The sequence below is a fragment of the Medicago truncatula genome, chromosome 7 (assembly GCF_003473485.1).
Source record: "Medicago truncatula cultivar Jemalong A17 chromosome 7, MtrunA17r5.0-ANR, whole genome shotgun sequence".
Lineage (NCBI taxonomy): Eukaryota > Viridiplantae > Streptophyta > Magnoliopsida > Fabales > Fabaceae > Medicago > Medicago truncatula.
The window spans coordinates 43,501,287-43,572,986 of NC_053048.1; the positions used below are offsets into that span (position 1 = coordinate 43,501,287).

The following is a 71,700-nucleotide window of genomic DNA, read 5'->3' on the forward strand; positions in this document are numbered from 1 at the left end:
ACACTAAGACCTCTCATGGTATTTATCTTGGATTTGTATGAAGTAGACACTGATCTATGATCCTACCATAAAACTGGCTTATAGCATCCTATTAGTTTTGGGTGTGTATTTATGTACGTCCTATTCCTTTTGCTTTAATCCGGAATCTTTTTTGTTTCGGCTCGTCTGTGTATGATAAATCTCTAGGCTTTTGTTAGTATTTTCCTATGTTTGTCAAATCAACTGTCGGATGCACTACTGGATATGAACATTGAAGTGATACTTCCTAAATGGATTTTTGAACTTGCCAGTGATTTTCGACTTCATAATGGTAATACCATTCTTAAAAAGAACCTAGGACATGACAAAGTTGACTTTGGAGGGTCTATATGCCTTTTCATTCAAACGAAATCACATGTAAGGGTGCAAATAAACAAAATATAAACTATGGTATGGACATTTTTGTGCTTCAACAATCGTAAGTTTACAATCTGGAGCTCTCGAATACTTGCTTCGAAGCAGATTGAAATTTCTTCCTTTTAAGTTGGCGAATACAAATACATCATCCCATAACATTCCATGGATGATGACTGCCCCTTCAAGTCTAAAACCTTTTCGTTTATAGATTCACATCTAAATCAAACAGACACAAGTACGTTGGTAAATTTTTTAAGTGTTTGAATGCAAATCAGGCAATTCTAAGATAAATGATATTGAGCGAAATTTTAACACGTTGAAATTTCAAAATCACTCAACTTTTGTCTAGTAAAATTAAGCATGTGAGGTGCAAGCAATATGTTACCTGCCACTGTAAAGGTTGAACAATCGGTCAGTAGAATTAGAATCAGATAATAAGTTGTTCTGTGATAAAGAAGCAAAATGATTCATTCAACCATTTAAAAGTTGTGTATAAAAATATGAGTCTTGTTAACCGGTGTCCGTCTTGTAATGTGATAAAGAAGTTAAGGAATTATAAATAGAATTTTCTATCTTGGAGATATAAACGGTCACCTTTTATTAAGTAATAATTACATTATTTTTTAATAAAAACTTACTTTATTTGGTGCTTAACCAATGCTCCAGAGGCTGGGGCACTGGTTAACATTTTTCTAAAAATATAAATTTGATTTAGGTACAACACTTTAATCGAAAGGACCGTGCTTCTCTCAGTTATGTAGATCAATAATGTATCTGGTGGAAAAAATGATAGATGAGTCCCATCTACCGAAGTCATTTATTATTTGGAGGCTTATGATCATTTAAGTAAGGTACTATGGCGTATGATTAATTTTTTGGGATAAGGTACCATGGTTATACGTATATTTATTTCGACTTTACTTGAACCGACAATATAGTACATACACCAAAGTGCACGATCCCAAAAACGCTTGGTTAGCTTGGTTAAAGATGCGAATAAATGTGCAAAAAATACATGTTTTCACTACTAAAAAAACAAAAATTAGTGAGGCAAATTTAGTGAGGGAAAACATGAAATCCCTCTCTAATTCCGTCACTAAATTTTGCGACCAAGGAATTTGTGAGGAATTTTATGTTTTCCGTCACAAATTTCCCTCCCTAATTTAGAGCAGTCCTTAAAATTACTTGTTCACCGAATTTATTTTGATAATCGCAAAAAGAGCTAGACTCCCACAATAAGATGAACTAAGTTTGGAATTCCAACTTGCATTCGTGTACACATTTAATGTCCGACAATACTTTGAATATTATTATCTCCAATGGAGGAAATTTGCAAAGAAGTGAAGAGTGTTTTGATTAAAATATGTACCAAGGCCATGAATTCCTAAACCCATCATCCTTAATAAGCATATATCGATGATGATGAACTATCAAGTTAAACCTCCAATGTCGTATTCCGATGCTTATGCCTTGTAAAAGAAGTTTGTACACACTCTTTTGATTACAAAAAATTGATATTACAAAAAGAACTTTTATCAAACAAACATGAAGAAGGTAAACATTAAACAGAACGAATTCTTTAATGCTACTCTTAAGGACTTATATTTATATACACCCAAAAAAGGAAGGGAAATTGAGCCTTAATTTTCCCTAGTAATGAAGAATTCCAAAATATCTTGTCTGTTTATTCCATATTTTTTAATCTTCTGAATTCAGCATTCCTAAATTCCTGACATTCATTTTTACTGTAGTAAAGAGTATACATGTGCATTTCGTTTCACAAGATTCACATCACATGGACCAAACTTCACGAAGTAGTTGATATCTGGCATTTGTGGTGGTTTGACTCCCTTGCTCTTCGTGATTACCATTTCCATTAGTAGCAACCGTTGGAGATGAAGGAACCTTATCAATGATAGATGAAAGCGGCGAATCAAGTTCCTCAAGTTCTTCATCGCTTGTATATCCTCTCCGCTGAACGGCCGATACATTCCTCGTCAGGTGACACTTTCCTCCTGCCTCTGCAACTTTCTCTGCCACATTGACTGACGAGGGAGGCATATACACAACTGGAGCCGCGCTATAAGGGAAGCTTCTAATGGACTCCGCTGACATTCTTCGCTCCACAATAGTCTAAAGATGAAATAAACTATAGTTAATAAACTAGTTTTACCTTTGAAAATGGAGGATATTTGTTCATTACTATACAATTTCAGTTGAGCAGAAAGTTACAACTTATCAAAATATGTGCCTAGTGAAATTGAAATTGCAGTAAAGGCATAATCCATTTCAGCTTCAGAATACTTCTGTTTTTATTTCCTTTGCTAATGCAAAATCGGACTATACAATCTTACCATTAGTTCTACGCAACATTATCATTAGTTGTGAAAACTAGCAACAAATTTATACAGCCTTCGCAACAGACAAAAACTAACAAGCATACCTCCCCGTTCAAGGCCTCCAAGACAGCTCCTGGAACCGCGTCAGGACAGAACTCATCCGGAGTGAAGTTACAGAGAACCCGTATAATCAATGAAAGACTAATGGATGGACATACCTGCATAATAACAAAAAATAAACCGAAATAAGTACAATGACAACGTAAGAAAAAGAATATGCCACATAAGTATCTAATTTATGAAATTAACCTCCTGGCTGACTTGTCTATCCATAAGCATGTCTTTTGGGAGCATTAGAAGGTCACTCAAGTCGTTAAGGAGCGCAAATGATTTCTGTTCACCAGGTCCACCCCGCCTTTCGTCGTTCTCACTGTTCTCTGGATATTCTTCCGAACAATCTTCAGCATCAATGCCAAACATATCAGTGAGCAATCTAGACCAATTGCCAACCTGCAGTTCAAGTAACTCTTCCATAAGCATAAAGGCGTGTAGGCATAACTTTCAAATACAATGAAACCTTGATACTACAAGAGCCACATGCCTCAACTAAATTATATGATTAAACCACGTATTTTGCCAATCCATTTGTAGTTATTTGAAGTTTTCGAATAAATTTTTCATAGATACCGTAAATAATGGACTGTTGTCCCTCTAAGATGTGATATCGAAGAGAAAAGTTTCCAACTGCCAAATTATAAATTCAAATCTTCAAGCTCAACTTTAAGATAATGTGTGAATACAATCAGTATAAAAACAAAAGAAAAATATGTACCGAATTTTTTAGCTGTGCACCAGATCCAAAGCTTAAGTTTCCTGCTGGAATCGGCAAAACCTTTGAATCCACAATCGGATCTGATATTGGATCAGTTGGGATCTCCAAGGCTGATTCCCGAAGAATTGCATTGAACATCGCAACATCTAATCTATCTATGCACTGTTCCATGACCTGGTGAATGAATTTTAATCTACTCAATCCTTTGAGGCTTAGAACAAAAGAATGGGAAACTAGAAACATAATCAAGCAAGGAAAGAGATTAATAAAAGCATACCATTCTTGCCATCACAGGCAAACAACCACACTCGTGCCCTCCTGCTCGAAGAGGACAGAGTCTTTGAAAAGCATCTTGGAAAGCGTTTCTCCAAAGATTGATGGAAAAATTTCCTTGATTGTGATCACCTAGAGCAGGTCCTAGCAGCCTCCCAGCAGATTTATTTGAACAGGAGTCCCCAACCGAAGATTGCATATAAGGAGTCAAAGCCTAAAAGCATAGAAAACTTATCAATTTATTGCATATGCAACCTCTAGGGGTAGGTTGTAAAATAGTAATTGGTAATTAGTTTTACTTCAATTAATAATAACTTTCCCCTTCCCCAATTTTTTTTTTAAATATCTTAATTAAAAAAGAGAGATTTCTACCTGCCACCACACAGACTCTACTAGCCGAGAAAAGATCCATGATTCGACTCTTTCTAAGGCAAGCGTAAAGGTTCCGGTCTCTTGCCAATCTTCACCGGTCTGCATAAAACCATTTCCTGATTTACCATTTGGGATACCTTTCCATTTCAGTGATGCAGACTTCCCATCATTCCTCTTGACAGACCCATTTGACCCAGCCAACCTCATAATGGGACTGACTTGACCTGAATTCCCAAATGCTTGTGAAATTATCTCTCTCAGCACAATAGTGTTTGACAACCAGAAAGTTAACCTGAATCACAAGTCAAGATGCGGATATTAATTGTTTGCATTAAATTAACAATAAATATCTGTAGTAGACAAAACTTTGCTAGAATCATTTACATACCTTGAAACATCATTACCGCATGATTTAGCAACCAAAATAAGGCCGGAAACAGCATTCTTGGCAATTGTTGCTTTCCTTTTTGGGGTCCAATGCTTACAAGCATGTATATAGAGCCTAGAAAGGCGCCGAGCAGGTGTGTGAACCTTATGTGCTGAGCTACCATGCTCTGGTACAATAGAATAAAGTGATACCTCAAGAGCAGCAACTTCTCTCAGTTCCTCTTCAAGATTTTCAATTCGTGATTCCATTTCTTTAATTTTTGATTTCATAGCCGCACCATCCTCGCCTTCACCATTTTCTTCAGCATTAACAATTTCATGAATTTCATCTTCACTTCCTACACTTTGAGCGCCATTAGAAGATCCATCCAAAATTTCAATTTCCTTAACCTCTATAACAGGTTTTTCATCAACTCCTTCAGAAGATTCCGAAGAAACTTTTGCAGGAACTTTCACTGGCTTAGTATTGGTTGAAGTATTTTTGTTTGTTACTCTTGAAGGACCTTTATTTGAGTTTATAGATTTCTTTTGATTGCTACCTGATACCTTTGATTGCAGTTTATTTGTTTTTCTATCAGATCTCTCCCTTGATCCACGATTGCTTTCTAAAGAATTCGCTCTAACCTTATTTTTAGGATCTTTTGAAGCTTTCTCTACTTTAACATCTTCATTTGTGAAAGAATCACCTTGAGATGATAATGAATCCTTGGTTGTGTCGGTGTCGTATACATCTTCATTCCCTTCTTTTTGCTCTTTCTCCAAATCAGTGGAGTGATTATCAATCACTTCATTAACTTTCATCTTGACAAGTGCCTCCTCGGACCTGTTGACATCATCATCCACATAATGTAACTAGATTTTCATAAGTTTCTGAATTTTCTAAGGCCGTCTTAGATTCAGTTTCTTTTTCAATGAATGTTTTAGATGAATTATCTTGATGCAATTTGTTTTCTCTCCTTTCCGTTCTTTTTGAAATCTTAGTTTGAACATTCTTTGAACCTTTTCTTTTCTCAATTTCTTTCATGCTTTCAAACTCACTCAAACACTAATCAAATGAGTAAGCTTGTGACTGGAGAAAATGATAGGATTTACTAACCTTGACAAGCTCCTAAAGTCCGTAACTTCTCAGAATTGTGCTTCAGCTTTCACCACCATAAAAGTGCATAAACAATCTTGGGCAGCTGTTTTTCCAGAGACTCAACAGCAATGTTCCACTAGCTGCAAAAATATAGTGCTTAAATAAGTTACGAAATTCTAAAAATAGAAAAAATCAAGAAAAGCATGGAAACCAATAAAGAAGACATTTGAACCAAACCATTCATCACAATAAGAATCAAAACAAGCCAAAAATGGAAAAACCATAAAGAAGACAAGTGCAGAAAGTTCACAAAACACACAAATTAGTTGCAACAGAAAGAAAGGCCACCAGATTGAATTTCAGGCCAGTAAAAATATTTTGGAAAAAAATTGGACAAATTTTGAAGACCTTAATTAGAAAGTGGGGGTAAGCAGCATCAGAAATCAAAATGTGTACACACACACACACAGTTATAAAATAAAAAGAACATAAACAAAACGCAGAAATATACTAGTATATGAAGTCATTTGACACAGTTCTGGGTCAATTAGGATCATTCTAAAGTAAGTAAATTCCTATAATGAACCAAACATACAATCTATGAAGTACTAACACAATCACTAGACACAAGTGATAATTTAAGAAAATGAAATAATCGAATGTAACCACGTGTGTCTGTCTCGAAAACTTAACACACCGTCATAGCGATACCACTCATTATATTTGTGAACAAAATAAAAAAATCTGATGGTGGAGTAGGGGATAAACTAAGCAGAGACCTAGAAGTAGAGTGTGAAGAAAATACACATCACCGTCAACATCATCATCAAATCAATGAAATATGCTTGCTAGCTGGCTTTATTCCAATAATTTTCAGTATTGTCATTATTTTTTGTTTTTTAGCTTTAATTAACTTTTGACTAAATCAATCAACAAGGAATGGTTAAATTAGGAATCTTACGTAATGAATCAACCGCTACATTACTTAAAACAGAACAAGCAGAATTAAAGTACGAAATGAAATAGAGATGGAAAATGAAGGAAACAAGTACAAACCCGAAAGCAACATTTGAAACAGTGAAAACAAGGAAACAAAATTGAGCGCGCGCGTGTGTGTGTGAGGATAAGAAGAACTCACGTAAAGTAAAAGGACGAAACACAGAAGAGGTTGTTGTACTAATAAGAAAACAAGTTGTAATGTAACCGTATAATGATAAATGAGTGTGGGGGAACAGTTAAACACGTTACGTTGGAACTAACCACAAGAAACACGGGTTGATGATGAAGTAGTAAATCGTACGTTAAAATGATAGATTGGAAAGTGTTGCAGAGAAAAAGAGACAGATCCTCGGGATTAGTAATGTGTTGTGTTTTTTGTAGTGAGAGAGTGTTTAGTTTAGGGGGAAGAGAAGGAAGAGAATGCGGGAACGATGTGGCATTTTAAAACCGCAAAATGAAGAACAGGTAACCGGAGAAGTGTGTCGGTGCAACACATGTCACCGGGTAAAGCCGGTTATGCCGCTGATGTAATCAGTCAAACTTTTCGCTACTCTCTCTTTGTCATTGGGTGTCTCAGTGTCTGTTTCCATCCTTGTCTTGCGTTTGTGGGCCCTACTTCCTATCCCCACCCCTTCCTTCTCTTTTACATACCCATGCATTGAGTACTTTACATCAAAAAATCATGTCATTATTGTTAAGATAAAAGTAAAAGTTTATATTTTCAAAACAAATATTTAATAGTAGATTCTTTAATCAATGTCTTTAATACATTAGTTAGCAAAACCTTGTAAAAATTAATATCGATCGAAGTACACTACGATTGAATGATAACTCAACATAATTTTCTCTCATTAGAAAAAAATGAGTAAATCATTAAATTGGTCTCTATCTTTGTACCAAATTTTCAAATTGGTCCCTGACTCTATTAATAACTCAACATCATCTCTGTCTTTGTCAAAAGTGTTTTAGATTGGTCCGTGAATGTATTAGTTGTTTTGCATTTAAAGCCATTGACATACCAAATAAAATCTAAAATACATTATATCATTAACCACTAAATAATATTCAAAAGACATCGAATCATTATTAAGCCTGTCAATAAGCGGATCCTTACACACAAAAACTACTAGTTCAACTTCCAAAAATTATAGTTAGAAAACATTAAACTTACCACAAATAATTCCCGTATATTTCGACTTTTATTTTTGTCATTCGTTTCCCTACCATCACACACCGACAATAATGTCTCTTTCTCAACTCAACTATAATATGTATGGGTTTAGGCTACAGTAGGAGATCTTAAGGTGACTACATTTTTGTTTTTTTTTGTTTCTAAAATGCTTTTTAGTCATTGGATTTGAAAAGAAGTTTTCAATGGCATAGATCTTTAGACATATTGATCAATTAGCAATGTATATTACTTCCTTCGTCCCATATTAAATGATCTAATTGACTTCGACACACGTACCAATGCATATGTTTTATCTTTGATATCTTCAATTCTCTATTAAAAAAAATTATGAAAACTTAATATTTTAAAAATATTTATCGAGACGATTCCAACAACATCTTATATGATATTATTTATCTTTGTGAATTAGTGGAAAAATATGGTCAAAGTATATTAAATCAATAATGTATATTGTCAACTAGGGCTTTTTACCCCGGCCCTAAAAAGCCCGGTACCCGTTAGGGCTAGCCCGTTAACCCGCATAACAAAAAAATCTTATAAATTATATATATTTTTCAAATAATTCTTTACTTAGTTGATTATCAAACTAAAAAGTAAAAGTGAAAATTCAATGAATTAACACATATGAATGTAATATAAAATTATATTTACTCGTTTAGTTATTTATAATTTTAAAGATCAAATATATAAATATCTATAACTTTTTTAAGGGAAGTAAATATCTATAACCATAACGTATCTAATTTATTTAAAATTGTTATCCTCGCCGTTTTAGTTTACGACTAGTGTACGAAAATGTTTGCAATTTATTTTTGTGCTAGACATTATTTAAACATATTAAAAATTTATTTATAAAAAATCTATAGGAGTATTTTTTAGTACTTTTTTATATAAAAAAAATGTAATTTTTAATAAGGGCCGGGCTCGGGTAGTATATTTCAAGCCCGTTTTTTCAACCGGGCTTTTTGGCCCGGCCCGATAAAGTCCGAAGCCCGTTAGGGCCGGGCCGCCCGTTTTGACAGCTCTGTTGTCAACTAGGTCATTTATTGAGGGACGGAGGGAGTATAATGTTTAATTTTTGTCTTTAATAAAGTAATGAGTAAATAGTCAATTTCCCCCTGAAATTGTAAGTTTCATCAATTACCTCACTAAAATTAACAAAACTTCAATTATCCCCCTGAAATTTCACAATGTTAGTCAATTTACACTTTCCGTCAAATTTTTCTGTTAGTGAACATGACGTTTTGCAAATATCCCCCTGAAGTTTTGCACTTATGTGCAAAATGCCCCCCAAACTTAAAAATTTATATTATTTTTTTCTTAAAAACAAACAATTAATAATTAAATATTAAAGTTAACTATTAATTTTGTAGTTTGGAAAAACCACATACATATATACATCAAATTATTTTTAAAGTTACATGTGATTAATATATTACTGATGACTTGCACAACAGGTAACTAATACTGACTTGACCTACAAATGCAAGTTATAAGACCAACGTAAAAAAAATAAAAAATAAAAACTTATAAATACATTTCCTACCATACATGACCCATAAGGGTCGCCTACCTCAAACGGCGCCAATATGTACGTATGTAACTCACGGCAATAGTCCGGTTGTAACTGAAACTTAGTACATATGATAGTTAAAATATATTTTCCCTCGATTTTTTTTTTTTTTTGTAAGTTACTGCTGGATCATTATTTTACTAAATATTGTATTAGTAATATCTTCCCTAATTAAAAAATAATATTACTGTACCAAAAAAATATACAAAACAATTCACCAAAAAAAAGTCTATAAAAATGCAACTGCAATATTTCAGAAATGATCATGTGTGGAATAGAACTGTAGGACCCCGGTGAGTTCATACATCAGGTGACAATTCATGAGATCGATTAGGGACCCTCTAACGAAATTAAACACTTTCATTTATGTTAGTATTGAATAATTGAAAATAATATGTCACATCTAATAACTCAACCGATAAAAATATCTAAATTACTAGGCCGAGTGCTATGATTTGAGTTTAAACTTCGGCCCCTCCATTTATGTGTATGAGTACATTGTATATGTTTGGAACCGAGGGTCAAAGCTTCGAATTCTGCTCTTCTCTCATAAAAAATTGCTCGCTCCCAACGAAACTTCCGAAAATACCCCTGCGTGATTTATGTCATGTTGTGTGAGTTAACTCACGCCGATTATAAATCTTGCGTGAGTTAACTCTGGTAGGTCATAAAACCCTGCATGACTTAAGTCACGTATGTGTATTTTCGAAAGTTTGGTTATAAAACTTTGCGTGACTTAACTCACGCATGTTATAAAACATTTTACTCATGAGTAACACATAAAATACTCAAAAACTATTTATTTTTTTTAACAATACTATTTCTTGTGTTTACTACTAAATTGAAGTGATTATTCCTTAGAGAAATGGATCAGGTAGATTTCAATGTTAGGCAAATATATCACCTGCTCCTTATTTATTTATTTATTTATTTATTTATTTCATTACAAGTAATTAGATTAGATATGCTGATTAGTGGTGGTTTTGGAACTCTAGCTAGCATCACATTTTGGTCATCGTTGCCTTTTAGTTTTTTGGCTTTAAGAAATTGGTCATTGTTTTAGTGAATTGATAAGATTAGTTTGTTAATTTATTATACACACACCAAATGTACATATGTACTCATTTCAACGATATAGGGGATTATTTTATAATCCACTTGTGTTACATTCATGGTTCATGGCTTCTTTGTTAAAAAATATTCATGGCATCTTTTTCATTTTTTTGTTTGTTAAATAATGTGATAATCCAAACCACGGCTAAGAAGATTTTCTTATTTTATTTTTTGTTGAAAAAATATACACCTTTTTCTACTCCTTTAAATTTCTCGCGTGCCTATGCAGTTCAAATTATAGAATCCGAATGACATAAACACTTTATAAAGCCATCTAAAATATGTTAAAGCATTTCATATTTTAGAATTCGAACAGAACACACAAAAAATTCATAGAGTAACAGCCTATTTAGAATGATTGGTCCAAAATGTACACATGATCATACTTAGCGTTTTGGGCTAACAGGTGGACGACCTAGCTACTATTTGAAGTATGTTCTTTTAAGTAATCTACCCCATGATCTTCATCGATCTATACCAATCTCCAACCAATTTTGCATGAATCTCAACAAGAGAAAACCCTCAATTTTTGATTGGATGTGAAGTTTTACCCGATCTTTCTTTTAGGTTTCAAATATCCTCGATTGTAAAATTCTAGAAAATCTCAATCTAATGTACATTGATTTTCCTAATCAAAGTAACCCTCAAGAATATATATCAACATATAAGAGCTTTTAAAGAGATGAATGAGTTGAGTGTTTGAGATAAGAGAATGAGAGAATTTCTTACGTAGAAAATAATGGGTAATGACTTATACTCCATTCGTTCCTATATATAAGACCTTTTTGCCAAAATCACGGGAATTAAGATAGTGGATATTTGTATTAAAGTTGTTTGTAATCACTATTGTTTTTACAATTTTATCCTTTAAGAAAGAAGGTTAGTTTATGTTTTTAACATGTTATTTATTGTTGATTGAAGAAAAAGATGTATAATAAATAGGAGCATGTATGTAAAGAAATAATTAATGTAGTTGGAAATAACAAAGGGGTCTTATAAAAAGGGACAAAAAGAATTCTCAAAAGGGTCTTCTAATTAGGGACGGAGGGAGTATTTTCCAAAAAGAAGGAGTAAACTCTTTAAAAACATGTTCAAAAATAGGAGTGAATGGATTCACATATTCATAGGAATAATAAGTGAATCAATTCATAGCTAGAAAACATTCATTTTTCTAAAATTCAGCGAGTGGATCAATTCATACCATATGGAGTGAATCGATTCGTAACAACGAGACATTCCTTTTAAAAATTAATGATTAGTGAACTGATTCATATTCGAGGGAGTGAATCAATTCATATTAACAAAGAGTTATTCCTCATGAAATCTTAGAGTGAATAATTCATACATTCATAGGGATGAGATGTGAATCGATTTACAATCAGAAATAAAAATACATCAGTGATGTGATTCTTAAAGGATACTTATTTATATTAATTCTATAATCCTAATTTTGACATATATTCAGAACCTAGCTTATCCTAAACTAGATTAAGGATAGATATATACACTTACAATTACTAACCATCTCTCAGAATATTCATACCATCAAATGGACCAGACTACCACTTGGGGTAATTAAATGCAATATTGATGTAGATTTTTTGCGCAACAAAATCTTACGAGCTTTGGCCTTTTTCTTCGAGATGAGACTGGTAATTTCTTAGAGGCCAAAACTGTGGAGCCTTGTCCGAGAGTTGCAAAAAATGAAATGCATGTAAATTTTCCCTTATAAAAATAAAATGAAAACATTAAATGGGAAAATGAATTGAGAAATTGAAAAATTGAAGATGAGAAAAATAATTTTTCTCAAAAAAATGCAGCGGAAAATATCCTTCAAGATGAATACCAGATTAGCTCTGATACCATATTAGAAAACATGATATCCAATGAAAGAATGAGAGAAAACTTAGAGAATATTTCTATTGATGATAAAAATGAATATAAGAAATGATAAGAGATACCTTCTAATGAGGTGGTTTCAACTATATATAGTACTAAATGACTAATATTGTACTAACTATTATCTAACATATATCCTTAATAACACTCAAACATACCAAAAAAAAAAAAAGAAAAAAACACTCAAACATACACTCCATAAGCAAAAAAACATACACATTATTGATGAATCTAATAGTGAGTAAAAAAATTGATTTTTCAAGAATTAACGGTGTTTAAAAAATATATCAAAGCCTCATTGATCAGAGTGCTTTATATTATTACATGTTAAGTAGACATTTTTGTAAGGAGTATTATTAATTTTGTCACAGGCTTGTAAAATGATACGAATAATTAAGTTAGATGTATAGGCAGTGCAGGGTGGGTGGGAGCAGGAAGAAGTGGACAAGAACCGTAAGTGCAGCTGACATGCACATATTCCATTTGAAACTAATTGTCACTTTTAACATTTTACACAAACCAAGACAATCAATAATTATTTTTACTTTTGATGCAATAAGTTATGCTTTTACTATAATGACCTTGTTAATTTAACATCTCATTTCATATATTTCTCTCTCCGAAATAAATAGCTAAGGATAATATTGATAAATTAACATTTAATATTGCATTGAACTTTGAAAGTGACAGTTAAATAGAAATAATTTTTTTAAAAATACTTAAAAAGGAACGGAGTGAGTATTTGTTAAAGAGAATAGGAAACACAAATCACAGAGTCAAAAGATAACAATGTCTTTTATGTTGGGATAAAGGTCGGCATAAACATGTGGTAATGCGCGTTTAGATCTCACGTAGTATCATATAGGATATTATAATTGATTTTATGCATTTTTGGAATCAAAAGCATGGGTGCAAGTCTCTATTCCAAACACGACCTTAGCATTTGGCAAGCACCGACGAAATATCAGAAAAAAGTACTCATTGCTTTTGTCATTTATATTTTTACTTGAAGCTGCTATGTTGCTACATAACTTGGCTACATATCTTAATCAATTAATTTCCATGACATGAATCATATGTGCTAATATCTATCTTCTTTATTAGACATAATATTGTATAAGTGACAGATAATTAAAAAAGATATATTTATAAAGAGAGGTATACTTGTACATATAATCTAATTATATAAAAGAATCCATTTCATCTTTTGAATACTCTAATTAACAGAAATTCAATCTTTGATTTAAGCAAATTCAAATGATATGGTAGTTTCATGGTAATAACAGTATACATTCTTAATTTCGGATAGACAAACTTTTTAGAAGCATATTAAGGATGTATTTTTTTAATGAAATTATTTTAACACTTTTTTTTTAGGAGTTCCAGCACTTCTTTATCAGGTAAATATTTACTTATTGAGCATTGATGGAAGCTAGAATTATGGGGGAAGGGTGTACCTGCAAAAGGTATAAGACTAAATATGATATATCAGATAAGAGCAATGAAGATATGATGCCACCCCTGATATCTGAGTTCCTTAACATGGTTGTAATGTACATGTTTTATAAGGGAAAAGATGTTAGTTTCCTGGGGATTAACAAATTATTTGGGTAAGGGCCATGAGCTTGTGAGGTTAGTAGAACAGATATGTGAGAGCTGTAACCAACCACTTTTGTTGGACTTATGGGCGTTATTGGCTCATATTCAGCAATCCTTCCCGCTGACAACCAAGGGTGAAAGGTACTGTCTTATGTGAATGATAAATTAAATTGAGTCAATGAAGGTTGACTTAGTTGGTAAGAAGTTGATTCACCCGCAAACCTGTGTTTTAAGGAGATTGTTTTTCATATTAAAAATGCAGTTGCTTTGGGTACCATACAATGATATTTTAAGTAATATACAATGAGTTCAAAAGTGAATTATCTATAGGAAAAAAAAATTGATATCCTACCCTACTTATATCAAATCTCTCATTTTAAACATTCCTACTCTATCACAACCAACAATTCTCCTAACAGAAACAAAATAAGAAAGGAACGTAGGCATTCTTATGAAGAGAGACAACGTGATATCACACCTGATATAAACAATTTGAAGCCTTAATCACAAATTTTTGAATGGTGAAATGCAATCATAAGGTATAATGAAAACAGTGTACGATCCCCGATCTTTTGATTTTCTAGATGCACAAAGCAAATGCTTTTCCCCTCTTTTGAACTTTTACCCAGAATGAACCTTTTCCCTATGCTTGCATACCCAACGTTATTGACTTGATTTGCTATTTGAATACACTACAGAATTAAAATTAGAGAAATGAATGTTATTCACAGTAGATGGTTTGAACTCCATAGGATTATTCCACTGCTCAAGATCATTTTTTTCCCATCTCATTTCTACATTTCTAACCTCAAGACCTTCAATGTGCTCCATCATTATCCCTGCAGTCTTATGTTTAACCAATTCTTGGCATCCTGGCCTATAGTCAAAGAACCCACCAGCATAACTGGTGAACCTTCTGTAAGTGATATTCATGTTGATGAAGCTCAAGTTTCTTAACAATCCTCTCTTTGAACCAGAGAGGAAGATTCCATTTTCAGAATTTGCTGTAATGTTGATGAAATGAACATTTGAGATTGATGCCTCCTTTGAGGTTGAATCTCTTGGGCAAGTTGTGACATAGATAGGCTCTGCTCTCCCCCACCATAACGGATCATAGTATCTTGTGCTTATTTTTATGTTTGAGAAGACAATGTCACTTACATTTCCTGTACAAGGAAGTTTATTGCATTTCAGTCAAACATGTGTTTAACGCTATATCTTCATTTGTACAAGATATATGTCACTTACATTTCCTGTACAAGACAATGTCACTTACATTTCCTGTACAAGGAAGTTTATTGCATTTCAGTCAAACATGTGTTTAACGCTATATCTTCATTTGTACAATATAGGATGATAAGCGTATTGATGCTAATCAGGCTCAATAAAAGGCAAGGCTTGATAAGGCAAGCACAAGTAAGCTACAAAAAATGTTCAGTTGCATATTGAGAATATATTTCAAGATATATCTATGTCAATTCCATAAAACAAGAAGAGAGACTCTTACACTAAGAAAAAAAAAAAAAGAGAGATTCTTATTTTATAAAGAGGTGAATTTGAGTAACAACTTAATTAAATGCTAATTTGATAAATGATTATTATATAAACATTTCTTTTTGTTTAAGATGTAAATTATTTCCATAAGCTATTATCGTCGGATTCAAGAGCACGAGGTTAGAGAAGCGTTGAAAAGGATGAGTAGTGGCAAGGCAGTTGGGCCAGACAACATACCTATCGAAGTGTGGAAGAGTCTTGGCGATAGAGGGATTGTGTGGCTCACAAACCTTTTTGACGAGATTATGAGGACGAAGAAAATGCCGGACGAGTGGAGAAGAATCACTTTAATTCCAATCTATAAGAACAAGGGGGATATACAAAATTGCGTGAATTATAGGAGAATTAAGCTAATGAGTCATACCATGAAGTTATGGGAAAGGGTGATTGAAAGAAGACTAAGAAAGGAGACTCGAGTTACGGATAACCAATTTGGTTTTATGTCTGGGAGGTCGATTATGGAAGCAATCTACTTACTTCGACGCGTGATGGAGCGATATCGGACGGATAAAAAAGACTTGCACTTAGTTTTCATTGATTTGGAAAAGGCGTATGATAGAGTACCGAGAGAGATTTCGTGGAAAGCCCTGGAGAAGTAAGGGGTTAGGATTGCCTATATTAGGGCTATCAAGGATATGTATGAGGGAGTTTCGACTAGTGTGAGGACGCAGGATGGGACTACCGAAGTTTTTCCCATAACAATAGGATTGCACCAAGGGTCAACCCTAAGTCCTTATCTTTTTACTTTAGTTTTAGATGTATTGACGGAACACATCCAAGAGTTAGCACCGAGATGTATGCTTTTTGCAGATGATGTAGTCTTGGTGGGTGAGTCGAGGGAGGAAGTGAACGGGAGGCTAGAGACCTGGAGGCAAGCCTTAGAAGCGTATGGATTCCGCTTGAGTAGAAGCAAGACGGAGTATATGGAATGGAACTTCAGCGGAAGAAGAAGTAGGTCTACCTTGGAGGTGAAAGTTGGAGATCATATCATACCCCAAGTTACGCGGTTTAAATATCTTGGGTCCTTCGTACAAAATGACGGAGAAATAGAAGCAGATGTAAGCCATCGTATTCAAGCTGGGTGGTTGAAATGGAGAAGAGCCTCAGGTGTTTTGTGCGATAAGAAAGTACCACTTAAGTTGAAAGGAAAGTTCTATCGGACAGCAATCCGACCGGCGTTGTTGTATGGTACGGAGTGTTGGGCGGTTAAGAGTCAACATGAGAATCAAGTAAGTGTAACAGAGATGAGGATGTTGCGTTGGATGAGTGGTAAGACTAGACAGGATAGGATTAGGAATGACACCATTAGAGAGGGTAGGGGTGGCATCCATAGTAGAAAAGTTGGTAGAAAATAGGCTTAGATGGTTTCAGCATGTAGAGAGAAGACCCGTAGATGCCGTGGTAAGAAGAGTAGATCAAATAGAGGATAGTCAAGTTAAAAGAGGTAGAGGAAGACCTAAGAAAACTATTAGAGAAACCATTAGAAAGGATTCAGAGGTCAATGAGTTGAATCCAAATTTGGTGTATGATAGAACACTATGGCGTCATTTGATCCATGTAGCCGACCCCACTTAGTGGGATAAGGCTCGGTTGCTGTTGTTGTTGAAGCTATTCTAGAGAGATTGTTGAAATGAGATTTTTTTTTTTTTTTTGAGGGAAGATTGTTGAAATGAGATGAAAAGTGCTTATGAATATGTAATAAACTATATTCAAAATCGCTGTCGAATATTTTCATAAGTGTTTATGTTATAAGATAAACATAAAAGTGTTTATGAGTGTTTCATAAGTGTTTATGAAAAGTGTTTATTTTCAAATGCACCAGCATTTCCTATACTTACTTTGCATTCAACAGTTTGAGGCCAGGAAGAACATATCAAAAGCAAGCAATAAGTTTGAAGTAATAGATTTACGAGGAAGTTACCTCCATCACGAATCTGGAATGCAAGCCCTCTATGAGAATCAACAATGGTGATATTGTCAAAGACAAAATGCTTGAATTCAAACCAACTAGCACTGCCAAATTTGATTGCAGAAGATTTGGATCGAATCCAACTGTTAGTGACTGTTAAGTTGTGAACAGGACCAGTGGATGATTTTGGACAGATTGCATCATCCCCTGTATCAATGTGGCATCGAGTGATTACAGTGTTGTTTGAGTCCTCAATGTCAATCCCATCATTATTTGGTATATTCAAATCTCCATAAATTGCAATATCCTGAATGGTTATGTTTTCACTTCTTACCAAGTGTAAGCTGCAAGTATAAAGTAGGTTCGTTAGGGTGCTTAATGCACTTTATCAAAGATTTTGCAGAATAAATTTTACCAAAAGTAAAATGACAAACAGAAACTTTCCGGTGATTTTTTTTTTTTTTTTTTTTTATGTGAAGGGAATTCCATAACTTGTTAGTAGGTGATGTATAATTGTATTATAAAACATTATTTATGGTCAATGAGGATGCAGCTCAAACAAATACATCATTGGCTAGAAGAGACATTTTTGTCATGGGCCCCTGTAAATTGCAATTTGTTTATGTTTGATTTCTGCTCTTCACCTAGCACATTTCGCTCGCGCTCTACAGCCATTTTGAAAATACGCCTGCGTTAGTTAACTAACGCAAGTGTAAAATTGTGTGTTAGTTAACTAACACAGCGTGATTTAAGTTATGTAAGTGTTAAACTAACGTGACGTAACTCAAATGGAGAGATTAACACATGCGCGAGTTAACTCACGCAGTACATATTACACCAGTTAACTACACTGACATTGTTTTCTCTCCACATGGTTCATTATTGTTTGAGTTTGAAATAGCAACCACTATAAATTTTGACACCTAAGCTAATTTGCATGTGAGACTATTAAGAAAGTCCTTTCCTTTTTGTTCTTTATATATGGCATTATTTTTTGACAAAAGAACCAATAGGATGGAACACATGTCCTTTATTGCTGTCGCATATGGCAGACAAGTGAAAACATGCAAATAAATAAGTTAACTAGCGTCATGGTCCAAGAAATTGAACTAGCGTGAGTTAACTCACGCTGGATATAACACCTGCATGAGTTAACTCTTGCAGCGTGACTTAAGTCACGCATATATAAAATTAAGTCACGTTTGATTTACACATGCGTTAGTTAACTAACGCAGGGATATTTTTGAAATGACCGCAGAGCGCGAGCAAAATGTGTTGGGGGAAGAGCAGAAATCTTTACGTTTATCTGAAACTGATTATGTTGCCTTTGCGTGCAGATAAACCTCAAATTTCCAAAACAACAACTGACTGAGCCCGCCACAAGAAGTCAAATCAATAATAAATATACACAAAAATAGTTTATGTAGATTTTTCTTCATTCCATCCTAACCCAATCACATTCCTACACTTCTACCCAAGAAGAAAAATCAAATTCTTATATTTCCATAGCCATTTAATATCTTTATCGTCTTAACCGTCCGGTTTTCAGAGGAAGAAACTCTGATCATTCATAAATCCATTGATAGGTAAGTAAAAACTGACCAAGTTTTATTGCTAGCCATTAAAAATTACTCCATTATTTTAAAATCGTCAATAACGGTTAAACTGGATTTAGCAAAGAATGACTTATTTAGAATTTAGTCTTGAATGCGTATTTAATCATTATAATTTTGTATTTAGTCCATGTATTAACTTTCTAATTTCTACAAATTAGTACAAAATTGCATTCTAAGGACTAAAAACATGTAATTTTGTAAGTTATATTGACTAAAAAAATGGAAACATCCTTACAAAGACAAAATATACTTAAATTTGTATGTAAAGCATATTTAACACTTAGATTTATTTATACTTACCTTGTCATATAAATTATCATCCAAGTGTCTATTTTTAGCTTATTGAATCAAACTTCTCGAAATAACTTAATGAATGGAAGTTATAAATTCAATTAGTATTATTTACCTGCAATTTCCGTTTTTAAACTAAAAACAACCATTGAGAAGTTTCTTAACTTTTGTTAAGATGGTTACTGAAGTAGAGATCAATTAAATAGTTTATTCTAAACCACATAAGAAACAGAGTATAAGAAAAACTTACCACCAATAAGCAGGTTGATTAAGAGTAACATTGAAGACTTTAACATTCTTGCAACCAAGAAAACCAATTAATCTAGGTCTACATTCATCACCCAAACAATCCCCAGTCTGATTCCAGCTCACCATTACATTCTTTCTTTCATTATATCTCACCACAAATTTCTCCGCCTGTCCATCCACCACACCTCCGCCAGCAATCCCCACATCCGTCGCGTTCTCTGCCAACACCACGTACCACCTCGAAGACTCCTTCGGGTAATCTTTTTGTCTCGGTCCGCCGAGGATGGTGGCGCCGGGTTCGACGTTGAGGACGACGCCGGATCGAAGGAATATGGTTGCGGTTAGGTAGTTACCGGGAGATGGGAAAGTGATGCGGCAGGGGATAGAGTAAGGGCAGGAGTCTATGGCGGTTTGGATTGATACGGTATCGTAGTGGATGCCGTCGCCGATTGCTCCGTATTCGGTGACGGAGAAGGTGACGGTGGTGGGGTTTAGAGAGTGTGATGATGTGGTGAGGAGTGATTGGGTGAGAAGGAGTAAGATGATTTTGAAGTTGAAGAGTAGTGGTGGTTTTTCCATCTCTGGACTTTGAGAATTAAGCATACACAGATACATTGCAATTATCTACTAGTTGGCTTATTTCTTACAATCCTTTTCTAAATACAAGTGTACAATAAAATTCTTCCTCCGATTCTATTGACTAGATACATACATTGTTCAATGTATCTAAAAATTCAATTTTCTCTTGTAAATAACCGAAGTAAGTACAAGTCAATTATTGAATGTGGATCTAAGACCATCCACACAATGGTACGCGGTACCTAATAATCACCGCTTCATTATGGAAAAAAATCTTAGGGATCTTTTAAGATCCAGAGTCTCACTTAAGACCTCATGCTTAAGTGGATTCCACATTACTTTTGATTAAAATAATCAATGTCATTGTACTATTGCTTTTCAATTGTAATTTACCTTGATTTTTTAATGTTATTGGTGGGTCCTATTTAGACATTTTGTTGGAGGATCTCCGTTTTAGTGGTTGAGTACCAGTTAGGTACTATTATTAAAAAATAATTAAAAAATGATGTGTCAATATGGAACCCATTTAAAACCTCAAAGTTGAGGGTCTCCTTCGTAAATGCTCTAATAAATTTAAACTTTGAAAGGGTATGCTATCATTTTTATTTCTTTTTGGTACATTTAAAAAAAAAAACTTATAATAAATGTTCCCTACAAAAAAAATTTAATTAATTAAAATGTGTTCAACACAGTCAAATAAAATTTGAAAACTAAAAGATAATATAACCGTCTTAGTGTATGTTTGAATTGACATCCCTTTTATCCAAACTCACATTTAAAGTCACAGTAACACTGAAGTCGTATATAATAGCATCATTCTTTTGTGCGGTGAAGGTGTATTGGAATGCAGTATTGCCCTGGAAAACATGTATCCCAACGTAGTATTAGTTAACATATGAGCAACTCCAACATTAGAATTATTAAAATCCATGGATCGTAAATTTAGTTCATAAACCCATTGAAGTGCCGAAAGCACGGTTCCAAAGCTTCTCCAATATACACATAAAAAATAAGCTAAAATAATTTCTGTTTTTGTTCAAACAAAAGCATTTGTCTCATCCGAATACGTGCTTCTAGACTATCAGGATTAGGGAAAGATGTGCATGCCATGATGTTGCATACATATATCTTTCTAGAAATTATTATTATTTTATTTCATTTTATAAAAAATAAAAAAAAAATTTGATAACAAGATGAAATTGAATAGAAGTTAAGAGCATCTCCAATAGAGACCTCTATTTTTTGGTACTTAAATGGGTCTCACTTATATATATCACTCATTTATAATTTTTTAATAGTGGTATCTAATAAATACTCAATCCCTCCAATTAGTATCTCATACAAAGTTCTTAAATGAGACCCATAAATCAACTATTAATAACTTTATATCATTACATATCAATTTTTTAATATTAAAAAGGTGTGGGTCCCGCTTAAAATTGAAGATCTTAAGGCTCTGTTTGGATAACTTGAAACTAGCGGAATGTAACGGAATGGAATGGAACAAAAATTACATTCCATTGCTTGGATATTTTATGACGGAATGGAACTAACTTTCCGCTCCATTGTTTGGATCGTGAACGGAACGGAACGTGTTATAACTTTTTTATTTCATTTTTGCCCTTTAGTTTAAAAGGATCAATTTGTTGAATTGTTAACCTCAAATGTATAGAGTAGTGGCTAGTTTTTTTAGGAAGAGTATTGACTAGTTAGAATTGAAAATAATTATGCAGTGTACAGAACTACACAATTTAAATACCGAAATCAAATTAAGGGAAAAGTAAGGAATAATTTTTTAAAAAAATTTTGGTTTCCCTGAAAAAATATGGTTCCGGCATAATTTACTGTTGTTGTATTTCCATTTGACAGCTTAAACTTCGAAGACTTTTTTTCGATCCATTAAACTTCATAGACTTAATTCCAGTAAAATTATGAAAAGCATTGAAAAGTTAGAAAACTTGTATATGAATCTAATATCCAGTATACTTGTCTACAATGTAAACTGCACTTGTTAACACAAATTGTTTCCTATCGTTTTCTTTGCTATAGTAAAACAAACCTGTAGCAAACAAGATGGAAGAGATTTGCAAATAATACTTTATCGGTTGATTGATATTAATTAAAAGAAGTGGTATTAAAAAACAATAAGTTGTAGAAGATGATAAAGGCACCAAGGAATACAAAACGGTGAATCAAAAAAGAAAAAGAAAAAAGGAGGAGCAAATGATGAAATAGAAAAGGTAGGGGCAAAATTGTGATTGTATTAACAATATTTTCGATTCCATTGGATACACCCCAAATTGGGTGGATTGAAAATCTGGTTAAATGAATGGTATTGGATGGAATGGGTTCCATCACACTTCTTTTCATTCCATTTTTTTTTTTACAAAACCAAACAATGGAACATGGTTCCATCCCACCCCATTCCATTCCATCACTCTCCATCAATCCAAATATAGCCTAAGTAAGATCCCTCGTCATAAGACCCTAAAAAATTCCTCCACAATGGAGACACCCATTTTTGGGTTCTTAAATGGGTCTCATGTGTACACATTGCTCATTTATAATTTTTTAATAGTACTATCTAATAAGCACTCAATCACTCCAACCCAGATCTCACACAAAGTTCTTAAATGGGACCCACTAATCAACTATCAATAATTTTATACCATTATATTTTAATATTTTAATATTAAAATAGTGCGGGTTCCGGTTAAAAGTGGGGGTCTTAAGTAAGACCCCGAGTCCCATAAGACCCTGAAAAAAATTCTAATAGGTACCGAGTCTTAAATAGTTAAGACTCTCACAATGAAGATGATCTTAGGTACCAGATCTTAAATAGTTAAGACCCTATCAGGGGCGGTTTCACCGCCCAGCGACCCCGGACTCGATCGATAATTTTTGCACATTGGACCCAACCGAAAAGCCAATTAACATACTAACAAAAATAAAAATTTGGGCAATCTGAAAATTCTCACACGCAAATAGGTCTCGGAATTTTATTTAGCACACTATTGACGGGTTCATCTCTCTTATTTTAACGGGTTAATTGTTCAAATTGACCCTGTAATATACATTATGTCTGAAAAATGACCCTTAAAAATACAAAACATATATTCTAGCATTATAACTTGAATTTCTTCTTATTTTTGACCACCCTATAATATACGTGTAGTCTAAAAATGTGATCTACATGTTGAATTTTTTCATTATTTTTTTCATATGTTTAGCACGTTAAAATATAGCTTTACATAAAAAAATAAATTTCTTCGAACAGGGATAAATTAATTATGAATTTTTATTCCCTCATAATTATGAATTTCTTAAACAATTTATAATTAATTTGTATCTCGTTTAAAGACTACAAAATTTTATTGTGAAGGTTCTAGTCTTGCCTACAGAATTAGGGAATTAAATTTCACTTGTGAGTATACGCTTACGCGGAACAAAATTTCAATTTTGCACGTTTTGGTTGAAAAATCAAAATAAATTTAAACGACTTCGAAATGCTATGAAACTTTACATATACTTTTTATGTATTTTTATAGATGTCTCTGCAGATAATGAGTTCAAAATTCGATTTATAGGTCGAGATTTCCGTTGTTTTGTTTTTTGAGCTTTTCACACTTTAAAAATTCATAATTAATTTGTCGTTTGTCGAAAATTTATAAATTTTTTGTGTAAAGCCATATTTTAACGTTCTTAACTCGCCTCTAACAAATCATGAAAAAATTCAATCTCTCGGTTGCTGTTTTGGACTTCGCGTATATTACAGGGTTATAAATAATAAAAATCTCAAATTACATGGTCAGAATACATGTTATTTAATTACAGGGCCAATTGTGAGACTTCACGTATATTACATGGTCATAATAATCCTATTTTAAATTGTACTTTTATTGACAAAATGATAAACCTCTTTTATTTTGATATTTTTAATTAAAATTAAAATTAAAAAAAATGTTTCGATTTATGACCGTTGATATATTATGTCACATGTGAATTTTCGATAAAATTTTTTGCCCGGACTACATCAATTTCCTGGCTCCGCCACTGGACCTTAGCATTGTGGATGGTCTAACGAATTAAACGGAAAGATGTATTTCAAAAATCATTATCATGAACAACTGAAAGTAGAGGAGGATAAAACAACTCTCCAACACCAAAATCACCCCTATGGACTAGATTCATCAACTTGTGAATACACACCTAGTTATCTCAATCATGAACAAGGTCGATTAAAAAAGAGTTTCTTCTATAAAGGTTCAAGACGGAGATTATGACAATGTCTCATAGTAATCATATTAATAATCGTCAAGGAAATGGACATATCCATGAACTAGACTCCAAAACTCTGACAAAACTAATTTAGAGATTCACCACTATAATGAGATTCACCAACACAAGGCTTAAGTACATTTAGAGTGGGCAGATACCCTTCAGTTCACATTGGTATTTCTCATAAAAAACACAACTTTTGATCACTATCTTAATCTCCATCCGAAAAAATGGTCTTTCTATGTTGACGTGGGTGTTTTACTCGCACATAATTTAACTATTCCACTGCCATGACAGTCAAAAAAAAAAGAAGGGACAAATTGATCTCCCGTAAAAAGGACAAACTAATCCCTTTATGTTTAGACCAATGTGTTGTTCCCATTTTCTCTAAACTATAAAATTGCATTGTCGTTCTATTCAAATTAAGTATATTCTTTTGCTTCAAGTCCATTTCATTACTGAATTATATGTTAAATAAGGAATAATTGGTGAGAAATAAGAACCAAAACCAAAATATAATTTAGAGAATTTTCCAATATAAATCACACCTAATATAATGAGTTTATCGGTGAGCATCTACTAATGAGAGAATAAATATATCCACGTCTCCACGGGATGAGTCAATTGGGGCATGATCCGAAAATCAATACAAAAAAAAAATCCAAACTATTATTCTGACCAGAACAAAATTACATAAAATATATGTACTTACAATAGAATGCAAACTATTGAAATATGAAATTGAGAATACAATTGAGTCATTGAGAACAAAAGGTACATATTGAGCATTGATATACTTGAAAGATTTGAAAGACTGTCAAATTTGTAGAGCCCATCATCCTCTACCGTTCCTTATAGAAGGACTTTGGAGCAAGCCTAAAATTGAACAACACAGTAGGGTGAAATTCAAAGCAAACTGAATTATACCCCTATGTATCCTGCACCAATACCTGTCCGATACGTATCCAGAGAGTATTCAAATATTAAATTTTATTTTTTAAAAAATAATTATCCGATACGTCCCGATACACACGGATACTTGTGTTTTTTTATATTATTTTGATTTCTGTTTTTTTTTTTTAAATAAGAATAAAAACATTATATTACTATAATATATATACATTTCCTTTATCTTTCTTTGGTGCCAGTATGACCCACACCACACCACAAACAATTGCATCTTTCCCTTTCTAAGAAATTAGGGTTTCAACTTTTTCTTCCAAAGTGGTCGCCGTCCACTTTAGCCACCGTCAAACTATCCAAAAGCTTGCTTTAAAGCTTCTTGTGCAACCTTGTTCTTCCTCCTATTGTGAGAGAAATTGGAGTACTTTCTCTTTTATCCATTCTTTGAAAAGAAAGAAAATGGATCCAAAAATGGTAGAAGATTTGGTTTGTGTGCATACTAATCTTCGACTCTTGTCAAGGAAAGAATGAATATAAGAAAGGACAATCAAGAATGTGGGACATTAGTGGAGATGCGCATGAACCGTTTGATGGTGTTGGAATTGAGTTAGAAGAGTTGTCTTTGGATGAACCGGATTTGGAAGCTGATTTGTATCTTGATGATGGGAATGCAGGAGAGGAGATGTAAACGTTAGTTACTTGTTAGTGTTAACTCTTAGTACTGATGTGTTCTTTTTTGGATACAGTGCTTCTTTTTTGGATCGATAAAGTATAACACTAACAAGTTCCTTTTGGATATAGTGTAGCATTGATGTATAGCACTGATGGTGCTCTTTTTGGTATATATTACGTATGTAATTGACTAATGACCACTCTCTTAATCGTCAATATTATTTATATTTATGTGCTACGAGCCTGGTTTCTTGTTTTGTTAATATATTTGCATATTAAAAAAATGGTTATAATTATATTGTACATTTAATTATATAATTTTTTTTTAATTAACGTATCCCAGCTGTATCGTATCTTGATTTTTGAAATTTTTCCGTATCGGCGCAGTATCGTATCCGTATCGTATCTCATATTCGGGCTTCACAGGTGAGAGTATGTAACTTCAAGTAGGAGAAAGAAGAAAGAATCCTTGCTGCTTTGTCTCCTTTATGTTGTCCGATCATATTTTAGCTAGGTGGCATTTAGGGTGGGTGAGGGAAAGAATTTCCCACCATGGGAAAGTATTTTTGTGACCATTAGATCAATTGAAGAGCATAATTTTATTATAGACTCTCACCATTAGATTTTTTCACACTATCTTCCACACCCCTCTCTCCTACCTACCAGCAACAAACTCACTGTTTCCAACTCACTTATTTCTTCCGATTTCCCAGTTCATCCTTCATGTTAGCCATTTTATCATTTCACAACTCATTGTTCAAAAAAACCCACTTTAGTTGAAAAACAACCAATTTCATTGCCAAACAATGTTTATCAGAAACGAAACAAATGGACTAATTCCATCAAGTTTGGGAAATTATCTAAATCTTTGCATTTCAGTTTCATAAACAGAAACATGATTCAACGATTTTTCACTTCCATTCGTCGGTTATCGACATTGTTTCACTGGCCGTTTCTCTGGCTCCACCACTTATTATTGAAATTCCCGGCATACCTAGATCTGAATGATCAGAATTTTCGTCGTCGCCGCCGTTGTAAGAGTACGTCGGAAGTGAACGAAAGAATTTCGCCAATTGTTAGTGTCCACCGCCGCGTTGTGCATAAACCGGCCGCCGTTGTGCGGCGCTGTCTCGAGGGTGGAGTCGCCGGTAAAGGTTCAAAATTTTGGAGATGATGAAAAACCCCGATAATGATGACATATGACGTAAAATGGCAATGATGAAGGTTTCGAACGTCGGCGTCGGATACTATGGTGATGATGTGTTACCGGAGATGAGCTATTCCTCCAAGATTTTTGTTTAAGAGCACATTTTTTCTAGGTTGTTTCACTGTCGAGAGGTTGAAGGTAAAATGGTAAAAAATATAATATGGAGAGACCATGATAAGATCAATGTTCCTGTTTGATCTAATGATTAAAAATTACTTTCCCATATCGGGAAACTCTTCCCTTCACCCACCCTAAATGCCACCTTTTAATGCTACATTTGTTGACGGAAGCTACTATCTGCCTTATTATAGCTCGAATGAGTTGTATGAATTCAAAATTTAGATTCTCTGCATTTGAGTTTCCCACATTTTCTTGCATTTAGGAAAAAGTTTATCAAGAGAGAGAAATTGTTGGGTGTGTAGTAATGTTGTAAAGATAAAAGTACCCTAAACTTTTGCTTTCCCCAGACAAAACCATTTCAATTAGGCTTCATTGTGAATAACTTATGAAGTATAAAAACCACAAACAATATATGCAAAATTTTAAACAAAATAAAAAAAGATTCCCACCAACCACTAATCAAAAAGGTTAAAACTGAAAGCAAACAAAAATAAAAGAACACTTGGTACGATATCTAATACTAAGACTAACCTTCAAAATTAATTACGAGCGAGGTTACTATTTTCCACTGTGTTTATGCAAAAAGGGAATAACAATAATAATATTAAGAACATGACATGTCTATATGGATCTTTCACGGCATTGTTCTGGACTCCATCGGGAGATTGTGCGTTCTTCAACGGTATAGTTTGTCAAACATAACAGAGACTCATCATTGTTACCATTTTTGTTAACGTACAAAACTAATAAGGTTTTTGCAACACCTCCAAGAAGTCGAGTTGTGCAATGAACATCAGACCATACTCTCAATCTTCCATTTAGATCACCATCCTTGTCATGAGATAGAACAAGTACACCATACTCAGAATGCACCCGAGCAGGATGATGGCGATAGACAATCAAGTCTACACCATACTGAGCCCCTGACCTCACAACCCAATTTTTCATTCTAAGATGAGAATAAGCCTTGTAGAAATAAGGGAATGTTTCTTTCTTGGACCTGAAGTAATGCCACAACTCTTCATCATTTAAGGGACCGGTATCAGCACCAACATTAATCTTAATCTTGAGGCATTTCAAGGAATAACATAGATAGAATGCTTCCTCCACGGTTAATTGAAACCAATACATATCCTTTTCAACTATCCTCACAGGTCGACCAAAGCATGCTTTATCAAGCAAGTCAAGTTGTTCTGCTTGCACTGTTAAGTGTACACAGTTATCAGAGAGAAAACCACAAGTATTTGATTGAACTAAAGAAGACTGAAGTTGTGATATAATCTTTGACATGGGTTCTTTAAGTGCCTCAGCTTCTGCTTCCTTTTTCGATTTTGCATCTTTTCCTTTCCATCTTGGTGCCATTGACCTTATAAAAAAAGTCAAACAATGTTCAATTCCAAGTCCACCTTGATTTAGTAAAGCTCAATCAAAGTAGTCACAGGCTACTAAATGATCCAAATTAATTAAGACACAAAGGCCTCATAAGAAATACAAATTAGGATCCTCTTGTGTTGAAAAAAACTTGAGGAAATATTGTGCAAAATCTATATACCCTTAATATATAAAAGGAGATAATTTCCAAAATTTGAAAGAAACAAAACCGAGAAAAGTTAGTTGATGGTTGACACTGAAACGGGAGAAACCATATAGACAAAAATGAGAAAATTAATAATTTAACTAAAATGTCCCTAGTCAGTGATCAGGTCAAATTATGAAGAGTATGATCAGTGATGAGTCTTCACTAAGTTTTATACATTCTTTCAGAACTTTTATCAAACACTTTACGTGCAAAGGCTGAAATACTTCTAATATAAATAGATGAATTTTGAGTGAGAAAAAGAGAAGATTGTACCGTGAATGTGAGAGATGGATGTTGTTGAGCTGAAAGCGTCGCCAATGATAGCTCTATCTCCGCCGCCGCTAAGCAAAGTAGCCCTCTTTTTCCTCTAACTTATTTCCCTTTCCCGCTCTCCCTGTTGAAGATGCTTCCACCGGTTGTTCTGAAAATGGCGGCGCATGCACAGATTCACAAGTTGATGAATGGGAGAAATGGGAATTGACGGGTCTATGGGAGAAAGATAATCTTTGGGGAGAGAAAGGAAGTAATGGGCAATTATGTTTCAGTAGAAAAACAAAAAAGTTTAATAATTAAAAGAGATATATGAATCCTTAGATGCATCAAACGGCTGAGAACTTTCTGACTACGTGACTGCGTCATTATGTTGAGTGCAGTGAATCTGCAGCATACTTGGAGCTTTTTTTTTAAACAAAAATCACTTCTTTTTTTAGAAAATTACCTGTTTCCAAAATTGTTCAGGCATCCGAAATGACCAAAATACCCGGCGGCCATGTAAATTTTTTTCACTTCATTCTAAAGATAACAAAGGCCTAACGTACTCACCAATCCATTGTGAATCACATTTTTTTTGGCAATTTAGTTAAAAAAGTGCACCCTAAACAAAAAAAAATATTTGAATATGTTTATGTGAAAGAAACGAGTAAAATATATTTGAATCGTAAATGACCATTTGCCAAGTAATTAGAACGAATTCAATTCATTTTTAGGAGGTCATTAGCTCAATACATGAATAGACTAAAATATCATAAAGTTTAGAGATCATGGCATATCCATTTTTTACTTGGCTCCACCTCTCATTCTCAGCTCTATTTATAAATCAACGGTAGAGTCAAATTCAGCAAATTTTACTCAATATAATGATGATGATAATTTCCAATCATCTGCTGCAGTTTACAGAAAGATTTACTTTCGTTACTCAGGCCCGCCTCATTTATTTTGAGATGCAAGTTCAGACATTCCATTTACATATAGATAGAGCATGAACTAGTTCATGATACTACAGAATGGTGTTAGAGTTTTGAATATGAATATACATTTTCAATGAAACAGAGTGCTCTTTTAATGGTCATGCTTTATTTCTTTTTGTGGTGGCCAGTGCATACCCTGCATAATGATTTTCTCCTTGTTACTATTTCAGAAGGATATTTAGATACCTAGAATAAGGCGTTTTAGTTTTTTTCAAGCATTTTTTGTTATTCCTAAAATCAAGGAATTGGAGACGTAGCTAATCTTTTGTAATGGGTTTACGTAGAAATTGGTAACATGGCATTTTTTTCATTGCCGTAAGTGCTCTTCACGGCATCTTCCAATGCACATTACCATAAGTGAATAATATATGGTATTTCCGAATCAACGGTGAGATGATTTTGCAAAAGCTACAAAGTAGAAGACAGCAACATGGACACTATGCTTGAATCACCAATAAACAACTCTTATGTTTATTTTTACGACAACGGGAAAAGAAAACAAAGAAATATTGCGTCTAATTCAAAACTTGTAGTAGTTTGTTCAGGCAAACTCTAATAAGAGTCAATCATCTAAGTAAAATTCAATGAACAACGCAACTCACTCCCATGATAGTTCAGTCATAATCTGTTCTATAATTTTACAATCTTGATTCAACCACCTTATAGATTGAATGACCCATATAATTAGTGTACATAATGATGATGATAATAAGAATAGCATACCAAATTCTTCTTCCTTTTTGGCCGAAGAAAATCCAGGTTTCCAACTGACTCTTACAAATAGAAGACAGAAAACCTGCTGAATGTTGAGACCGCTCAAATCCTTGCTAACTGCGAATAATATATTTGATATATACACTCTAGGCTAATAGCTACTGGTACGACAACTTCTGTAAGCTTTCAGAGCTCCATCTTCAATTGATTTGAGTGCAGAGATGCTGTAACACAATTTTAATAGAACTTAAATACGTTTCAACTTCCAATTTTTCTTGTCAGGAAATAAAAATGTTAAAACTGTCTCTGTATTTTTGTATTTTCATTGTCAATAAAGTGTCTGAAATGCTCCAGTATATTAATTATGGGCATGCTTCTAATATCCCTTTCTTATTTTCATTATCAAAATATCCCTTCAAAGACAAAATGGTTCCAATCATTTTCTATTTATGAAAGCCAGTGGCAGTAGGAACCATCGTACCATCGAGTGAAAAAATTATATTAAACATGTATTTTGAAATTAGACATGCACAGTAGAAGCTAAATTCTGATCTACCTGAATTTGCTGAGGAGTTATAACTCAAAAGTGAGTTTTCTGGAGTCGTGAAATTATGATTGTCTTCTTCCCTTCCCCAGAGTGGTTGATGAAATGCATCGAATTGCCACTGTTGTTGATAATGCTGTCTGTTACTGTTGAGTGGCATTTCTGGCCACACCAAAGGTGTAACCATGGTGCTAGGTAAGTTACTGTCCATTAAAGATGACCCCTGTAAATTACCAAGAAGATTTTATCACCGGTTCTCAACATTAACTGAAATGGCTGAATTTGTAATAAAAATCACAGTAATTCATCAAAATCACACACACCCCAACTCCAAACCTAGTTGAAGACATTCAAACACTCATTTTTTATTCCACAAACCAAGCAAGCAACTCCTGACCTTGATTAAGGAGATTGAGATGATATGGCTTAAACTGCAATATGCTCGAGGATCCATAATTAACTAATGGGATAGATTTAGGCAATCTAGTGTAAACAGTAAACCTAAGCACTTATTGGCCCTACCAACACTCACATTGCTACTTGTTTAATAAATTACAGCTCTTAGTTGTTATGGCATGACCTCTAACCGAATGGCATAAACCACCGTAAATGGCTACAATCATATTTCAGTATCCCCAATGTACCATTTCGGTTATTGGACAAATACACATTAAACAAACACACAACTACACTATATACAAAGTGTTCATGGAACCAATTAAGGAAGAATAGAAAGTGCTTTGTAAGCAGAGGTCAAATATTTTCCCTCATTCAGATCGCTCCCCCAGCGCGGGAAATAAATAAATGAATTATCTTTTTTTTCAACAAAAGATAAAATTGAGTTAGATTAACTTATAATACTTACATCAGCAGCCAATAACCTGTCTAAGTTGAAATCAATTCTTGGGTTAACAGCTGCCAGTTTCATTGATAAGATCTGCAATTAGTGCGTAAATCAATGAGAATAAAACCATTTTGATGAAAGATAACTCGTAAATAGTGAGATATTTTCTAAGATTTGACTCACCATTCATTTCTAAACACGGTTATTTGACAAAATATTACAAGAGTATCATTATAACTTTTGAGCATACACGCTATAATACATACCAACAAGCATGCGAAAAATCCACAGTATGAGAGGATAATAAGTAGACCCATTGAGAAAAGGAATTTTTATAGATTCTAAGTCAAATAATCCAAAATTATGGGACCATGACAGCTTAATGTGTGATGTATAATGCTTACTCTTACAAGTAACCAATGCTTTATGTGTTCCATTGACACTCCAAAATATTCAAGTACTTCACACTAGCTCTAGAGGGCTAAATATCAATATTGAAGAAGAAAGTGATTTAGGAAGGAAACTCAACCCTTTCTTTCAAAAGTTTCTATGGATAATCCATGATTAATTGAGAACCAAATAGAAAATAATAAACATGTATGGCCTGCTGAATGTTAAAATATACTCATGTAAAATATTTGCAGTGTGAAGAGTCCAACCTCCACTTGACGTTGTAGAGTTTGCACATGGTTGATGATCTCATCCAGAACCAACGCCGTTCCAGATATCTGTAGTAAATCATGTCATGTCAGGCATCAACTATATTAGACAGATTAGCTATTTTGAGAAAATGCAACACAATTGACCAAATGCATTATAAAATCATATTATCCATGCAATTAAGGCTTCTACTTCAAACAATAACAAGGGATCATTTATGGAACACGTCTGTAATATTGTTATTACTGTTGTCTGTTACTACAACTCCTACTATAACCATCATCATGGTTCTTAATATTAGACATTAGGTGTTTAGATGACGCATTAACACGATCATGTACAAATGTTCTAATCCAGTTAGCTCTCTTGTTGGTAGAAGCACCCCAAAAGTATGCACTCTTTTCTCACCCCATTTTGTCATGTTATACTGCTGGACTCTATTACCGAACCCATAGTCATAGAGATAATGCCATAACAACACCACAGCCATCATAAGATGGACAAATCATTCATTTACAAAGGGGAACCTTGATGCAAAATGGATAGAAGTTAAGTAGCCCCCCCCCACCAGTCAATGGTACAGACATTAAGTAACAAACTTTATGCATTCATTTTACTTCTTGTTAGGAGCTGCACTTTAATCATTGAACTAATAACATGGATACATGTCCCTGAAATCAAACAAACTTTACATCACAAAAACCTACCCGCTTTATTTTACATTATATTACCAATTCTCATGTGAATTCTATAGGGGTGCTCATTTTTTTTTACATTTAACTTAACAACTAAGCAAATAAAAATTAATTATATAATTCATCAAATTGGAGTATTTTTTAATTTCCCGTTTAATGTTACCATGTTTGGCCTAGATTTAATTCACCGCAATCCAATGCATTTTGGTGGAAGCTAAAAATTCTGTCCTCGTGAAAACTGTACAGCAGTATTTCCACGTTTACTTTGAACAAAATCTAACACAAATAAGCTAGTAAAAAAATGTCATATTTTTGTTGTTCTTGATATAACATATGTGCAGCGAGGCAGATGATCCAAGATACAGATCACGTGATATAACCTTCTAGAAGGCATTATCTTGTGTGTTCATTAAACTACTGACTTTAACTAAAAGTTTATCAATGATTAACATGAACAAAAAAAGTTTAACAATAAGATGTCAGCTCACACACCATTCTCATCAATCGAAAGCTTATATAAGCAAGTTTAGTTCACTAATCTCTTTCGCATATTAGATTAGCATACATTTTAAGAAATACAAGTGACCACTTTTATGTATCTTCATTCTTAAAAAGAACATCAGTATTCCTTCTTTTTCAACCCACCCAAGCATACAAGGACTAAGAAGCGCATAACAAGGTATTTTGTTCATTAAAAAAAGAATAATCCTGCATGTGCAGCACAAATGGATGGTCAAAATTTAATACTCCCTCCGTCCCAAATTGTACGATGTTTTGGTCATTTCACACGTATTAAGAAATGCAATTAATATTGCATGGGGAAGAGAAATTATGAGTTGTTTTACAAAATTATCCCTAATAAATGGTATGAAAAAATAAATGAAATAATTGAAAGAAGAGAGAGTAATTAATAGTTAAGGATATAATAGAAAAAGTAACATTAATATTTCATTGGTATTGTAAAGCGACATATAATTTGGGACAAATTTTTTTTCCAAAACGACATACAATTTGGGACGGAGGGAGTACTCCTTAGCACATATATAAAATGTCTCGAAGTAACACTTGGACGGACTTATGCCTCGTGATAACACTTGGTGAAAGAAAATTCCATGTGATTCATAATAAAATGTCAATGATTCGGTCAACTCAAAGGGGTTGCACATTAAACTTATGGGGAAAAAATGTTTTCCATTAAACGAGGTTTACTAACATCATGTACAGTGATGGTATAAGGAAGACCCAAACGTTGAATAAAAACTATTCCAGAGAACCTATTTCCCAAAGTGACCCAACTTGCTAAAAAAAGTCCAAGATACATAATTGAAATAAACAAAATAAAAAAATAAAATATTACATTATACTAGTAAAATTAAATCCCTTGAGCATATAATTCAGTTATATTATGCATGAGTGGGGACCGAAAGAACAAGTGTAATAACTTACTCTAAATCTTGACATTTAATAGCAATTTTGATTGATGGTTTAAAGTAATTGATATGGTAGACTTTAATTTTATTTTCTATTGTAGTGAACACTTATCACTACAAAATAACAAAACAATAAATGTCATTTAATTGATTGATTTTTTTTTTCTTCTCCCATTGTTTGTTTTTTGTTTTCACATTAAAAGAGTTTTTGAGGATTAATGGTAAAATAAGCATTTTAATCCTTTTTTTAGATGTATGTTTTTCCTATGTATATACCTTTTTTACGATCGTGAGCTCTTCAAAAAATGACAACAAAAACTAATAAGATGGAGATGATTATTTTGATTTGTCGTTATTTATATAAAAAAAATACACTAATTTATTTATTTTTTATGCAATTATTGTAAATAAATTGGATATAAGAAAAGACCAGGATTACTTCCTCTATCGTATTTTGTTTTCGTGATAGATTAGTACAAAAATGTTTGTTTACAAACAATATAAGAAAAGATCATGATTATATTGAAGAAACCAAATAAAATATGTCGTATAAAAAAATAGTAAAAGGAGAAGAATAAATATACAATTCTTTAAATTTTACTATTGTTTTCTTTAAAAAAAAATATATATACAATTAAAAAATATTAAAGGGAGAAGAAAAAAAAAATTGTGGTCAAATAAAAAATTTTGATGCTTATTTTACCACTAACCCTCAAAAATTCTTTTAACGTGAAAAAAATCAATCAATTGAATGATATCTATTGTTTTGTTATTTTGCGGTGATAAGTGTTGACTACAATAGAAAATGGAATTAAAGCATACCATATCAATTAATCCTAGCTATTAATCAAAATTGCAATTAAATGTCAAGATTTGGAGTAAGTTATTACACTTACTCTTGGAGTCAAAATATCCCCTCATTATGCAGAATGGAAGTTTGAACCTTAAATTTTTTATTTATTCACCTAAAGATGAATTTTCATCCATTAGACTATTTAAGAAAAAATAAATAATTTGAGCATCTAATAGACCGGTGGAGAAGGTCAATGTCATAAAAGAAGGTAATGGTTGAAAAATTGGGCAACACTAACCTTCGAAAAAGATTTGTAACCAGAAGGAAATCCCCATAAAGTGAAACCAAAGAGAAGGTGAAATTACACAGATACCAAGTTTGGCACTTCTCTATCTTGACGTGAAAGCAACTACGGTACTTTCTTTTTGTGGGGTTTGAAAAGGTCCAATAACAAAACCGTTATTAAATCGTACTTAAGATATTTATTTGCACTTTAGGGGAACAAATTTGACAGAAAATGATAGATTAATCACACTCAAAAATCAATGAAGCATAATTAATCATTGATTATTCTGCGTAACTAAGGATTTAAGGTTGTAAAATTAAAGATTAAAAGAGAAAAATGGACCTTCTCGCAGCCTGGGACCAGCTCTTGTAAAAGCTTCATACGAGCGTTAATCTTCTCTCTCCTAGCCTACACCACAAAAGCAATTAATTATTAATTAATTTTAATAAAGATAATTAACTTCATTTATACATAAGTGATTGAAATTAAATAAATAAATTAATCAGTGATTAGTGAGAAGGTTACTCGTTCTGCTAAGCTATGGCTATCAGTAGCTTGACCTCGTCGAACGCGAACATGAACATAGGGAAGCTTCTCACCGGCACCGGAAGTTTCATCGGCGATGCTTTTGCTCTTCTTCGACGACGACGCTTTACCCTTAATTTCAGAAAATCATCGATTATTTCATATTTTCATAAATCAATTCAACTGAAAAACAAAACAGAAACCCTAATTTCATCGTTACCTTCTTCTCTCGCTCTTTTCTCTTCACGTTTCTCTGATTCTTATTCTCAGCTGGATCCGAAACACACTCTTGCGTCGAGCAAGGATTCGAATCAGTCTCTTGAGGCTCGTTCTTCACACTTTCCACCGGAAACAGCCGCGAATCTCCCGGTGAAGAATTCTCTCCGGCGAACACTGAGAATTTCGCGGCGCGTTCAATCAACGCGGCGTTAGTAGGAAAAGTTAAATTCCCGTTAGAAGAGTTCGGAAGATAGGGTTTCTGCTCAGGCAAATGAAGTAGCTCAACCGCCAGCGTAGGTGGAAGCTCTAACAGTGCTGTGAATGAGCTTGCGTTTTCCGGTGCCGGCGCCGGAATCATAATTCCTTGAATTTCTTCGTCAAATTGAACAGAATCGTCGTGAATGGATCCACTTAATCCTACTGTAGCTTGTTCCATTGAGCAAAGAAAATGAAATTAAAAATCCAATTGAAATTTTGTTTAATTTGAAGTGTGAGAGTGTTGAAAATTTTGTTCAATGTTGTAGTTGAGTGTGATGGCGGTCAATCTGTTTTTGTTTTTGTTGTTCTGTGATTCTTCTGTGTATAAGATTGGTTCACAGACAGAGGCATTTGAAGTACTGCGAAAGCAACGTTACTACGGCTACGGTTACTATACTACTGTATTGGGTTATACGAGTACGGTTCTATACAGTTTCCTTGTAGGACAGTAAAAAGAAAATGCTGGACCACCCCCTAAACCGGGGGTCCACTCTCCTATTCAAATGGTGTATCAATTATTTTATGGCTTAATGCATGTTTTTGATCCCTTAATTTATTTTTGGATTTTATTTTGGTCCCCTAACTATAAAGTATTTTAAATTGGTCCCTTGTGTCTTTTGCCATTACCTCTTTTAGTCCTATCCGTTATATTTTAACTATTTTTTAAATAGAAATCGTTGGATCATGTAGGTTTATTGTAGCCTACGGTGAATGACTAACACCTGATTTTTTTGAAGTCAAAAATATATAAAAAAATTCATATTTTTTATAAAATATGAAGAAAAAAATATTCCAGATTTTTTATAAAATCATTTTCAAAATTAAAAAAATTGAAAAAATTAATTTTTTAAAAAGGTCAGATTTTTTTTTCCTGAAAAAAAATGTTTTTCTAATTTTTTCCTACAAAAATATATAAAAAATTCAGATTTTAAAATTAGAAATAAAAATATTCCAGAATTTTTATAAAATTTTTTCGAAGATTTTAAAATTTGAAAAAAATTTAAGGTCAGATTTCCGAAAAAAAAATGTTTTTTTAAATTTTTTCTACAAAATTTTGGAAAATATTTTAATTTAAAAAATCTAGAATTCTGAATTTAAAAATGTTATAAAAAAGGTCATATTTTTTTCGAAAAAAAAAAAGGGTTTTTTTAAATTTTTTTCTACAAAATTTTGGAAAATATTTTAATTTTGAAAAATATATAAAAAAAATCCAGATTTTTATAAAATATGAAAAAAAATTATTCCTGAATTTTATAAAATCTTTTTCAAAATTTGAAAAAAAAAAAAAAAATTTTACGATTTTTTCTACAAATTCTAAAAATATTTCAATTTTTAAAAATCTGGATACAAATTATTTTAAAAATATATAAAAAGATGAAGATTGATGGTGATTTTAAATTTATATTTTTAGGAAAATCAAGAAAAATATAAATGATTATATGTTGTGAGCCCATTGTATACTTGTGTACTTTTCAAACCTAGCCCTTGATCACCAATCTTAAATGACATGTGGACAAGGATTAACTATTTTTGAAAACAAACTAACTGAGAGGACCAAAAGAGGTAACGACAGAAGACATAAGGGACCAAATTGAGACATTTTATAGTTAGGGGACCAAAATAAAATCCGAAAATAAGTTAAGGGACCAAAGCATGTATTAAGCCTTATTTTATTTATTTTATGCTTAATTACCTTTATGGTCCTCTAACTATTTAGTTGGTATCGGATTGGTCCTCTAACTAAAAATTGATTTATTTCGGTCCTCTAAGTTTTTCACCGTTACTACATTTAGTCCTTTCTGTTAGAGGACCGAAATAAATCAATTTTTAGTTAAGACTAACCCGATACCAATTAAATAGTCAGAGGACCAAAAAGGTAATTTAGCCTTTATTTTACTATTTAGGGGGATTTTTTTTTTATTAAATGACTAATTTGGCCTAAACTGATCTTCTAACTTAATATCAATTATTTTAAGAGTTAAATACCGTCTATAAGGTCTTAAAAAAAAAAAAAAAGTCTCCGGAAGCAGCAAATTTTAGCTTCTAAAAAATCACTTTCAATAGGTCTAGGGATGCGAGAATATGTTATTAAATGTTAATCTAAATGAGTACGTCAGTTTAAATTGAATTTGGTCAAATTTAAAACTTGAATCATATAGGATATTTAAGTTCGAACGAGGTAAAATAACCAACTCAACATAATTTTTTTCCTTTGTTTTTATGAGTTGGTTTGACGGATTCTTTGGGATGACCCAACTCATGCACAACCATAAGTTCTAGTTCAGTTGACAACATCAATATTATTATTAGATTTCTTCACCTAAATTTGAATTTGGATCCTCGAAATATTGTGTAATTCATCGGTTCAACGAGCAGCAACTATGTTAGGTGTGGAAGTTGTATGTTAGTATATATTTGATTGCTTTTAGGTGTGGGTGGTATTGGATATCGTTTTTATAGTGGTCGCTTTCTGAAGTAGTCTCTTTTAGGTGGATTTTGGTGGACGTTGACTTTGGGGTGTTTATTTTCGGATATTCCGCCTATATACGACGCCTTTTGTTTGTATCTCCAATTTCACCGATCTCTGTTCGTCTTGAGTCGGAATCTAGTTGTTTAATAATATTTGCTAATTCAAAAAAAAAAAAAAGTAGATATTTGATTGAATCCAACTTGTATTGCTCACATTATCATGGATAAAATAAAAGAAGTTTGTAATTGTAAAAGATAACGAGTTGACATCTTCTAGAAACAAACCCAATCAAATAATCAAAATGACTAACATATATAAATTAAGAGAAATAATATTTATACATTCATTTTGTGAACTTTTTCAAAATTTTCTCTCTCACACTAACATTATATTCTTATTCTCTATTTTTGTTTTTTTCTTTGTTGAAAATCAAATGTGAGTGATAATGTCCCACATCGACTATAAATGGAGAAAACGTTGGATATATAAGAGATGAGACCCAGTGGCGGAGCCAGAAAAAAATGTTAGGATGGGCCACTAAAATTAACTATTAAAAAATTGTTTAAAGTCTTGCAAATTAGACCTATAATTGAATTATTTAAATTTTTCGGGTGGGCCACTACACCAATTTGTGGGAATTTGGATCAACCGAAACTTAAAACCGACATAAAATTGTATAAAATCTCGCAAAATAGACCTATAATTGAATTATTTAAATTTTCGGGTGGGCCACTACATCACTTTGCAGGAATTTGGATCAACCAAAACATAAAACCGACACAAAATTGCATAAAATCTCACAAAATAGATCTATAATCATTAATTTTTTAATTTTTTCGGATGGGCCGTGGCCCACCCCAGCCCATGAAGGGCTCCGCCACTGATGAGACCCATAAATCCACTGCCTTAGGATTTTGGATAATAGTGTGGTGTCTCTCTCTTAACAGGTCCTAGACGTTTCACCCATTGATGCTTCAAGCGCTCCCCATACTCCCCAAGAAACTAGTATCAGAGCCTAGTTAGGCTTGTTACGAGAGACTTACATAAAATTGTGTTGCTTTAGACCACCTTAGGTGACATGTATCACTTTTTTTTTTGAAGGAGGTGGCATATATAACTTGTACACCCAAACACAATTGTGTCATGTGGCCCTACACATATAAAAAAACTTACATTCACACTCTCACATGGAAGTGATACATAGTATATATGGAGAAAAGGGTGTTGATCAAATATTATCTAATAAAAACAATCCCGTTGGTGCATTCATTGTCATCATATTCTGTGATTTTTGTTACTTTTCTCAAACTGTTTTTTTTTAGTACTAAGTTAATAAATATTTAGTAAATGCGTAATCTATCTAGTATTTACACTATTATTCAAAAAAAATCTAGTATCTACACTAGTACATTTTTCTTTGTAAAGCAAAGATAATTTGATAAGTGCTCAGAAGCGTGATTGTCTTTATAAAGCAATTATTTATCAGTACTATTTAGTATTTACATCTAAACTAAATGTACCAGCGCGTGATTTTTTTCTCTCTTTCAAACATGGAATAAAACTGACAATAAAATAATTAAAGGGACCAAACTTTGGAAGAAACAAGAATGATAACTAAGCATATCTTACAAATGAAACTTATTGAATTCTATGCCAAATATTACCAATGCAAACTTAAGAATGATAAAGATAGAGATAATGATTCTTAAGAATTGTTCCTGGCCAAGATTCCAATATTTAAGGATAATGAAACTCTAAGGCATAAAAAATTTCTCTTTTAATAATTTTTTCCAAATAGTTTAGTGGTTGTGGCTCATAATATTGTCCTAGTTGTGAGCTCAGTCATGCTTACATAACCACTTTGAATATATTTTTTCCTTGTATTTTTTTTTCCCGGTTTTAAGCCCTTATAAAAATATCACATGTTCGATCATCTTACAATTTTTCGTCTGTTGTTTTGCTCCATGTTATCTGGTCAACCCTAATCTATCTAATTGAAGTCTACGTAGCACAGTCGCGTCGACTTTTTTCCGTGCTCAAATAACATCGGTTGCACATAAGATAAATGGAAATATTTTAAATAAATGTGAAATTAAAATATTCCACCATTTTGGCACAATATATTATAAATTAATTTTTGTTTTTGAAGGGATATCATGTTTTAATATTGTAAGTCCCAATGACTTTCTTAGTGATTCACTTCAAAAAACAACGCCAAAAAAGTGAAGATCAATGCGAGCTTATGATTACGGTCATGTGGAGTCTTTGGAAAGGTCATAATCTGAAACTTTGGCAACAGTAGAATGAATCCAGCTCGCAAGTAATTCAGCGTGCCACCCACCTATTGGATGATTGGAGAGCGGCTGTCATAACCTGAAACTTTGGCAATAGTAGAACGAATCCAGCTCGCAAGTAATTCAGCGTGCCACCCACCTATTGGATGATTGGAGAGCGGCTCAAAGAATTAGGTTCCGCAGCCCTTGAAAGTCGGTCAAGGTTTCAGCATAATCCCATGAGGCATGATGAGGAAGCATGGAAGAAACCGACACATGGCAGGTATAAATGCAACATTGATGTCTCCTTTTCCCCTTCACTTAATTAATAAGGTCGGTTCAGAAATGTGTCTTAAAGATGATGCATGTGATTTGTCCTTGCAAAAATGGACTGGTTTGCTCCTCTGTGTGACATTGATATGGAGAAAGCTGCCTCCACACATAGCTTTGGAATGGCTCTGATTCTACAATGTGGATTTTTCTCTTGATTCTAAAAGAGTTATTGATCATGTAAATTCAACTATAAATGATAGTAGCGAGTTTGGTTGTATCATATATGCATGTAGACAATTGTTAGTTAATAGTTTTCAACACTCTCATGTCGAGTTCAACAGAAGGCGAACGAATAGGGTCACTCACAAGTTAGCTCATATAGCCCTATTTAATCCTAGCTCGCATGTTATAGATGATGTTCCCTCATGTATTTGACACATTTTAGCTAATGAAATGCAATAAATTTCTTCCTTAAAAAAAATCATTTACATTTTAATGTCGACGATATTTAAAAAAACACTAATTTTATTTAAATCCTTAGTCACAAATACCGGTGGTCTATTGTACAATTTTTTTATAATAACCTAAAATTAGTATATTATAATTATTTTTATTTTTATTTGGAAGATATCACATCACATAATGCCAAATTTAACTAATTGATCGGAGATAAGCAAACATTTTTCCCATGAATGAATTGTGTGTTTCAACACCTTCTTTAGCGATACATTTTTAGAAAGAATAAACAAAAATGTTAAGAACTTAAAAGCATGAACAAAAATAGGGTTAATTATATTTTTGGTCCATATAAATATACCAACTTTTCGTTTTAGTCCCTTTAAAATTTTCCTTCAAGTTTTAATCCTATAAAATTTTCAATCACCACTTTTGGTCCCTATTTTGAAGTTAATTTTTGTATTTTTTAATGAAATTGTGCTGAAACGTGTAGAATATTGTAAAAAAAAAAAATAGAATTTTTTACAAAACAAAAATTAAATACGAATTTTTAACCTAAGAAATATAAAAATTCATATTGAATCCATGTTTCGTTTAAAAATTCTAATTTTTTTTAGAGATTCTTATAATATTATGAATTTTTCTGGAAAAATTTATTTAAAAATATGATTTCTACATATGAGTTTACTTTAAAGGAGGGACCAAAAGTGAAAATGGAATTTCTTTTAGGGTCTAAAAGTTGAAGAAAATTTTTAGAAGGACTAAAACGAAAAGTTGACATATTTATAGGGACCAAAAACATATATTTAACCAAAAAAAAATATAGTTAGTTTATTATAATTATTATCATTTATAGTTAGTTTATTATAAAAATTACATTGACCTCCCATAAAGTTTTTTTAAATAACACAAATACTTTCTCTCATTTGAAAATAAACACTAACCACCCCCAAATTTCCATGAAATAAATAAAAACCTCTCCTATCTCTTAATGGTGTTTGTTTCACCGTTAATTACAATAAAAAAAATAGAGTGGTTGAAGCTCACTCTATCTTTGAGTAGTTAGTTATATTTCCATTGTTTAAGTCGTTAATTATTTTTTTTTGAACAATTGTTTAATTCATTCTTATCCCACCAATAGCACACATATACATGACAACCAGTAATTCACAATTTAACACTCATAATGCAAGTACTCTTAATCGATAAATTTAATTTTATATTCTGACATTGAATTTTGGTCCATCCATATAAATATAATCGACCAATTTACACAGATTTTGGCCAATTTGAATATGTAATTCTTCTGTGTAATTTAGACAATTGGTTTTTTGATTCTCACTTTTCTCTTGAACACAAAAATTACATTGATATTGTTAAGAATGATCTGCACATTGTGTGATAGAATTGGTGAGATTAAAGATTTTTCTAGCACACGGGTAACGACACCAATTTTGAAGTAAACAGCAAATTTAAAAATGTTTAAATAGAAAATGTAACATTAAATACACTCGACTTTTTGTGACAGTTTTGGTTTTTGTCCCCATGATTTTAATCATAAAGTGTCTCCTAATGTAAGGTTCATCAACCAAAAGCTGAATAAGTAAGGGTGCAATTAAAAATAACATTTATTACTCACGTACATAATTACTTAAAGGCTTAGATACCTTTAACTTAATAATTTATCACTACGTATTGCTATAAACAGTGAGACAAATCTACGGAAATTCAAACAAAAAAAGTACATGTTAAACATTTTAACAGTCTCTTATCTTGCAAGCTGTATATATGATTTGTACTTCGTAAGGACGATATATAGTTCATACGTACTATAGGTTTCGTTAATAATATCAAAAAAGAAAGGTTGAGGACCACCAAAAAATGTACAAAGAGGTAAGTTTGATGGTCTGGGCTGACTTATTTTAACTTTGATGGTTGCATCATCTATGACTTTGTAACCAGCTGGTTTGAGCTATTAACAATAATGAACCAATGAATGTTGAATTTTTTGTGGCTCTAGACGCTTTAAGGTATACGTAGCTCAATGACATTCATATTCATATATAACAAAGGGCTCAATATGTTATAATATGTGGTCCAAAGCCTTAAAAATTTGAACAACATGAGTAATTTTGCTAAGACTGATAGTATTTATTGTTGAATGAGAGAAGTAGGTTACCATTTACTATTACCAGTAATGATCAAGTAGCAAGTAGCAAGTAGCAATAGGTTGTTTAGAACCAACTGCATGTAGTTCTATTTCTATTTTTTTTGTTTTTTTATATAAAAAAAATTCTAGAGATAATCTTATTTTAGACGTATCAAATATTAAACGTGGATATCTCTCAACGTCAATAGTAGTTTTAAATTATTTGAACAATCATCGGCATCTTCATTTTCATCATCAACTTAATCAAGATATTTAAGCATCTAGTAACACAAGATCAAACATAAAATACTCTTAGTTTTATGGTTAGTTAATTCTACTTTTTATTCAATACAAAGAGTCTTAGGGCAAAGCTAAAAAAAGTAAATATAAATCAAACTTTGGAATTCTAGAACACCAATTGTTTTCAAATAAAATAAAAATATAATCCAAAACAATTAAAGATATAAAATAGAAGGAGTATAGTTGTCTTATATCATCATGCATATGTACCTTGATACAATGTCCTTAGCTATTAAACACTACTTCAACTCTTATGACAATCTGGCCAACATACATATGTAATTTAATGTTGACAGTTCTCAGAAAACTGGTATGAAATTATATACACTCTTCCATTATTTATCAGCACTTCGATATAACACTATATCAAATATTTATATTTTAAACCAATCTTTTCAAAAGTAATAATTTAAGCAAGCAAAATATTCATGTTTATGTTCTAAGAAATTGTTTTCCGATGGGTGCATGAAATGTAAACGAGGTTTGGTAGATTATAAAAACACATTTGCTGGTAATTGGTTTGGTAGTAGTCCGACACCTACTGACAACTCCAATGGGCATGTCCTATGGTAGGGCAAACCCTAGGGCCCGGAGAAGCCCATGCATGAAGCTCATTAATTTTATTTTATTTTTGACAAAAAAAGCTCATTAATTTTGATTGGCTTAAATATATTACTCATTATTTTTTTTTTAAATGTTACTCATTATTCTCTCTTTGATAAATAAATGTTACTCATCCACCGCTATAAATACTGATATTTTAATTTTTGTTCCTATATAATTTTTTTTTATATCCAGTAAAAAAAATTAATATCTTTATAATCTTCACAAAAACTAAAGACATCTCACTTTCTTTTTTGTATTTTATAAGGATTAAAAAATAATATTATCTAAAAGATAAAAGGTAATTACCAACTTTACAAAAACAAAAAAAATATAAAAATGCTAACAAATACCTCTGAACCATTAATTAAAAAAATATATACACTAAAAATATTTTGAAACTTGTGTAATAAAATTTTGAAATGCGTAAAATATTTGTTTTTTATAATGCAATTTTTTTTCCTTAACTACTTCCTGATAACATTAGTTAGCATGATAAAAAACAATATTCAACCATTTTAATATTAGCTAGCAAAAAGCCTAATCCTTGTTGTGGACGCCAGAGCTTTGTCCACGATTGATCTCTTTCCAACTAGTGATGAAGATTCCTCTGGTTCTTGTTTACATATAAGTGTTTACTTATCTATGGATAAATGATTGCAGATGGTTGTTTTGCATCATGGAGAGAGAGAGAGAGAGAGGGGGGCTTGACACATTGACATTTTACATTGTACTTCTTGTTGTGGTTCGAATCAATAGTGAAATGACAAGAAGACGGTACATCTATTTATGGATTTTCCAACTGTCTAAAGCGACACACTGATTTATATTAAGGGTATTCTCAGTGTCCACTTTTCACTAGTAAAAGCCACTAGTCTGTTCATAACACCAATATATCTCATCATAAGTTTGGTTATATTATCTTGTTTACGTAAAAACACTTCAAATGCATTCACTGTAAATCCAATTTCTAAACTTTGTTTTTGTGTTTCACGGAATTTAGAATATCTCTAGAGACAATAATGCAAGTTGATTTTGTTTTTTATTCATTTGTTCTCCCATGTTGGTTCAGCTAAAAGGCATTTCCATCTCATACTAAACCAAATTGAGCACAAACAAAATTTAGAAAAATTGGTGCTTTCTAAAGAGTGTTTTTGTTTTGGTCCCTTCCTTTCCTCTTTAAGGGTGTGTTTGGTTGTGAGAAGAAAGTGTGAAGAGATAAAGAGGTGAGAGAGTATGAAAAGAGAGAAATAGATGAGAAATAGGGTAGATTTTACATGTTGTTTGGTACAAGAGAGAAATAGAGAAGAAAGAAGTGTGTTTACTTTTTATAAAGACCGTAATACCCTTATACAAAGAAAGATAGTATACAATTTTATCATTTTGAATTTAATTTCAAAAATTAATGTCTTTTAGTTTCAATTTAGTTAACAAATTAAAGATATTAAATTACTTTTTCTAAACACAAATAAATAACTTTTTTTACTTAATTAATTATTTAAAATATTTTAATTTAGGCGGTTAAAATAATTCATTGGTTAACTACTTCGTGAGTTACCGATAGTTCAATTTTATTCTGTCAAAACAAAAATAGTCCAATTTTATTTATATGTAATAGGCATGAGGAAAAGGCAAAGATCAATTGCGTTTGTGGTATGTCTGCTCAGCTTCCGTTTCGACTGCTAGAACAAAAATCTTCAGAATATACTACGTAAAAAAAAAATATACTTTGTATGTCGTCATCCACACCACACCAGGGATAAACAAGGATAAATATGGAAAATAACAAAAAAATCACGCTTCCACTCCCTTTCTTCGCACTTCCGAAGAGAAATGAAACAGGCAAGGGTCCCACATGATTTTGTCTCTCTTATCAATCTCTCTTTTGAACCAAACACGAGAGATTGTAACTCTCTCCCCAACTTCTCTCTCCTCTCTTTCTCTCTTTCATAATTCACCTCTACCAAACACAGTGTAAAGTCTATGTTTGAATATGCATCCAACCTCATGTTTCACAGGTGGCATTTCACATGGGAAAGGTTAATCATTTCCCACCATGGGAAAGTTGGATTCAATGATTAGATTAAGTGAAGAACATATTCTTAACATGCTCTCTCAACACTAGATTTTTCTTCACACTATCTTCCAACAATTTAAAAATTCTGAAAATTAATTTTCAGAAATTAAACAAATCGAAAAAATATAAAAAAATTCAGATAATTTTTTTTTTAAATTCTGTAATTCATTTATTGAATGTTAGAATTTTTTTTTTTTTAAAAATGAAAAAAAAATTGTTCAGAATTTTATTTCAAAAACCTTATTTTCCAGAATTTTATTTTCTTAGAAAAATAAAAAAAATTAATTTCAAAATATTTTTTTAGGATTTTTATTTTATTTTTCAGAATATCTTATTTTATTATGAAATTAAAAAATATATTCTTTTTAGAAAAATAAAAACTTATCTTAGTTTCCAAAATTTTATTTTTCAAAAAAAATTCTAACATTCAATAAATGAATTACAAAATTTTAAAAAAAAAATATCTGATTTTTTTTATATTTTTTTAATTTATGAAAATTAATTTTCAGAATTTTTAATTGTTGGAAGATAGTGTGAAGAAAAATCTAGTGTTGAGAGAGCATGTTAAAAATATGTTCTTCACTTAATCTAATCATTGAATCCAACTTTCCCATGGTGGGAAAGGATTAACCTTTCCCATGTGAACACACACGAAACATCCTAAAGTAGTTTTGCACTAACTTTTTGGAAGCTCCAAACCATAGCTTTTGAATAAACGCACATTTTTACCTTAGTTCCACCTGTAAATCAAACACAAACAAAATTGCAATTTCAAAATTTCATTTACCAATAGTTTTTTATAAACTTGTTTTAGTCCTTATGGTTATTGGTTAACACTCCCTCCGTTTTCCCGACTAACATGTTATTTCAAAATCCATTTTAAAATTTTAAGACATAACAAGTTTTCTATATCACACCTATAGTGAACCAAAGAAAGAAAAAATAGTCACCATTAAGTTTTTCGATTATGTTTTGATTTGGTGTGATCATGGATGGAGAAATCAATGCCATTTTTAAGATTTTAGTGATCAGGGTGAACCTACAATTTGGGTCCTAACTAATAAATTTATATAAATATCAAACTTGATACAAAAAACTAAATAATTTTTTTTGGGCCTAATAAATCCCTAAAAAAAATTGGGGCCTAAATTTCATACTTATTTTTTGGGATCTAGGGCGGTTGCCCTCTACGGTCCTGGGAGAAATGTATATTGACAATAAAAACTTTGATGGCTCATTTTCCTATCATAGAGAATTTCTATTTCAATAACCAATAAAATTAAAGATATTTAGCTTAGATGTACTTTCGATCCCTGTTTTAAAAAACTTAAATTTTAGTCCCTTTATTTTAAAAGTCTAATTTTTCGGTTCCCTATTACATTTTTTTTTTTTTTACAAAACAGGCTTATTCGGCTCATAAAATAAGTGAGCGAAATTAAATTGACTTGCTTTTTTATCAACCAATAATTAGAAAATTTATGTGAGTAGAACATCACTTTGACAATCTCTTCTTCGTATGTATTTTATAACAAATATAGATTGTTGATTAAGACAAATACGAATAATTAATTGAAGAAAGTGGATGTTTGTAATCACAATAAATTTGACAAAATCATCTACACCATAATTTTATTAAAGGCTAAAATATGGCTTTGATCCATGCAAATATATCTCGTTTTGGTTTTAACTCCTATAAAATATTTTGCAGAGACCTTTTCAAAAATCAAAAGATTTTGCAGGGATTATTTTTCTAATAAATGGGTTCAGTCATCATGTGTCACGTGTTTAAATAATCACAAAAGTGGGCCCAGAGACCAAAACCAAAACGAGACATATTTGCAGAGATCAAAAACAAAAAAATAAAATTACAGGGACTAAAAACAAAACATGGCATGTAACGCCCTCTTTAATTATTTAATTATTTTATAGAGTTTAGAGTCCACTTTGATGATTTATGTGATTTTATATGATTATGTGATGTGTTGATATTTTATTTAAAGACTTGTTTTATTATTTACTAGAATAAGATTTGAAAATAAAATAAATATTGAGATGTGGGGCTGTTTTGGAATTTAGAAGAGTTTAGTGGAAATAGAGGAAATAAAATAAAGTGGATTGAGGAGAGATATAAGGAGGAAACTAGGTTTAGAAAAGTTTTACGTGAAACTGCTTTTTGAAAAGAAAAAAAAAAGGAGAAAACAAGAGAATAGGAGAACCAAGAGGGAGAGAGACCGTTGATCATCAATACTAAGGTAAGGGTGGAACCAACCTTCAATAATTCTGAGTATGTAATTCTGAAACTGGATTTAACAGGTTGTAGGTTGTAGTTTTGGAAATTTGGGAATTAGGGTTTGAATTGCAATTTGATTGTTGAGAGATTATAAATTGAGAGAAATAACCTAGGGTAAAGTGAACCATAGAATTGAACAGTGAAAAGAGTGGTTAATCAGGTAGGGTAGTGATGGATTAACGTTTTAATGATGGGGTAATCATATGGTGATGATTATGGACGATTTTGGAGAGTTTAGGGTCAAGAAACGGAGCCAAGGAGGCTCCTATGGTAGAAAATCGTAGAAAAATATGTGATTTCAGCATGTATGATGCTGTCGAAATCGTGAGGCGATTCCATTGATCGTGAGGCGATATTGACAGAAAATTTGTAATTTCAGTATGTCTGATGCATACCCTATTTCATGTTCTTGCGTCTTTTTCACACGTTTCTGTTTTGAATTGGCCTTTGGTGTAAACATGAAAGTTGTAGATAATTGAGTTAGCTTTCCAGTGGCTTTGGTTTGACGTGAAAATGATTTTTGGTTCTTGAGATATGATGAAAATACTCCAAGGAGGTCTTAGTGAAATCTTATGAAAATTCAGCGTAACCGTTTCTAAGTTAATCCAAAACTTATGGGATAATTTCAAACCTCAAAACTAGAAGTACTATGAGTTCAATTAAGATGTTTTAAGAGTATTTAACCCATGTTGTGAGTCGACCCTTGGGGTAGGAATGAATTTGTTAATGATTATAATGAGGTTCACAGAGGATGAATAAGATGATTAATATTGATGTTTTACTTTGATGATTAAATGTGAAAATATTTATATATTGTGAAAGACGCTGATATGAAGTTTTAATTGTTATATATGATGATTATTATTGATGGTGACTTGCTGCATATGTTTAAATGATGTTGTCTTGCTGTTGTGATGAATTAATACCATTAAGATGTCTAAGTTGTTAAGTTGTAAGATGTTGATCCAAATTATTGGAGTCATATGAGATGTCTAAGTTGTTAAGTCGTAAGATGTTGAGTCCATTGCATACTCATTTAAGTTGAGGGCTTGATGCCCTGTAATGTATATTTATACATATTATGTTGAGGGTTTGATGCCTTGTAAGTTGAGGGTTTGATGCCCTGTGAGCCTATTTACGCTCAATACGTTGAGGGCTTGATGCCCTGGATTTGTACCACATGCATGATTAAGAAGTTGAAGTTGCATATGTTGAGTTTAAGTTGTAGAAGTCGCATCGTCGTTGTCGTTAAGTTGTCATTTGTCAATGAGTTGTTAATAGAGAACTAAGTGAAGTATTAATATTTATTAATCGTTGTTGTTTATGTCGTTATGAGATGATGTTTATGATGTGTTGTTTATGTTGTTATAGGATGATGTTTATGATGTGTTGTTTATGTTGTTATAAGATGATGTTTATGATGTTATATGATGATGGTTATGATTTGATTATTATGTGCTATATGATGATGTATATAATGTGATGAATATGAAGTTAATAATGATTAGAAGTTGATTGAGTTATTAATGAAGTATTATAAGAAGAGTTAATGTTATTAATTGATGAAGTTTAAGTTGTTAAATGTTTTTTATATTTATATGCTTATTATTATTGAATGTGAAATCTCACCCCTTCTGCTTGGAAATGTTGCCCTTTGTATGGGTAACTTGCAGGAAATCAAGAATAGCTGTTGAAGTGAGATGACTCTCTCACGTGTCGTCGTCTTAGGGTCGCTCTGATATGCAACAGGATGGGGATTTGCTTGTTTTTCATGTGTTACGTATTTATCATGATTTTATGTTGAAGTTTTGTTTAAACTGAATTTTAATTAAGTTGTTTAAGTTGAGGCCGTTGTGCCAACATGATGTTGAACTTAGTTGTTTTCCGCTGCAATCAGATTTAATTTGATGACATATGATGATTGAAATAAATAGTAATTTTACTATATTCATATTTGAAAGAAGTGTAGCATCCTGTTTAGTTGTTTTACTCTGATTTATGCAACAAAAAAAAATCAAGTTGGGAAAACGGGGTGTTACATGACATATTTGCAGGGACCAAAATCATATTTTAGCCTTTATTAAATCATCCTTCAAAAATAATTGAGTAAATTACACTCCCCTCCCTTAAAGATGCTTGAATTACACTTCCCTCCCCTCTTATGTTAAAATATACACTCCCCCCCCGTCTTATTCAAAACATATTAGAAAATATTTCACTCTCCTCCCTTGTGAGAAGCTTCAATTACATTTTCCTCCCCTCTTAAGTTAAAATCTACGCTTTAGTCCCTCAATAATTTTTTATTTATTTATAATAATCCAGCAAAAAAATAATCTAACACACTTCAAAGAAAAATAGCATTGCGGGTTCATTTTAATATAATTAAATTTAGAATACATAACTTTCTCTATTTTTTATTTACAATTTCATTGACATATAATTTTAAACCCTATTATAAAATACGACACAACCCAAAATAAAATTAAAATATGTGAAAAATTACTAAATTCGATTAAGTATGGTTATTTAAAAGTGAATTTTATACTCTAAATTATAAATATTTAATTGCCATCGACATTTAGATTATAAAGAAACGAATATATATTTTGTAAATGGTGATTCAAAATTAATATATATTATAATTTTTTTTATTTATGTTAAAATAGATTAAAGTGTAGTCCACATTTAATTATTAAGGGAGGGAGTTGTAATTCAAGCATCTTATAGGGAGTTTTTCTATTCACACCCTATATATTTTTGGTTACACCCAATTTTTTTTTAATTTTTTTGATAATACCAATATTGTCCTTTTCTGTAAATTTTCTTAAAATCTTTGATTTCATTCATTCTCACTCTAAAATTCTACTCTCTTTCATCCACCAACGATCAAACAATCCCGATGTTCAATTAATCTCTATGGAAGATTAAAGAGTGAATCAAAACATCTTTAATTTATACTCGATTGGATATAAATAAGTGATTTTTTTCTTCTTTTTCAATAACGATGGTTTCAATTTTCTTTTTCTTGTTCAACTGCACTGTACGATAGTTTGTTAACTTAAATTCAGTTTAAGTAGGTTCATGTAAACTTAGTTTACATAATCTACTTAAACTTAGTTTACATAACCTACTTAAACTGAGTTTAAGTATGTACACTTAAACTCAGTTTACATGACCTACTTAAACTGAGTTTACATGTACATACTTAAATTGATTACGTATAATCATTTAACAAGGTTGAACTTTTAGATGTACACTTAAACTCAGTTTACATGACCTACTTAAGCTGAGTTTAAGTATGTATACTTAAACTTAGTTTACATGACCTACTTAAAATAAGTTTGCATGTACATACTTAAACTGAGATTAAGTAGAATCATTGAACAATGTTGAACTTTTAAATGTACATTTAAACTCGGTTTACATGACCTACTTAAACTGAGTTTAAGTATGTACACTTAAACTCAGTTTACATAACCTACTGAAACTAAGTTTACATGACCTATGAAGAGGGATTTTAGGGTGTAACCAAGAAAAAAGGAAGATGCTTTTTGAAAATTAATTTTATGGAAGGATAATTTTGTCATTTTGAGATGCAACAAGGATTAAAGAGGGTGTAATTAGAAAAACTCTCTTATAGGGGAGGGGAGTATAACTTTTACTTTTCAAGGGAGGAAAGTGTATATTTTAACATAAGAGGGGAGGGGAGTGTAATTCAAAGATCTTTAAGGGGAGAGGAGTGTAATTTACTCAAAATAATTTTATTAAATCTCTTTAAGTGTAACTTTTTTAAAAATTGTAGTTCCACAATGATTTTAAATTCACTTAACCTAAATAGAGACGCAGAAAAAAAAAACACAAAATTCATCATATTTATATCCTTCCCGAACTGTAGAGCAACAATATTTTTTCCACTATTCTTACAACACTAGAAATTTAGTAACATTGAATTCGGAAATCCTAACTCTAGACACTGTTTTATATAAAAATATCTAAATGGAAACACTCTTGAGTGAATTTACATTAAAACCCTAAAACCTTAAGAATAATAAATGGCTAGTCCAGCCTGAATATGACTACTAGCAGATTGCAGTAGCCCAAAATAGACCTTAAGGATATTGGACCCACAAGAAAAAGAAAACAGGCAGACATGAAAATGACCCAACATTTTGCTTCACGTCATATCATGGACCAATTGTGTTTTGTAGGGTCAACACATCCAGTGGTTAAAAACTTCCAATCATAAGGATCAACTGGAACATAGGGGTAAAATGGGGGTGGGAATAGTGAAATGGTTATTCATGGTTCCTTTCAAATGGACCCAATCATCAATTTATAGTGTCTTTTAGTAGTGAGTGAAAAGTTGACAGGATAATGAAAAAGTTGCAGAAAGAAAGGGATACTGTTTCTAAGCTGCCAGCAGGATGTTGGGTATGGCTGGCAAGATGCCTATTTGGCTCAAGTCATTTTCATGGATCACTCAACTTATGGAAAATATTTGAATGAGTTTAAGTTTTGATGATCTTAGTATATTTAAGTGATAGATGATTGACTAAAATAAATTAGTTTGATGTGAGAGAATGATTAATCAAAACAGAGACAAAGACAAAGTCACAAAATTCATTAAATTTAAAGAGAAAAATCCCTTAACTTACTCAACCCTTCGTGTCTTTTACTTTGGGGCCCAAATATATCTTTCCATTAAAACAATTTTGATCTTTGTAGTTGTAGAATCTTACCATGTTAATGAATAAATAAAATTGATCGGGAAAAATATTGTGGTGGAAAAGCTTCCTAGAGTATTTTTTTTTTCTTCTTCATAGAATTGATTTCTTCCTTTTTTAGGTACAATAGAGGGTCAATGCTCAAAAACAAAACCAAGAATTAGTTGAACTTGACATGAAATCTCAAAAAATATCATCAAAATGCAAATGATGGGGCTCACTTGGAGAAGACTCCAAAATAGAACAACTAAAGGAATTCTCTCCCATCAAGTATGTCGTCGAATTTCGACTTCTCAATCCAAAATCAAAAGATTGTGAATGCATCTAACGAAGATGGGAACTACACCCACCAAGACCGTAGTTATGATCAATTAGGATTGTGGAATCACTCCACAATGAGATGAGAAATACAACCTCTCAAAATCATATCAAAACTTAGGTACAATCCCCATATCTCTCTGCATGAACTGTGTCGCACAAACCAATCTTCTTAATGTAGTATTTCTGGCTATAGGTAGGTATTTAGTTGATGCACCTTATAAAAATCAATTGCTACTTATATCAGTAGTTTATCTTTTGTTTTGCTTTGAAAGTCAATGATGTGTCCTTAATAGATTCTATAATATAGTCTAATCAATTGCTCCTCTATTTTGGAGAGATCTAATGTTTTCTGACCAAAAAATAAACTAATGTTCCAAGATTGGAGTGGATATCAGGTTCAAAATAGATAGTTTGGACAAAAAAAAAAAACGGGTTGTAGTTAGATAAATGGATTATAAATGAGAATATTATTGAAAAAATAGTTAATACAATCTTAGTATAATATGTAGAGATAAATAATTTGTGACAAAACTATTTAAGACAAGGGAAATACCAACAATACACTCAAACACTCTTTTCGGCATGTCTCGCTGTTTAGTCTTTTAGATATGGATGTAACTAAATATTGATCTGAAAAATTACTCGGTAAAACTATGTACTAAAAGGGGGTGCAGGTAGCAACTCCCACCTGTGTTTGGAATCCGCTGCTGCAAATTTATCTCATTCCAAACACAGGCAGCATTAGCCACATGTTGCCTGAAAAATTACTGTTTCCATTTCTATTACAGGACGTGTGTTTCTGTTCATTAATACAACTTGTTCAAAATCCCTTGAGCTCAAATTAACATCATGGACCAAAAGTATGTAAAATCCAAATATACATTGTAAATTGTAATAGCTCAAGTGGCAGCAAGTTTCTTCAGGAACTGCATGATCATGAAGATGAATCCCTATTATGCAACCCTTAAAAATCATCACACAAATTCTAGAACTCTCCTTGTAACCAAAACAACATGCAGAGCTCACATCATTTAACTTGAAACTGGTAAGCTTATATGATCGTGCTAGAAATGAAAGATTAGCTCTTTACACTGAAAAAAGAAAACAAGTGCTTTGATTGGTAAGGAAGGCATTGTAATAATAATAGGGTGTTAAATAGTTAGAAGCTACCCATTTTATACTAGAGTTCATGCTAAAACATACACAACATGTTTCTTTTTTTCAACAAGTTTTAACATTTTTAAGAAATAATCCACTTTAAACTTTAGTTCATACAACCTCTGCAAGCTTGATTTTAACATCAAATAATATATAAATTAAATTTCCAGCATAACAAATTCAATTAGAAAGCTACTTCATGGAAAAAGCCCTTAATAGATGTCAAACAACATACTTATTCAAGTTACTGACAGATCAAATACAGATTACTACAAAATGGAATATAGGGAGAAAAATTGTTGAGAAACTTACACAGGTTGTCATACTGCACATATTCAAAGGATCTCCGAGGTCAATCATCATCCATATCGAAATAGTTGACGACGATTAATACAAGCCTGCAAATGGAAAGTTGGTTAAGAAGTCGACCTTCAGGTCCTTCGAGGGAATGATAAATAGTAAGTCATGAAAATGTTACTTAAATTTATGGTAGTAGAATATTTTACATATATCCAAAGCAAAAAGTCCGTTTAATTCACCTGGGTGATTTTTTGTTTGGTATAACGCACCATAAGATAAAAGGGGAGAATACTAATCAAATTTGTGAAAGTAAACTAGTGTACATGCGCTTTCCATGTTGTTCCAATATTTCATAGTCTGGAAAGCTTTGTGATAGAACACCAACACCAGTATGCTAGCTGGCCCAAAGACTGGGTCCACTTTACATGAGGACTCTTTCTAGAAAATTGTAGAAGCATAGGAAATGAGAGTTAGTTAGCCCTTTCCTTAATTTTAGGGAATATTATGTTATAAAAGGGAGGGAAGGGTAGTGAGTAAGTCATTAAAAAGTTGTTGTGAGTTTGTTTAGGAGAGAAGTTCTCTCTGTTCTAGGAGCTTAGCTCTGGTAGGAGTTCATAGAACTCTGGTTACCCCTTTCATTTTCTGTTATTTTCCATTGTAAGAGCTTGCTCACACATACATTTCAATGAATTTCCATTTCACTGTTTTTGAATTTCTGAAGTTCTATCACTTTGTAAGAAAGAGGTATTAGAGTTAACCCTCACCAACCTAACTCCCTTCACTTAACCTTCTAATATTTATTCATGGCACAAATTAGTATGGTGGCAAATGCTCTAGAATTCAAGTCAAACAATGTGATATATGAAGCACAAACTTGAAAATAACAAAAATTCCTAATTTTTATCTTTTGTTTCCTTGGTGATAAGAAATCCCAACACCCAATCTATTCATAGACTTAGCAATTTGATAAACTTAAAACATGTTCATGCAATTCCCCCAGAATTATAGCTTATAACCCATCCCCATCAAGTATTAACTGCAAGTCTGTGACACAGCGTCATGAATCATGATGATAAATGTGGACAATTGTTGGTGTAGGTAAGAGTTTGGCATAAGAAACATAATAGACCATAATAAATCCATTTTTGAACTCTTAATAATGGAAAACTTCATAGGCCCTAATTGTGACAGTACGGCTAACGTGACTAGTATTGTTTATGGTTTGATTCAAAAAGGAAAACCAAACCGTTATAACAGTTTGGTAAACCTGAACAGAACTATTAATGGTTCGTCTCGAAACGAACCAAACTAGTATACAAGTTTGGTGCATCGGTTCTATCTTTTTGAACCGAACCGTCATACGAACCAAATTGGTCCTCTGAACCGAACTTCACCTAATTGCTACCATTAACCAATCTTAGGACTGTTTAAAAAAAAAATCAAAAAACAAACTGAACCAAATATTCTGACAGTTAAATAAAATACAACGATCCTAGTTCACAAAACCAGTTCGATTCTATTCGGTGCGGTTTGAATTTCGGTTCTTTTTTAACAATGCTACCTATGGCAAATTACTAGACATCACATATTAAACTCGGTGCATGAACAAAAGCAATTCACAAAAACAAATTTTACTCCCCCAAATCAAGTTGTTTATGTTACAAGGTTTTAAGATAACGAAAGAGAAAGAATAAAGACTTTGAACTGTAGATTTGGGTTCTAAGCTGAACTAAACCTAAAAAGTTAGCTCAAGAGTGGTCATATTTCTTGTCCATGTGGGATCGTAACAGATACAAAAGACTAAGCACTAACATTTATTTATACTAATACTAAAGTCTTTTAATCCTAATTAAAATACGGAAATAAATCGTGGAATATAAAGATAAAAGGAAATCAATCCTAAGTTATAGTGCACAATATTGCGAGTTACTCTAACTTACAACTTAAATATACTGAGATATTTTCCGTATATTTTAAAATTAGTACTAAACTTAAACCCAACTATAGTTATACAATCAATAAGTTACGGGCCAGTCACTTTCCCAATCACCGTGAAGTAGATATCAAGATGTACACATATAATATGGTAAAGGATGTGCTGAATCTTTATGAAATAAACCGGGGGAAACACTAACAGCAATTTTGAATTTCAGTACTTCAAGCAGTTACTGTTATTCATGAGATGCACTCAAAATCCACTACCATGTAACTTTTTATTTAATCAATGAATAGAATTCCCACATTGAATCATACTTCAAATACTTAATTAAACTTAAACTTATAAGCATAAGTCAATAAATTAACTCATACAAACCCATAACTCAACTTCATAAGTCACAAACAAAATAGCTAAACAGGTAAAAAAAAATGATAAAATATCAAGAAATGAACACCTAGTCCTCAAATTGAAAATCAAAATCACTCAATAAATCTCAATTTTCTCAACTTCCTTCCTAAATCCACTAATCGTTGGATGAAACATCACCAAGTTTAAGCTCATGATCGGATGAAATGTCACAAAGTTTTATAATCGTAAAGAAATAAGTGATGCAGTTGAAATTTTAAAAGGGATTTTATAAAACGGGACAACGAAAAAATGTCAAGAGGGTCCTATATTTAGAGACAGATGTAGTAATTAATAGGCACATTTTTTAACCAAAACGGGTCTTCTTGTCTAACCCGTGCAGCAGTCTGCCCTTGTACCACCCCATCAAGAATTGCAGAAACTACACAAAATTCGCAGATCATACATTCCACTCGATTTCACCATAACATGATTCCGTGTGCATTCTTAAATCTTAATCGCTGAGGGAAAACAAAATCGTGCGTTTTTGCGATTATAAACTCGTTTCTAAATACCATGTATATCAGTAATCTTTCACCCAAAAATAATTCTCAAAAACTCATTTTTACTAATTTTTTATTTAGTAACCTAGAATATTGGTCCAAATATCTAATTACTCAAACTTAGAATTATAAAATAATATGCTTCCTGCAGCATTAATCCTAATGATTTGCCTACATTAGAAGAAGATATAGACATAAAGTTAAGCAGTGATAATGCAAACCTAAATTACAGTAGATAAGTGTATGCTATTTTAAGAGTATGACAAACCTGAAGATAGTTATCATAACCAATGTTAGGTAAAAAGTAAGTTTGACTATCCGAAATTTCTTCTCAGCATTGAGTACCCTAAACACTTCAGTAACATCAAGGAGATGCTGCCGCTTAACATACCTGAATCATTGAAATGGAACAATAATGAACTGACTAGAGAACATATAATTGCATTACCTAAACCATATAAGGAAGTACTGAACCACATATGTGCTCTGTAGTCCATTTAGCTAACTCTTTTTCTGGTCATTATAACTTACTTTTGATATTTATATTGCCCTAAAATGTATTCATAGTATGTATAGATACACAGCACTAATCAGAAATAGTCAATCATGAAACTTTCTATGATATATCACATGCACCATAAGTCATTTTGTTGGCACAACAAATATGCAGGAGGATATAAGTATATAACAAATCAAAAGCTCAAAATCACAGCCTAGCAATACCAAATAACTGGCATAGAAACCTTTGTATTGCCAAACAAAGAGTTTATGGGATTTCATCAAACGTATCTACATAAATAATTCAACAGTTTACAAAAAAGAAAAGGAAAAAAAAGAAAGTGTGTATGCGAAAAATGAAGTTTCAATTAAAATATCCTGATTCTGATGGAAATAAAGGGAAGAAAAAACAAAAATCTCAAAACAAAGTAGGTTCAGGCTTGTAATTAATGCAGGATAAAAAAAATCTCAAAAACTTGTTAGGTTCATGTTTACAATTTTAAAAGCAAAATTTTGCACTAGCAACATGTGAGCCTTAGCTCAAGTAGCACCAGGAGTTGGGAGACTACTCTTGTATTGTGTTTGAATACATGGTTGCATTGGCTTTACTCGCATCCCCAGGAAATTTTACCGAGAATTTATAGAAGCTGGCAATTGGAGAGAGATTGTGGAAATGCAGCAAAACCGTGATTCTTCAACTTCCCAAACACACAATTAAATTGAATCTCTTTGAGGTGTTTTATCTACATATTAGCCACTCTCCCCTTTTCTCGCAGCAGACTTAAAGCTAGTTTGGATAAACTTCTTTATAAATACTTATGAAAAGGATATTACATAAATCTCACGAAAACAGAGTTTTTAAACAATAGTTTATTGTATAAGACTATAAGTTAAAACTAGCTACTACATCTCAAAAATTTCAGTCACATAACTTCTCCTCTCCACAAACACCTATGTGCTCAAGTTATAACTACTTTTTCAACTAACAATATTAGAAGCTAATCCAAACTTGACCACCAAAGTCATAAATCTCCTTCCCTTTAGCAAACATATACAAGGCTGGGTAAGCAATGCAGAAATAAAAATTATATAATGCACTCAGAATGAAGCGCTTATAGTAAAAGCACTTATTATAAAAGTGCTTATATATAAATTATTTCTATATTAACTAAAAATCAAATTGCTTTATATAAGCTATAAGTGTTTTTCGAAGCTATCATGGAGAGCTTAAGTGAATAGCTTATGATTATGGACATGTCAAAAGTTGTTTCTATAAAGTATTAACTCTCCCAAATAGTATTGCAGGTGCTTATGTCAGTAGATACACTCAAATAAGTCAATCAATCGGATCCTCAATAATATAAATTAAGCAGCGCATTGTTGAGTTTGTGTTCAAAATTTTACTTACAGCATCACATGATAGGAAGCAAGAGGAAGCATCAAAAGAAACATGACCCAGTGACCCGTGAAGAGAAAAAGAGCACACAATAATCCTTGTCCAATAAACTCAGGAACCACGAAGTAATTGATCTTTGATGAAGCATCATATGGATTTATATAATCAGCTTCTAAGTCAGATAACATCAAAACCTTCAAACCCCAGGAAAAAAAAATGAATTATAGATTGAAACTAAACATGGGTATGATAAAAATCTTATCTTTCTATTGAATTACAAATGAAATTTAAGAAATGAAAAAGTTGGGTAGTGAAAAAGGGTGAAAATGAAAACCTGGTAGAAAGCTGAAGCCAGAAAAGCAATGTTGAGAGGGAAACAAATGAGAAGCCAAAAGATTAAATCGAAAGCCATTAATCGATTAAGTCAAAAGCAGAGATAAGCAGGGTTGAGAAGTGGGAAATTTAGGAGTTTTGAAGTTGAAGATCATTCACTGATGTTTGGACTTTGAACTTGTGAGTTGGTGAACCAGCCTGTTGGATATGATTAAAAAAAGTAAAAGAAAATGTTTTTTTTTTTTTAATGTATATCAATCTCAGTTTCTTTTATTTTGTTGAGAAAGTTTTGAAAACCATAGAGTAAATCAAAGCTAACTATAATCCTCTCATAAGCTAGATAGAGATTTATAACCAGATTTTCATAACCAAATCGTATATTGAATTGAATGAGATAATAGTTACTTGTTAAACAAGAAGATTTATATACTTGTGATGTAGTGAGATGTCTTAACTCACTTGTTGATTTTAGTTCAATATGTTAATTCATCTTAATGTTAAAAGTTCCAACACTATTCCAGGTAAAACCATGTGCATCGGTCACCACAATGGTATATCTTAATTTTTTGTATGACAATAATGATAATTATTTTAGTTTAAATGATGATGAATTATATTTTTACACACAATTGCAACAAAATTTCTCAATAATTTAAATGATTATGTGGTTTATGCATCTTGTTAATTATACATATAATGGATCACACCTTATTAACCATCACACCCATCCAACTCAATTATCCAGATTTTATATCGTCGTTAACCATGATTTTTCAAGTATATATTTAATCATAATTTATTGTTGATGAATATCAAATATATTTAAGCCAGTAAAAATCATTTTAGAGTTACTCCAAACATTAACCCTTGATTTTAATATTAATTGGCAATTATGATTAATTATTAAAGATTCTTATAGCGAGGACTCTCCACACTAATTACTACAAACATGTGTTGCCCCCCTTCTCGTGATCAATCTCACAAGCAATGCAAAGGAACATCGTCACTTGATGTTCTATTTAAATTTACTATTGATCAAAGTTCATAGCACATAATTCTCATCATCTAAAAGATCTCCTGAAAGACAATTTAAGATAAAAATATATACTCCCTCCGTCCCTATATATAAGACCCTTTTGTCAAAAACACGGGAATTAAGATAGTGGATATTTGTATTAAAGTTGTTTGTAATCACTATTGTTTTTACAATTTTATCCTTTAAGAAAGAAGGTTAGTTTATGTTTTCAACATGTTATTTATTGTTGATTGAAGAAAAAGATGTATAATAAATAGGGGCATGTATGTAAAGAAATAATTAATGTAGTTGGAAATAACAAAGTGGTCTTATAAAAAGGGATAAAAAAAATTCTCAAAAGGGTCTTATAATTAGGGACGGAGGGAGTATATATATATTGTTATCTTTTTAAAATTTCATAAATATTCTCATCGCTTAATCATAGATTTATTTATGCTAATGTACCATGTTGAAACTCACAAGTCACTAGATAATGTTTGTCAAAATGTCACTAGATAATGAAACAACAATTATTTTTCGTTTTGTAAATATGATCAGGGCCGTCCCTGTGGAATTGGAGGCTTGGCTCTCTTATTATTAATAGGCCCCTAAAATATACAATTTTTTTAAAAGAAAAAAAGAACATAATGTTTTCTTTATTTTTAGAATAATTAGAATGTTTGTTGTTACAGCTTTGCAAAAGAAGTGAATTGAATTGGAAGGAGAAGAGAAAGTATTGATGAAATATAGACCTCAAATCCATTAAAATTATGCCCAAAAGAGATAAAAGAATAATACAATTAAAAAAAAAATGACATTTGCCATATATGGGAGTTGAACCGCAGACAAAAAGCACTACACTACCACAGTTAACCGCTAGGCCACAACATTTAGTTTGTAAAAATTCTATGCTATGCCTATATATTAAAATTTTAATGCGTTATATATTTAAAAAAAAAATATTTTGGGCCCCAAAATTGGGGAGGCCCAGCTCTGTAGAGCTGTTTGCACCTCCCCAAGGCCGGCCCTAAATATGATTATTTTAGGATATTTTTTTCTTCCATTTCTTGTTTTATTTTTTAAAATAGCACTTTAATGATATTGAAAGTAAAATAAAAGATGTAATCCATATATTCATTACCATAACACCCAAGGACTTGCCGCCTTATTATTCAACTTGAAACATCATATAAATAAGCCTCGAATTTTTAATTTTTTTTAATATTAAATTAAAAATTGGAAATTTAAAGGATTTTTTGGGTTAAAATAAGGGAACTAAGGCCAAAAAGAAGAACTAAAAACACTTGAATCCAATTATTGAATGAGTCCCACACACTATTAAATATTTTAAAACTTTGATCAAACTTTTTTTTGTCTTTTCCTTTTTAAAAGGAAAAAATTGAGATAATCTTTAATGGAATAAATCCTAACCCTAATAAAGCACGATACACAAGATCATAAAAAATAAAAATAAAAAATCTGAAATCAATCTTCTAAGGAATGACATGACTACCTAAAAAGAAATACTTCTTTTATTTTTACACGGTACAAGTACTATTTTACTTTTTAATTAATTGTTTATATCTTATAGTTACATGAATATTTATGAATGATGTACTTTTTATATGGGATTAAGATACGATCTCAATTTTTATTTTTTACAATACAATCTCAAATTTTAATTATTCAAATAACACTACTCCTTTTTATTCAAGCTAAGAAAAAAATAATGCAACTTCCGTACAAATTACAACAACAAAATAACACGAGCATTAAGTTGTTAAAATACGAAAATTTTGAAAGTTTCAAAAGCGTACCAACTTCAAACATATATTACTTCAAGTTGTCTTGTTAAAAAAATAAAAAACCATCAAGTTGTATTATTTTTTTAGGGATGTTTTTAAAAAACCATCAAGTTGTATGATGAGTTTATGTATTGCATTAATAAAATATTCCATGAGATTCTTGACCAACAAAAAAAGAAATATTCCCTGATATTTGTACCAACCTTTTTACCGCAAATCATTTTTATAAAATTCAAAAGATCAAATTATAAAGATTAAGAAAGATCATTTGACTTGTAAAAATAAAATAAAATAAAATGAAAGAGCATTTGAGAAATATTTTCTTCTAAAAATACTCAAATGTCATTGTAAAAAAACTCAAATACGATCATAATTATAATAATAAATGGTATTTTTAGTAAATATAAGTACTTTTCCTTTTTTAATGTGTGAAGTAAGAAAAACTTTGTCTATATTAAATATAAGAAAAAGGGTAAATGTGAAAACTACAGCCCATCAGCTCTAAGAATCTAAGGATTAAGAATAAAAAAACATACCTCCTTGAAATAAAAAGACTAAAAAAAAAATGTTATAAAAAAAATACTACTAGTAGCAAGCTTTGCAGTAAGACTATTTTTAATTTTATAATGAGTATTTGTAATTCAAGTTGGCAAATTGACAATAAAATAATCCTATAGTTTCCTTGTTTGGAATCATGCAGTAAGAATAATCCAATAAGAGACAATAGTATAGGGCCCTGCGACGCCGGTTTACGTCACTAGAAAACATAATATTGTTCATTTTTTAATCTTACACTTGCAAGTTGCACCAACAACGAATATTTATTTATTATTTTCCACAAAACTGATCCATTAATATTTTTCCACACCTACTTAGGAATAGAAACTATACTAAGCTGAATAACCAGTATTAATTTTAATTTTTGAAGTTTGAGTTATATAACATTGATGGATTTGAATTCTCATTATCAGCAACTCCAACAAAACCAACCAAATTCAAGGTTGCTTCGTTTTCGTTCAAGTTTCAAACAACAAGGTGAAGGTTGTGGTGGTAGTGCAACTGCTGCTACAAATTCTGGTGAAACTTCTTCATCTACCTTTAGAGAATTCATGGACCATAACCCTTCTAATCATAAAGTTGACAACAACGAGTCTTCATTATCACAAAGACACATGAATTCTCAGCAGGGTTATAGAATGGATCAACACAAAGGTTTTTATACCAATCTTTTAAGACAAAGTAGTTCTCATGATGGTCATTTCTCCAACAACAACATCATCTCCTTTGGAAATGGTATTGTAGTACTTTTTCTATTTCAGTTTTTGTCCTGTTTTTGACTTTTTTGTTCAATCATTTAATTTCTTCTAGATAACTTTTTAGGTTAGTTCAATGTTTCTTCTGGGGGCTGTCCCTACATTTTCTTAAAATAGAATTTTATATATGACTTTTGGAAATTGGAACATAGTAATTTCTTTTAGTAGGATAGACATGTTGCTACACCTAAAAAAGTTAAGAGCCAGATCAATTTTTTTTTATTATCATTAGGAATTGAACTAGGAACTTTGAGTTTACAACGCTATGCATCAACCAATTGCGTTAGACTTGTAGATTGTATTTCATTGCAGTTACATACATACTCAGCCTTTGAAACCTAGGGAGCTATTTATTAAACAATTTAATAAATACATAACGTAGGCATAAGTTATCTATGTACGTAACAAAAAAAGAAGTTATTTATGTACAATGGAGGCATTTCTGTCTAATTATTTTAAAGGCTTAATTACTCTTTTGGTCCCTTAACTTATTTTTTGGTTTCGTTTTGGTCCCTTAACTATTAAAAGTTTCGTTTTGGTCCCTTAACTTACTTTTTGATTTCATTTTGGTCTCTTAACTATTAAAAGTTTCTTTTTGGTCCTTTAACTTACTTTTTGGTTTCGTTTTGGTCCCTTAACTTTTCCTCCGTCAACCACTTTGGTCCTTTATGTTATGATGAATGTATTAGAGTTAAGGGACCAAAATGAAACAAAAAAAATAAGTTAAGGGACTAAAACGAAACCAAAAAATAAGTTAAGGGACCAAAACGAAACTTTTAATAGTTAAGGGACCAAAAGAAAACCCAAAAATAAGTTATGGGACCGAAACGAAACTTTTAATAGTTAAGGAACCAAAACGAAACCAAAAAATAAGTTAAGGGACCAAAAGAGTAATTAAGCCTTATTATTTTTTAACAATTTCTGTCTTATTTATGGTTGTTTATAATTTGCTGATTCAAATCATGAGATAGTAGGACTTAATTCCACAAATGCTAAACAAGCATAGGTGGATTCATTCTCTGAAGATTTATTATACCTAGCAATATGTATCACATTAGATGATCACATTTTTACACATTATTTATGCATATAAATGTAAATTGCAGGGTATGAACCTATGAAAGGTGTTGAAAACTATGATGGGGTGAAGGACAGTGATGGTGAACTTACTCTATCTATGAACATATTAAACAATCAAATTGGCTTCTCACCAAGAACTCCTTCTTCCTTCAGAATGTTATCACAGAACCCTAAAACTGGGAGTGATGGTATTGGAACAACTAGCCACGATGATCGAAGACAAGTAGGTAGCAATGACGACGCTCAATATTATGGTCATAAACTCGTTTATGATTCTAATGACCAGGTATATAACATGTTCACTTTTTTTTTTTATTAGGCCTAAATGCAATTTTGCCTCCTAATTTTGTTGGTTTGCGATTTTTCTGTTATACTCAGAATGTAGGGGTACGAAATCAAGTTGATACACTATCACATCACTTGAGTTTGCCAAGAAAATCATCAGAAATGTTTGTTGTGGAGAAATTGCTTCAGTTTCCAGATTCTGTTCCTAGCAGTATCAGAGCAAAGAGAGGCTTTGCAACACATCCTAGAAGCCTTGCCGAAAGGGTAAGAAGAACTCGGATAAGTGAACGAATGAGAAAATTGCAAGAGATTGTTCCAAACATTGATAAGGTCAGAATCATCATCACACAGTTGTTGATTTTTCCCCCTTTTGAGACAATTATGTTTTTGTGTTTAGAAAGTTAAACATTGTTTAATTATTGGCAGCAAACTTGCACATCAGAAATGTTAGACTTGGCTGTAGAGTATATTAAAGATCTTCAAAAACAATTAAAGGTACTTAATTAAATGGCTTAATACATGCTTTGGTCCCTTAACTTATTTTTAGATTTCATTTTGGTCCCTTAACTTTAAACTGTCTCAATTTGGTCCCATAAATATTCTGCCGTTTACTATTTTGATCATTTCCGTTAGTAATTTGCAAAATTTGACATGTGGAAAGAAGTTAACAGATTTTGCAAAATACTAACGGAAAGGACCAAAATAGTAAACGGCAGAATATTTATGGGACCAAATTGAGACAGTTTAAATTTAGGGGACTAAAATGAAATCCAAAAAATAAGTTAAGGGACCAAATGATGTATTAAGCCTAATTAAATTTATAAGTTAGTGAATTATATTCCCCTATTCATTTCCATGCAGTTAATCATGATTAGTTCATGCATGCACTAATATATATTTTAATTACTTTATGCAGACTATGAGTGCAAAAAGAGCTAAGTGCAGATGCAGAAACAAGAAATGAATCAAGTTGTTTAAGTTTCTTTTGTACAGATAATAAAGGAAGTAGCAAAATAAGAAGAAATAAAGCTGATACAAAATGCTATTACAGTAACACAAAAAGCCAGCTTATAGCTTTTAGCCTCAACATTGAGGTTTTCTCATTAGCTAATAATTTGTTACTGAAATTCAAATGTACTCATTTTACACTATGTTCTGTTATTTTCCCCTACAGATATTAAAATTTTCACAGAGAACTTGGATGAGGTATATTCCAATATTTGTCGCTTCTCTTTGAGTTGTGCATTATAAATGAGAATGAATGCATTACTAGGAGGGCTGTGTATGGTATTCTTGGTGTTATTCGATTAATGGTTGTTGTAAGGACCTCTTAACCACACGTTTATTAGTACTAGACTAGACTAGATTAGTCTTCGAAAGTGCTTTTATTAAAATACATCAGACAAAAACTAGGGTGTATATTTTTTTTTAAGAACCTAAACTAACCCATGAAGTTGACACAAAGTGAATTGTGAATACTTTGAAGATGAGCATACTTCAATGAGGTGTGTTATTTGAACAATCAAACAATTTTTGTGACAACTACTAATTTATAAAGGAAATTAGATAGTGACACGGAAACTAAAGCAATAGAGAGAGAAAGTAAAAAAATAATGTGAGTATGAGAGATAAAATTGTCACATATGTTGTCACAAAATGGTTGTCAAAATATCATTTCTCTCCTGTAATAACCTGAACCAACACCATCATACCAACCCAAGTAGGTTGAGGTGAATTATTTTTTAATTTTGATGGATTAAGATTACTATTTTCTTGATCACCATAAATCTCCATTAAACTAAATTAAATATGGATTGATCATTTTCAAAGTAGTTTCGGATTGGCAAAATGATATTGCTTAGAAGTATGGTTTAATTTTAACGATTTACAATATCTTTTCAAACGATGGTAGGGGAGAAAGAGCGGTACGCAATCTCTGCCCGATGAACAGTAACACGAGATAGAGGGGGTCCATTGCTGTAACGCCCTATTTGATTATTTTATTGAGTTTAGAGTCTATTTTTATGATTTATATGATTTTTGTGATGTGTGGTTGATTTATTAAGTGGCTTATTTTATTATTTAATAGAATAAGATTTGAAAATAAAATAAGATTAAGTTGTGAGGGTTGTTTTGGAATTTAGAAGAGTTTAGTAGAATAAGTGAAAATAAGATAAAGAGGGTTGATGAAATAAATAGGAGAAAGTAGAGTCATAATAGTTTTTACGTGAAACAAGTCTTCGGAGAAAAAGGGAGAAAACAAGAGAAGAGAAGAACCAAGGAGGAGAAGCTTTCGATCGATTAATCTAAGGTAAGGGTGGGACTAACCTTCTTTAATTTTAAGTTGTGTAATTCTGAAATTTGATTTAACATGTTGTAAGATGTAGTTTTGGAGGATTTGAGAATTAGGATAAAAGTTGGAAGATTGATCAATTAAGAGTAGAAACCTGTTAAATTGTTGTAGAATTAGTGTCCAGACCTTAGACTTTTCATAGAACAATGATTAGGATCAGTTTTAAGGTTAGAACCATTGAATTGGATGAGTTTTGAGAAAATCTGCAATTCTGCCCGAGCTGACATTCATCGCTCGCCACAGCGAGCAGACGATCTCGCCTCGCGAGGGATGAACTTCATCGCTCGCCTAGAGAGTAGAAACCCCTCGCCTCGCGAGTGACCTTAATTGTTGCTCGCCATAGCGAGTTACCCAGTGAGTGAAACATGATTTTGTGAATTAATGTTAGAGGTCAAGTTTTAGACGGTTTTTTGTGTGCCTTAACCTGTTTAGGAATGATTAGGCAAGTTTTTAGATTTAATTTGGACATAGAGAAGTCAGAAAATAGGATTTTTTAGTGAAAAATGTCAAACTCCCGAAAGCAATCAGATTTAGCTCGCCACGGCGAGTAGCTAACTCGCCATAGCGAGTACCCTTTTTCCTGAACTCGCCATAGCGAGTAGAGTGGCTCGCCTCGCGAGCTACTCAGTGGCAGTCAACCTTGTTTAGGGTTCTTGCGATCTTTGTCGCACGTGATGTTGATAGTTGACATTGGGGTAGAAATGGAAGTTGGTTATTAAGTTACAGACTTACAGAGAACCTGAATCAAATGATTAATGATTGTTGAATTGTTTGAGATATTTGTACAATGTGTTGAAAATGTATGATATGAAAATTATTATTGTTTATATCATTCAAGTTGTTATTGTTCATGTTGCTATGTTGCAAGATGTTTATGTTGTTGTCTCTGCTGTTGTTGAATCATTATTGTCATTAAGTTGCAAGTATTGGTCTAAGTTGTAAAGTTGTGAGTTGTTATTCCAAGATATTGGAGTCATATAAGTTGTGGAGTTGTCTAAGTTGTACGTTGTTGAGTCCATGCATACTCATTTGAAGTTGAGGGCTTGATGCCCTGTGAGCTTTTGCTCTTTACGTTGAGGGTTTGATGCTCTGTGAGCTTTTGCTCTTTAAGTTGAGGGTTTGATGCTCTGTGAGTATAATTATACTCTATATGTTGAGGGCTTGATGCCCTGATTGGTACCACAAGCATGATTAAGAAGTTGAAGTTGCATATGTTGAGTTTAAGTTGTAGAAGTCGCATTGTCGTTGTCGTTAAGTTATCATTTATCAATGAGTTGTTAATAAAGAACTATGTGAATTATTAATATTTATTAATCGCTGTTGTTTATGTTGTTATATGATGATGTTTATGAAGTGAAGTATATGATGTTATAAGATGATGTTTATCATGTGATGATTATGTTGTTATATGATGATGTTTATGATTTGATTATTATGTGCTATATGATGTTGTATATAATGTAATGAATATGAAGTTAATGATGATTAGAAGTTGATTGAGTTATTAATGAAGTCTTATATGAAGAATTAATGCTATTAATTGATGAAGTTTAAGTTTTTAAATGCATTTGATGAATTATATGATTATTATTATTGAAAGTGAATTCTCACCCCTTCTGCTTGGAAATGTTGCCTCTACGTGGGTAACTTGCAGGTAATCAAGAATAGTTGTTGAAGTGAGTTGACTCTCTCACGTGTCGTCGTCTTAGGGTCGCTCTCATACGTAAAGGGATGGGGATTTTGCTGTTTTCCATGTGTTACGTATTTATTATGATTTTATGTTGAAGAATTGTTTAAACCGAATTTTTAATAAGCTGTTTAAGTTGAGGCCGTTGTGCCAACACGATGTTGAACTTAGTTGTTTTCCGCTGCAATGAGACTTAATTTGATGACATATGATGATTGAAATAAATAGTAATTTTGCTATATTTATGATTATAAGAAGTGTAGCATCCTGTTTAATTGTTTTACTCTGATTTATGCAAAAAAATTCAAGTTGGGAAAACGAGGTGTTACAATCGCCGCCTGTGGCAGAGGGCTTTTCGTCGCTTCTTGTGATCAAAGCTTCGCCGCCTCTTGCCTTACTTTCACGGTTGCTCAGCTTTCCGATCTGGTTCGAATTGTCGACGAATTAGCGGTGTTCACGATCGATCCTTC

At 32.1% G+C, this 71,700-nt stretch overlaps 7 protein-coding genes across 19 annotated transcripts in view; 2 read left to right on the top strand and 5 right to left on the bottom strand.

Moving 5' to 3' along the window:
- LOC11444744 (DNA-directed RNA polymerases II, IV and V subunit 6A) overlaps positions 1-293 on the top strand; it is a 2,926-nt gene extending 2,633 nt beyond the window's left edge. The window contains exon 6 of the mRNA XM_003625143.4: positions 1-293. This exon is cut by the window's left edge and continues 104 nt beyond it. The gene's annotated coding sequence lies outside the window, so the exon portion shown is untranslated.
- Positions 294-1,746: 1,453 nt separating this feature from the next.
- On the bottom strand, positions 1,747-7,090 carry LOC11440437 (uncharacterized). 12 transcript variants are annotated; one of them, XM_024770576.2, is made up of 9 exons: positions 6,938-7,090; positions 5,696-5,817; positions 4,601-5,422; positions 4,213-4,504; positions 3,845-4,054; positions 3,568-3,741; positions 3,045-3,245; positions 2,840-2,953; positions 1,747-2,529 (listed from the first exon to the last, which is right to left on the bottom strand). In XM_024770576.2, exons 3-9 carry the CDS (start codon positions 5,398-5,400, stop codon positions 2,188-2,190), a joined length of 2,133 nt encoding a protein of 710 aa, XP_024626344.1. In that variant the 5' UTR covers positions 5,401-5,422; positions 5,696-5,817; positions 6,938-7,090; the 3' UTR covers positions 1,747-2,187. The 12 variants fall into 12 exon arrangements, with proteins under 12 accessions (XP_024626344.1, XP_024626349.1, XP_024626345.1 ...); XM_024770581.2 differs by having other exon boundaries at positions 6,978-7,071; XM_024770577.2 differs by having other exon boundaries at positions 6,926-7,071.
- A 7,203-nt stretch (positions 7,091-14,293) lies between these two features.
- Positions 14,294-20,297, bottom strand: LOC11418485 (exo-poly-alpha-D-galacturonosidase). Its single transcript, XM_003625145.4, has 3 exons — positions 19,673-20,297; positions 17,528-17,859; positions 14,294-15,218 (listed from the first exon to the last, which is right to left on the bottom strand). Exons 1-3 carry the CDS (start codon positions 20,284-20,286, stop codon positions 14,716-14,718), a joined length of 1,449 nt encoding a protein of 482 aa, XP_003625193.1. The 5' UTR covers positions 20,287-20,297; the 3' UTR covers positions 14,294-14,715.
- Positions 20,298-27,886: 7,589 nt separating this feature from the next.
- LOC11414349 (tRNA-splicing endonuclease subunit Sen2-1) lies at positions 27,887-29,553 on the bottom strand. Its single transcript, XM_003625147.4, has 2 exons — positions 29,283-29,553; positions 27,887-28,796 (listed from the first exon to the last, which is right to left on the bottom strand). The coding sequence occupies exon 2, from the start codon at positions 28,790-28,792 to the stop codon at positions 28,052-28,054; it is 741 nt and encodes a 246-aa protein (XP_003625195.1). The 5' UTR covers positions 28,793-28,796; positions 29,283-29,553; the 3' UTR covers positions 27,887-28,051.
- A 1,146-nt stretch (positions 29,554-30,699) lies between these two features.
- Positions 30,700-37,611, bottom strand: LOC11421654 (transcription factor bHLH48). Its single transcript, XM_003625148.4, has 7 exons — positions 36,968-37,611; positions 36,748-36,879; positions 36,565-36,630; positions 33,018-33,086; positions 32,380-32,451; positions 31,527-31,737; positions 30,700-31,194 (listed from the first exon to the last, which is right to left on the bottom strand). Exons 1-7 carry the CDS (start codon positions 37,400-37,402, stop codon positions 31,157-31,159), a joined length of 1,023 nt encoding a protein of 340 aa, XP_003625196.1. The 5' UTR covers positions 37,403-37,611; the 3' UTR covers positions 30,700-31,156.
- Positions 37,612-55,775: 18,164 nt separating this feature from the next.
- LOC11421655 (protein cornichon homolog 1) lies at positions 55,776-61,962 on the bottom strand. Of its 2 annotated transcripts, XR_005643102.1 has the most exons (6): positions 61,694-61,962; positions 61,372-61,553; positions 59,734-59,856; positions 56,858-57,056; positions 56,631-56,716; positions 55,776-56,251 (listed from the first exon to the last, which is right to left on the bottom strand). XR_005643102.1 is itself a non-coding variant. In XM_003625150.4 (5 exons), exons 1-4 carry the CDS (start codon positions 61,769-61,771, stop codon positions 56,671-56,673), a joined length of 429 nt encoding a protein of 142 aa, XP_003625198.1. In that variant the 5' UTR covers positions 61,772-61,934; the 3' UTR covers positions 55,776-56,251; positions 56,631-56,670. The 2 variants fall into 2 exon arrangements, 1 of the variants encoding a protein (XP_003625198.1); XM_003625150.4 differs by lacking the exon at positions 56,858-57,056 and having other exon boundaries at positions 61,694-61,934.
- A 3,406-nt stretch (positions 61,963-65,368) lies between these two features.
- Positions 65,369-68,465, top strand: LOC11430799 (transcription factor bHLH130). Its single transcript, XM_003625151.4, has 5 exons — positions 65,369-65,805; positions 66,932-67,191; positions 67,284-67,520; positions 67,617-67,685; positions 68,107-68,465. Exons 1-5 carry the CDS (start codon positions 65,460-65,462, stop codon positions 68,152-68,154), a joined length of 960 nt encoding a protein of 319 aa, XP_003625199.1. The 5' UTR covers positions 65,369-65,459; the 3' UTR covers positions 68,155-68,465.
- Positions 68,466-71,700: the final 3,235 nt, after the last annotated feature.

What these genes read in the sequence shown, in the direction of transcription:
- LOC11440437 (XM_024770576.2), bottom strand. Translation starts at nt 5,400, where the DNA reads ATGAAAGTTAATGAAGTGATTGATAATCACTCCACTGATTTGGAGAAA. An exon ending in TGCCTGTGATGGCAAGAATG is followed by an intron (nt 3,742 to 3,844) that starts GTATGCTTTTAT and finishes TTCATTCACCAG; the next exon opens with GTCATGGAACAGTGCATAGA. An exon ending in ATAGACAAGTCAGCCAGGAG is followed by an intron (nt 2,954 to 3,044) that starts GTTAATTTCATA and finishes GTTATTATGCAG; the next exon opens with GTATGTCCATCCATTAGTCT.
- LOC11418485 (XM_003625145.4), bottom strand. Translation starts at nt 20,286, where the DNA reads ATGTATCTGTGTATGCTTAATTCTCAAAGTCCAGAGATGGAAAAACCA. An exon ending in AATCAACCTGCTTATTGGTG is followed by an intron (nt 17,860 to 19,672) that starts GTAAGTTTTTCT and finishes TTATACTTGCAG; the next exon opens with CTTACACTTGGTAAGAAGTG. An exon ending in ATTCCAGATTCGTGATGGAG is followed by an intron (nt 15,219 to 17,527) that starts GTAACTTCCTCG and finishes TTCCTTGTACAG; the next exon opens with GAAATGTAAGTGACATTGTC.
- LOC11414349 (XM_003625147.4), bottom strand. Translation starts at nt 28,792, where the DNA reads ATGGCACCAAGATGGAAAGGAAAAGATGCAAAATCGAAAAAGGAAGCA.
- LOC11421654 (XM_003625148.4), bottom strand. Translation starts at nt 37,402, where the DNA reads ATGGAACAAGCTACAGTAGGATTAAGTGGATCCATTCACGACGATTCT. An exon ending in GCCATAGCTTAGCAGAACGA is followed by an intron (nt 36,631 to 36,747) that starts GTAACCTTCTCA and finishes TTTGTGGTGTAG; the next exon opens with GCTAGGAGAGAGAAGATTAA. An exon ending in CTCTACAACGTCAAGTGGAG is followed by an intron (nt 32,452 to 33,017) that starts GTTGGACTCTTC and finishes CACTAATTGCAG; the next exon opens with ATCTTATCAATGAAACTGGC.
- LOC11421655 (XM_003625150.4), bottom strand. Translation starts at nt 61,771, where the DNA reads ATGGCTTTCGATTTAATCTTTTGGCTTCTCATTTGTTTCCCTCTCAAC. An exon ending in GCTTCCTATCATGTGATGCT is followed by an intron (nt 59,857 to 61,371) that starts GTAAGTAAAATT and finishes TCAATGATTCAG; the next exon opens with GTATGTTAAGCGGCAGCATC. An exon ending in GTTATGATAACTATCTTCAG is followed by an intron (nt 56,717 to 59,733) that starts GTTTGTCATACT and finishes TTCCATTTGCAG; the next exon opens with GCTTGTATTAATCGTCGTCA.
- LOC11430799 (XM_003625151.4), top strand. Translation starts at nt 65,460, where the DNA reads ATGGATTTGAATTCTCATTATCAGCAACTCCAACAAAACCAACCAAAT. An exon ending in CATCATCTCCTTTGGAAATG is followed by an intron (nt 65,806 to 66,931) that starts GTATTGTAGTAC and finishes TGTAAATTGCAG; the next exon opens with GGTATGAACCTATGAAAGGT. An exon ending in ATCTTCAAAAACAATTAAAG is followed by an intron (nt 67,686 to 68,106) that starts GTACTTAATTAA and finishes TACTTTATGCAG; the next exon opens with ACTATGAGTGCAAAAAGAGC.